This window comes from Pristis pectinata, chromosome 13 (genome assembly GCF_009764475.1).
Source record: "Pristis pectinata isolate sPriPec2 chromosome 13, sPriPec2.1.pri, whole genome shotgun sequence".
NCBI lineage: Eukaryota > Metazoa > Chordata > Chondrichthyes > Rhinopristiformes > Pristidae > Pristis > Pristis pectinata.
The window spans coordinates 46,487,548-46,559,636 of record NC_067417.1 but is presented as its reverse complement, the minus strand read 5'-3'; positions in this window follow the sequence as shown (position 1 = coordinate 46,559,636).

Here is a 72,089-nt window from a genome sequence, read left to right as displayed (position 1 = left end):
CACTTCTCACTTAGACATTTTGTTTTGCATTCCTGATAAAATGCAATTTACTTTTTTTTAAAAAAAAGGCAAGCTTTAAAATGTACTTTGAATTAGACATGTGCTTTAACGGTTCCCTCAAATATTCTAGTCGAACAATTAATTCCTTAAATGATAACACAGCTCCGATATCATGAAATTATCTTTATTTTTTTATTCCCCATATACGCTTAATTAATATACAATAGGAAGAGTTGCACAGTTTACTTAAATGCAGTTTATACTTGATTATTTTGTGTTTCAAATCTGGAAGTTTTTAAAATATGGCTGTGAAATCCCAGTGAATTAAAAAAAATGAAACGAAAGGCGGTCTATAACCGGTATACCTCCATCCGTCGAAGAAATTCCATAACAAAATGGGGAAAAAAGTAGAGTTGATGCATATGCAAGCAAAAAGACTCATCCAAAACCGCTTTAAAAAAAGAGAAACATTTATATTAGCCTCTTAAGCAATCAGCTACCAAGTTACTCCTTCAACATTTTCAAATAATTTTTAAACAAGTTTTTCTCTTCAAGAAAAATCCCCCAAAAAAGTTATGCATAAATCTACACAAAAACACTTTGCTGCAAGATAGAGCTAAAACACGGCAGTAAAAGGAGAAACGGGTGGTGGGGGGGGGGGGGGAATAATTATTTAAAATTTCCACCTTATGGGGAGGGAAGTATTTCAGAAGAGCACTAAAGCGCCTGCACTTAAAATAAACATACAGGTTGCAATACAACTGTTTTCCATACACTGCATTGCGCCTCAGTACCACTGATGTGAAGTAAATTGATACTTTATAAAATAATTTTATGCACGAACATACATTCCACATTAAAAGCAAAAAAAAACCCACAAAAATACTGGATCATAACCATTCCGGCAAAAAAAGCAAAAATATAACGTCTCTGCCGTTTGAAATTTCAAAGGCAAAAAAAAGTGATCTATTGCATTAATATTTCAACAAGGAAAAAAAACATTCAAAAAAAGGTAGAAAAAATTAGCGAGTTTTGCTTGATTTGTCAGCTGCCCCTTGCTACTCACCAGCACAGGTTTTTAGTATCTAGTGCAGACTGAGTTGTTACAGTGTATTGTATGGTACACACACTCACTGGGAAAGAGACCCAGGCGTCAGCTGTAAAATGGCGACCCAGTTTTTTAACCATCAATTCAGGCAACCCCTTCTATCGCGCCGTGTAGCGTCACCGGTGACAGGAGGTGGAACTGATACCTCTGCTCATGTCCGCTGAGGCTTTGTGACACATGGATAGCTCGGTTGCCAGGACTTCAGACTGGCAAGCCTGATGGTGGCAAACAATGAAACTGCAGAGTATTCTGATGATTTTTACCCCCCCCCCCCCCCTTCTGATCTTTATCGTCAGGATCAACACTGTGTCACTGTTACCAAAATCCTCCTGCTTGAAAATTATTTCGCCCCTTTCTTGGGTGTGTGTGTGTGTGTAATTGGTAATTGGTTTATTATTGTCATATGTACCGAGATACAGTCAAAGGCCATCCAGACAGATCACTCCATACAAAGTACATCGGGGTCGTACAAAAGGAAGGAAAAACAGAATGCAGAATATAGTGTTATGGTTACAGAGAAAGTGCAGTGCAGGCGGACAATAAGGTGCAAGGGCCCTGACGAGGTAGATTGGGAGATCAAAAGTTCATCTTTATTGTATAGGAGATCCGTTCAAGAGTCTGATCACAGCAGGGTAGAAGCTGTCCTTGAGTCTCGGGGTCCGTATGTTGTGAATTTGGGCCATGAAGAGGTAGATTGAGAGATCAAGAGTTCATCCAAGAGGTCCTTTCAAGAATCTGATCACAGCGGGATAAGAGCTGTCCTTGAGGCTGGTGGTACATATGTTGTGAATTTGCAGATTGTGCTGTCCCCAAAATGTGGTGTGGCGGTGAATTATCCTTTTGAATGTAATGTTCCTTACTGAGTCGTTCATTCACAAAAAGAAGTTTGGGAAGCACATTTTTAAGAAGTACAATGCACCAAAATCCTTTTTTTCATCCTAACAAAGTGTGTGGGTTGAGTAACTAACCTCCTTGCTTTTAGCTGGGGAAGCAAGAGTTTGAATGTGCAGCTACCAGCGATGGAGAGAATGGGTAGCTGTAAGATGAGCTCTCCGCTGCTCGCGTGATTAGAACCATAGGAAAACGACAGCACAGAAAACAGGCCATTCGGCCCTTCTAGTCTGTGCCGAAACATTATTCGGCTAGTCCCATTTACCTGCCCCCAGCCCATACCCCACCAGACCTCTCTCGTCCATGTATCTATCCAATTTACTCTTAAAAGTTAAGAGCGAGCCCGCATTTACCACATCAGGTGGCAGCCCCTTCCACACTCCCACCACTCTCTGAGTGAAGAAGTTCCCTCTAATGTTCCCCCTAAACCTTTCCCCTTTCACCCTAAAGCCATGTCCTCTCGTACTTATCTCTCCTAATCTAGTGGAAAGAGCCTATTGCATTAACCCTGTCTATGCCCCTCATCATTTTATAAACCTCTATCATATCTCCCCTCATTCTTCTCCGCTCCAAGGAATAAAGTCCTAACATGCTCAATCTTTCCTTATAACTCAACTCCTGAAGACCCGGCAACATTCTTGTAAATCTCCTCTGCACTCTTTCAATCTTACTGACATCTTTCCTGTAGTTCGGCGACCAGAACTGCACACAATATTCTAAATTTGGTCTCTCCAATGACTTATACGACCTCACCAAAACATTCCAACTCCTATACTCAATACTTTGATTTATAAATGCCAGGATGCCAAAAGCCTTTTTTACAACCCTGTCTACCTGTGACTCTACTTTCAAGGAATTATGTATCTGAACTCCCAGATCCCTTTGTTCCTCCGCACTCCTCAGTGCCCTACCGTTTACTGTGTATGTCCTACCTTGATTTGTCCTTCCAAAATGCAACACCTCACACTTGTCTGTATTAAATTCTATCTGCCATTTTCTGGACCATTTTTCCATTTGGTCCAGATCCCTCTGCAAGCTTTGAAAGCCTTCCTCGCTGCCCACTACACCTCCGATCTTAGTGTCATCCGCAAACTTACTAATCCAATTTACCACATTATCGTCTAGATTATTGATATATACAACAAACAACAATGGCCCCAACACAGATCCCTGAGGCACACCACTAGTCACAGGCCTCCAATCTGAGAAACAACCATCCACCACCACTCTCTGTCTTCTCCCACTCAGCCAATTTCAAATCCAGTTTACAACCTTTCCATGGATACCCATTGACTGAACCTTCTGAACTAATCTCCCATGTGGGACCTTGTCAAAGGCCTTACTGAAGTCCATGTAGACAACATCCACAGCCTTACCTTCATCTACTTTCTTAGTGACCTCCTCAAAAAATTCCACAAGATTCGTTAAACACGATTTACCACTCACAAAGCCATGCTGGCTATCCTTAATCAACCCTTGGCCGTCCAAATACTTATATGTCCTATCTCTCACAACACCTTCCAATAACTTACCCACTACTGATGGCAGGCTCACTGGCCTGTAATTACCCGGTTTACTCTTCGAGCCTTTCTTAAACAATGGAACAATATGAGCTATCCTCCAGTCCTCTGGCACCGCACCCCGAACACTGACTGAAGCAAAGCAAAATGTTTGCATTGCTAGAGCGCCTTCAGACAAGGGGGTAGGGGACGGGATAGTCTGGAGGATACAGTCCCAAAGGCCTGCACCGTGCAACCTCTTCCAGGTGCTGGAGGGAAACCTGGATTGGGAGGGGAAAGCTCCATTTGCGGTGCCCATGAAGGAACCAGTAACATGGATAGGGCAGAGATGGAGGTTCTCCTGATGGAGTTTGAACAGGGTCCAGGGCATAAACACAACAACCTTGATGTTACTGCCTGAGTCACATGCAAATTGCCATTGGGTTAACAAGCTCAAAGAGTTCAATGTGTGGCTCAGGAACTGATGTGAGAGAAAGGGGTTTCAATTCGTGGGATGCTGGGGAAAGAGGGAGCTGTTCCATTGGGACTGGCTTCACTTGAGTCAGGCTGGGCCCACAGCCTTAATGAATCAAATAACTAGGGCTGTGGATGAGGCTTTAAACTAAATGCTGGTGGGGGAAGGATTCTGGTGAAGGGAAACTCAGAAGTTTAAAGGCAAAGGACAAGGCAATAGTGCAAGCTTGTAAAATGGGTAACAATAACCAGTGTGTGTCAGGAAGAGACAGAATGTACAAACTTCGAAGAATACCTCTGGTTACATCAGAGCAAGAAAAATGGTAAAAAGACAAAATTTAAGGGTCTTTAGTGCATTCACAACAGGGAAGGTGAATTAATGGCGCAAATGGAAATGGATAGAATCCATCTGGAAGCCACCATAAGATAAGATATCTTTATTAGTCACACGTACATTGAAACACACAGTGAAATTATATTTCGCATAGAGTGTTCTGGGGGCAGCCCGCAAGTTTCGCCACACTTCCGGCACCAACATAGCACGCCCACAACTTCCTAACCTGTACGTCTTTGGAATGTGGGAGGAAACCGGAGCACCCGGAGGAAACCCACGCAGACACGGGGAGGACGTACAAACTCCTTACAGACAGTGGCAGGAATTGAACCCGGGTCGCTGGCGCTGTAATAGCTTTACGCTAACCGCTACACTACCGTGCCTGCCCACTATGCGACCATCCCACTATGGAGATATGGTGGCAGAGCGACCAAGTTGGGAATTAAATATTACGGGAAACTACTTTTATCAGACATTAGTAAAATAGGAACGGAGGAGGGATAGCCCTGATAACAAATGAGATAAAAGCAGCAGATAGAAAGGATCTGAGTTTGGAAAATCACTTTGGGTGGAGGTAAGAAACAGCAACTCAGTGCCATAAAGATTATGGATCCATTCCTGGAGTGGCAGTCTTATCCCATGAGGAGAGATTAGGCAGACTCACCCTATACTGTCTACAGTTCAGGAGACTGAGAGGTGATCTCAATGACACATATAGAATTCTTATGGGGCTCAACAGGCCAGATGCAAGGATGATGGTTATCATAGCAAGGGTATTTAGCAAGAGGAGTCACAGTCTCAAAATAAAGGGCTTGCCATTCAGAGCATTAAAACATAAGAAATAGGTAAATTGGGAAATTGGTTTATGATTGTCACATGTACCAAAGTACAGTGGAAAACCTTGTTTTGCATGCCATCCATACAGATCATTTCATTACAACAGTGCATTGAGGTAGAACAAGGGAAAACAGTAATAGAATGCAGAATAAAGTGTTATCGTTACAGAGAAAGTGCAGTGCAGGCAGATAATAAGTTTCGAGGCCATGATGAGGTAGATTATAAAATCAAGAGACCATCCTTATTGTACTAGAGGACCGTTCGATAGTCTTCTCACAGCAGGATAGAAACTGTCCTTGAGCTTGGTGGTACGTGCTTTCAGGCTTTTGTATCTTCTGCCCAATGGGAGAGGGGAGAAGAGAGAATGTCCTGGGTGGGTGGGGTCTTTGATTATAGAACATAGAACATTACAGCACAGTACAGGTCCTTCGGCCCACAATGTTGTGCCGACATTTTATCCTGCTCTAAGATCGATCTAACCCTTCCCTCCCACATAGCCCTCCATTTTTCTATATCATTCATGTGTCTATCTAAGAGTCTCTTAAATGTCCCTAATGTATCTGCCCCCCCCCACAACCTCTGCCGGCAGTGCGTTCCACGCACCCACCACTCTCTGTGTAAAAAAACTTACCCTTGACATCCCCCTTATATCTTACTCCAATCACCTTAAAATAATGTCCCCTCGCGTTAGCCATTTACGTTGGCTACTTTACGGAGGCAACAAGAAGCGTAGACAGAGTCCACGAGCCCTTCAAGCTTGCTCCGGCATTCATCAAGGTCATGGTTAATCTTTCACCTCAGTGCCATTTTCCAGCGCTATCTCCGTATCCGTTGATTCCCTTCTGTTTTGAATGAATTCAGTGACAGAGGCTTCACATCTCTCCCAGGCAGAGTATTCCAAAGATTCACCACCCTCTGTGTGAAGAATTTCCCTTCATTTCAGACCTCAACAGCCTACTCCTGATTCTTAAACTGTGGCCCCTGGTCCGAGACTCCTCAGTCAAGGGAAACATCCTCCCTGCATCCAACCTGCCAAGCCCTTTAAGGATCTTGTAAGTTTTGGCAAAAGTTCTCCTGGTCCTTCTGAACTCTAAGGAATGTAATCCCATCTCTCCTCATATGTCAAACCCGTCTGGTGAATCTTTACTTCCTCAATGGCAAGTGTATCTTTTCTTAGGTAAAGGGACCAAGACTGCATACAATACCCCACGTGCAATCTCACCAAAGCCTGATAGAAGTTTGGTAAGACTTTCTCCATCACGCAATCGAATCCTCTCTTAATAAAGGCTATCATACCTTTTGCCCTCTGGACCACTTGCTGCATCTAGTTGTTGGCCTTCAGTGACTGACGAACACCTAAGTCCCTTTGAAGTCAACACTACCCAGCCTCTCACCATTTACTGATATCGGATGAGAAGAAATTTTTCACCCGGAGCTTGGGGAATTTTTGGAGTTCTCTTCCCAGAAGGCCGTGGAGGCTCAGTTACTGAGTATATTCAGGGTAGAGATGAACAGATCTTCATATTGGTATTGGTATTGGTTTATTATTGCCACTTGTACCGAGGTACAGTGAAAAACTTGTCTTGCATACTGTTTGTGCAGATCAATTCATTACACAGTGCATCGAGTTAGTACAGGGTAAAACCAATAACAGAATACAGAGTAAAGTGTCACAGCTATAGGGAAGTGCAGTGCAAGTAGACAATAAGGTGCAAGGTCACAACAAGGTAGATTGTGAGGTCAAGAGTCCATCTCATCGTATAAGGGAACCATTCAATAGTCTTATCACAGTGGGATAGAAGCTGTCCTTGAGTTTGGTGGTATGTGCCCTCAGGCTCCTGTATCTTTTGCCTGATGGGAGAGGGGAGAAGAGAGAATGACCCGGGTGGGTGGGGTCTTTGATTATGCTGGCTGCTTCACCAAGGCAGCGAGAGGTATAGACAGAGTCCATGGAGGGGATGCTGGTTTACGTGATGCGCCGGGCCGTGCCCACAACTCTCTGCAGTTTCTTGTGGTCTCGGACATAAGCTGTATCTCAAATAATGATGAGTCGGAGTACAGGAAGGAGATAGAGAGCTTAGTGACATGGTGTCATGACAACAACCTTTCCCTCAATGTCAGCAAAACAAAAGAGCTGGTCATTGACTTCAGGAAAGGGGGTGGTGTACATGCACCTGTCTACGTCAATGGTGCTGAGGTCGACAGGGTTGAGAGCTTCAAGTTCCTAGAAGTGAACATCACCAATAGCCTGTCCTAGTCCAACCACGTAGACGCCATGGCCAGCACCTCTGTTTCCTCAGGAGGCTGAAGAAATTTGACATGTCCCCTTCGACACTCACCAACTTTTATCGATGCACTATAGAAAGCATCCTACCTGGATGCATCACAGCTTGGTACAGCAACTGCTCTGCCCTGGACCGCAAGAAACTGCGGAGAGTTCTGAACATAGCACACTGCATCACGGAAACCAGCGTCCCCTCGCATGGACTCTGTCTTTACCTCTCACTACCTTGATGAAGCAGCCAGTATAAACAAAGACCCCACCCACCCGGGTCATTCTCTCTTCTCGCCTCTCCTGTCAGGCAGAAGATACAGGAGCCTGAGGGCACATACCACCAGGCTCAATGACAGCTTCTATCCCGCTGTGATAAGACTATTGAATGGTTCCCTTATACTTTGAGATGGACTCTTGACCTCACAATCTACCTTGTTGTGACCCTGCACCTTATTATCTACCTGCAATGCACTTCCCTGTAGCTGTGACTCATTACTCTGTATTCTGTTATTGTTTTTACCCTGTTCTACCTCAATGCACTGTGTAATGAATTGATCTGTACGAACGATATGCAAGTTCTTCACTGTACCTCAGTACAAGTGGCAATAATAAACCAATACCAATACCCTCAGTGGGAAAAAACATACTCCTCAGATGACCATAATTTGGTAGCCAATCATCTCCCATTGTTGGCAGGCACGGTAGTGTAGCTGTTAGCATAATGCTGTTACAGCGCCAGCGACCCGGGTTCAATTCCAGCCACTGTCTGTAAGGAGTTTGTACATTCTCCCCGTGTCTGTGTGGGTTTCCTCCGGGTGCTCCGGTTTCTTCCCATATTCCAAAGACGTATGGGTTATGAAGTTGTGGGCGTGCTATGTTGGCGCCGGAAGCGTGGCGACACTTGCGGGCTGACCCCAGAACACTACACAAAAGATGCATTTCACTGTGTGTTTCGATGTACGTGTGACTAATAAAGAAATCTTATCTTATAACTTAGCTGAGTTGGAAATGCTAATTTTGTCAGTGACTCTGTCCAAAGGATAAAGCAAGGACAGTCTCCACGGTTGAGAGTCAACACTCTGTGAGTGGTTGGTTCCATTGGCGTGCTCTGGCGCTGATGCTACATTTGATGTGTCAACTTCCACTGCAGCAGAGCAGAAGCCACCCACAGTAAGAGTGCTGCGGCGGCAGTTCACCCTTCTACCATGTTGTCTGTCACCGCACTCAGGCAGACTCAGCTCGTTTCATTGCAATTTCTGATCAGCAAGGATACCAGGGTTCAATGCGATCTTCAGGACATCAGACAGAGCCTCCATTAGTTCACCCAGTAGATCACTCAGACCACTGATGCTTCACCCCAGTGCAGTGTGACTACCCCAACATAACGTTCATGGTAGACGTATTATTGGATGGCTTGGACATGAAGTGGAGAAAATGGCCAAGTACTCAAGATGCACCTAGAAGTAGTTGGTAAGGAGCTTTGTTGGGGAACAACCATTAATTAATGCATGAGATAATTGGTAGAGAGCCACATATTCACCGCAGCCAATGGGTCAAAGATGGGCAGTAGTGCAAGCGGTGTTGATGACAGCAGTAAATCACAAAGAGAGATTAGTAGATGAAGTAGATGGTCAAAGCTGTGACAAATTGACATGAATAAGAGGATGGAGCGGAATGTTTTCTACGTGGTGAAAGTTTCATATCTTCCTTGCAACATAGAAGGAAGCCATTCAGCCCATCAAGTCTATGCCAGCTCTCGGAGCAACCTATTCCCCCACTTACTTCCTGCTAACTATTTTTTCTTTCATCTGTGCTTATTAACTCCAAAGAGCTAACAGAATGTGGTCTTTATATCCAGAGCACTGGAATATCTTGGATGGAAGTTCTAGCACTGCTGTACACGGCCCTGATGAGACCACGTGGTCCGTTCATGGAATTGAACAGTTAAATTACAAGGAGGGACTTAAGAATTATGAGGAATGAACAGTATAGGGCGAGGTCTTTCTCAGCTGGTTATGGAGTGTAGGACCCAGGAATCCAGGTCTAAAAATTAGATCCACTCTTTTCAGGAAGGAAATCAGGAAACTCTACAGCACACAGAAGGTACACACATTTGGAACTCTCTTCCGACTTTTGATCTTGAATAAGACTGATAGATTTTTATTTAGTGTTAAGGCTTGTGGGGCAAGGGTGGTATATGGACATAGATCACTTACGCAGCACGATCCCATTTAACGGCAGAGCAGGTTGAAGTAACCTCCCACTACTCCGTGATGGCACATCTTTTTCAATCTTTGTATTAGTTTTCAGATTAATACAGATTGATATATAGCATCAATGTTTGTACATGTAATACAAAGAGATCAGGAGAACAATCATGGCATGGATGATCATAAAGAACAATAAAATATAAAAAAATCTGTAGATCCAACGATCTCTTAGTAAATGAATATAATATAAAAGAAAGGAAAGAAAAAGATTTATTATATAAATTTAAAAAAGAAAGAAAAAACCCCAAATCAATAAGAAAAATTATAAACAATATATAAACTAAACAGAAAAATTTCAGAAAAAAACAAATAACAAAAAAAAAGACTGGGGTAAAATTTCTCAGTAGAAACAGAGCAATATTATGTCGTCAACTCTGTTCCTCTAAGTTGCAAAGTTATTGAAAGGGGATCTAAATCATGTGAAAATATTGAATAAATGGACTCCAGATATCCTCAAATTTAAGTGAAGGATCAACAGTACCACTCCTAACTTTTTCCAAGTTTAAACATGATATAGTTTGAGATCAAACATGATATAGTTTGAGATATGGCACATCTGCTTCTGACCTTCGGGAAACTGTTAACTTTATTGGAATCTGTCAAGGAAGGACTGACTTAGATAAGCTATCTGTAATCAAAGAGGAAGAAACTAATTATCTGCCATCAGAGAGAAAGGAGTCCATGTGACAGCATGCATTAACTATAGGCCGTTCATAGTCTCATTGAATGCATAAGTCACTGTCCTCATGTTGAGCATTGATGTAATCGGTATTCTGGATTGTTGATGATTAGCCTTGAGGTAGGTTTAGATTTTGTAATGGCATTTCATGAAGCAGGAAGAGCTGGGGTAATTAAGAGCACAATTTGAATATCATTGGGAAATATTCATTTAATTATATCATTTAATCTTTCTTGCTTGGCTCTAATTTCATTACTTTTAATTCCTTTTTGGAATGTGGGTATCGCTAGCAAGGCCAGCATTTATCACCCATCCCTCACTGCCCTGGAGAAATTGGTGATGAGCTGTCTTCTTGACCCACTGCAGTCCTTCTGGTGCAGGGACAGTGCCGTTGGGGAGGGAGTTCCAGGACTTAGACCCAGTGACGATGAAGAAACGGCGACATCGTTCCAAGTCGGGATAGTGTGTGACCTGTAGGTGGTGGCGTTCCCATGTACCCTCTATCCTTGTCCTACTTGGCAGCAGAGGTTGTGAGTTTGTGAGGTGGTGTCGGAGTAACCTGGGCAAGTAACGGTGGTGCATTTTGTAGATGGTGCATACTGCAGCCACTGTGCACTGCTAGCAGAGGGGGTGAATGTTTAGGGTGGTGAATTGGATGCCATTTCAGACATAGCCATGATTGGCGCAGACACAATTTCATAGAGCACGTCTCACATCCTTTGTGAAAGGAAAGTTAAGCAGAGCCAGGATTCATAAATGAGTAATTTATATATAGATCCACCGAACCATTGAATCCTTTGGACATGTTTGCTCTGTCGCAGAGAGGGAAGGCACAAAGTCAGGCAATTATTTGGATCATGATGCTACTCCAAACTGTTGAAGGACAGTTTAAATGAATTGCTGATCAAGCCTAAGGCAATGTGTTAAGAGAAAATTAATCTCTTCCAACTCCCATATAGCACTTTATGCGATTTTCTGACAACCAAAGTGCTTGGACTTTATGAGGAGATGTTCTACTGATGCACAAAGCTTAGATGCTCAATCTCATTTTGGGGATAAGTGAAAGAAGTATTTGCATGTAACCTTGTGAAGAAGATGCTCGTAGTATTAATATCAATTCAGCCATGGGACTGCAGATTTTTCCCAGATTTTGAAATAAAATATTTATTGGAGAATATGACATTTATGGAAATCGTTAATTTTATTGACAGATAAAAAGAAAATTCAGATGCATGACTTATAAATAAAAAGAGCTTTACAAAAATTAGTGTTAAAAACCTGTCGTAAACATTCTGGATTACACACCGGAGCTTCCATTTTGTTCTTTGCAGCTTCACTCTCCAGGACCCATCCACCCAGCGATACTTAGTCAGTGCTTAATGGAGTCATATTGCACAGCACGGAAACAGGCCCTTCAGCCCAACTGGTCCATGCTGACCAAGCTGCCCAGCTAAGCCAGTCCCATTTGCCCGCATTTGCCCAGGTCCTTCTAAACCTTTCCCATCTGTGTACCTCCAACTGCCTTTTAAATGCTGTTAATGTACCTGCCTCAACCACTTCCTCTGGCAGCTCGTTCCATCTACTGACCACCCACTGAGTGAAAAAGTTGCCCCTCAGTTTCCCATTAATTCTCTCCCCTCTCACCTTAAACCTATGCCCTCTAGTTCTTGATCCCCCAACCTTGGGAAAAAGAATGTGCACGTTCACCCTCCCTATGCCCCTCATGATTTTATACACCTCTCTAAGATCATCCCTCATTCTCCTGTGCTCCAAGGAGTAAAGTCCTAGCCTGCTCAACCTCTCTCGATGACATAGTCCCTCGAGTCCTGGCAACATCCTCGTAAATCTTTTCTGCACTTTTTCCAGCCTAATGGAATCCTTCCTACGGCAGGGCGGCCGAAACTGAACGCAATCTTCCTACTGCAGCCCCACCAATGTCTTGGTCTACCAGGACCACCCAGCTCCGGACCCCTTCATAGCTTGAGACCAAACGCAAGACAAAGCGTCAGCATTGCAGAGGCGCGGTGAGAGTGAGTGCACTTGATACATCGGGCCAACCATGACCTAAATGTGTTAATAAAGATCAGGGGGAAAGCTCGTCAAGATCTGAACCCATGCCTTCCAGAAAGAAGATGTCCGATTCCATTCGCAACTCAGCAAATGGAGCAACCCGTGCTTACATGCAGCGAGGTCTAGTTAACATTGAGGCAAATAAGATTTGTACCATAGAAGTGCCAGCTAATGAGTGGATGTTTTGCAGTGAGTTACACACTTATAAAGAAACTCCACCATCTGTAGGATGCTTGTCCAAAGAATAATCTTTGTTTGCACTAAGATTGCCACCCAGATGGTGCCCTGCTGTTACTCACCATGCCTTTCTCAACAGCCACCTCCCACACCCATAACTTATACCACCAATATAGATAAGGGCAGCATGCACTTGGGAACATCACAAGCAACAGATTTCCTCCAACTCTCACGGTGTCCTGACTTGAAAATATATTATTATTCATTTCAACGTCAAAGCAAGAACTTCCTCGCCCACAGGCGGATCTGAACAAGGAGGATGGACGCGTTTCAAGAAGGCAGCTCACCCCCACCGCCTCAATGGCACTGGGGGGATGGGCAATCAACGCTGGCCTTGACAACGCCCACATCTCAAATATTAATCAAAATTGATGATTCTGATAGCAAATTACACCCAGCGCCAATCAAACTACTACGATCTCTTGTGCTGGTTTAGACACCATGGTGTCAGGGGCTGGGCTCATTCATAAAATGAACCAGAGGGCGAATTATTCTCCACTGAGTGTTTCGACTAATTGGAGGCATTTAAGGAGGATATTAAAGATAATCTGGAACCTCTCAGACCAAGTGCACTAATAGGCACAAATTATTGCTGCTTCATGGCCACAAGGCAAAAGAACACAAGACTGAATCCAGTTTGTCAGCACAAACATCAGACAGTTCTGTTACACCAAGTTCAAAGCACTTTTGTTCACTTCATGCTCACAGGTATGTAAAAGGCAGTGTCGTTACGGCAATACTTTTCACAACCTTTCTTACCGTGTTGCCTCAGCTCACCTACAACAAGTATCTGTGAAAGGAAGAGCCAATCTATATCTCAAGTGGGAAACTTTTCAACCTGTGTCACCATCACTTCAGAAGCAAGGGTGCTGGAACTTTGATCGTCAAATCACAGTCTGCAGATGACACATTGTGACAGCAACTCATTGACCAGAGGGGGCGTCACACTAAACAAAGTCAGGAAGTTAAGTTGCAACTTTATAAAACTCAAGTTAGGCTGCATCTGGAGTATTGCATTCAATTTTGGTCACCCCTCTGTGGAGGCTTTGGTGAGGGTGTAGAAAGGGTTTACCAGAGATGTTTAAGAGGCTTTTAGATAGGAAAGTGAATGTGCAGAAAATGGTGCGATATGGACCATGTGCAGGCAGAAGAAATTAGTTTAATTATGTGTCATTAGCTCAATTAGTTCAACACAACATTGTGGGCTGAAGGCCCCGTTCATGTGCTGTATTGTTCAATGTTCTATGAATGTAAAACAAGAAGCCCAGCTGGGTTTTGTAATCTGCCAACGTACACCCAAATACTGGCACTAATGTCAATTGAACATGAATATGCAAACAGCATGCAAATTTTTTGAGTCATCCCACTTACAATTGAGATGTGCGTCAGAGAGTTTCGAGGGCTGGGGTAGGTGAAAGGGAAGAAGAACTATTGGGGAGGGAGAAAACGTCTTGCCTCAAAGCTCCAGCGCCCTGTGGTTCGATCCTGACCTCCAGCGCTGTCTGTATAGAGTTTGCACGTTCTCCCTGTGACCAAGTGGGTTTCCTCCGGATGCTCCAGTTTCCTCCCACACCCCAAAGGGATGGAAGGCTAATTTGCAACTGTAAATTACCCTTAGTGTAGGGGGGTGGCAGGAGAATTGGGGACAGTTGGTGGCCCCGTGAGAGGGAATAATTTAAAAGGAAAATATGTGAGGAACTGGGAATGATGAGACGGTCTGAGAGCTGGCATAGACTCGATGGGCTGAATGGCATCCTTCTGGGTCGTTCAGAATTGTGAGGGATATGGCAATTCTGAAAGTACAAAGATTTTTAGAGGAATTTCAGCCATGGAGATGGGTGAAAAGACTGAGCTTAACCACAAAGATCAAGGTCAAGGGATCACAAGCATTCCTCGATGTATGAATGTTCGGATTATTAGGGCAGGCACGGTAGTGTAGCGGTTAGCATAACGCTATTACAGCACCAGCGACCCAGGTTCAATTCACGCTGCTGTTTGTAAGGAGTTTGTACATTCTCCCCGTGTCTGCATGGGTTTCCTCCGGGTGCTCCAGTTTCCTCCCACATTCCAAAGACATACGGGTCAGGAAGTTGTGGGCGTGCTATGTTGGTACTGGAAGCGTGGCGACACTTGTGGCCTGCCCCCTAGAACACACTACGCAAAAGATGCATTTCACTGCCTGTTTCGATGTACATGTGACTAAAAAAGATATCTTATCTAACTTCTGCTGCAACACCATTGACCCTTTGGGGTACAACCTTTATGCTAGGACAGCACAGAGACACAGCTGGTAGAGCTGCTGCCTCACAGCTCCAGTGACCTGGGTTCAATCCTGACCTCGGGTATTGTCTGTGTGGAGTTTACATGCTCTCCCTGTGACAGCGTGGGTTTCCTCCGGGTGCTCTGGTTTCCTCCCACAGTCCAAATATGTGCGGGTTGGTAGGTTAATTGATCACGGTAAATTACCGGTTGCATAGCTGAGTGTAGTGGTGGTACTAGAATCAGGGCAGAGCTGATAGAAATGCAGAGAGAATGAAATGGGAGGAGTGTAATTGGGTGCTTGATGGTTGGCACGGATTTAATGGGTGAAGTCCTATTTCTGTGCCTCATGACTCTCCAATTTATGAAGCTATTTTTCTCTGTAACAAATAGTGCCAGTCTCCACCCCCGGAATACACTGTGCAGGGATAATGCATTTTGCCCATTCTTTCTGTTTACAAAACTTTGCTGAACAAGTTTTCTTTCCTAACTGCACAAAGCTTTGTAAATCAGGGAACGGCTGTACTTGTTGGAAGCTACAGCATATAAGATAAGATAAGGTTTCTTTATTAGTCACATGTACATCGAAACACACAGTGAATTGCATCTTTGTGTAGACTGTTCTGGGGGCAGCCCGCAAGTGTCGCCACGTTTCCAGCGCCTACATAGCACGCCCATAACTTCCTAACTCGTACGTCTTTGGAATGTGGGAGGAAACCGGAGCACCCGGAGGAAACCCACGCAGACACGGTGAGAACGTGCAAACTCCTTACAGACAGCGGCCAGAATTGAACCTGGGTCGCTGGCGCTGTAAAGCGTTACGCTAACCGCTGCACTACCGTTTTGCATCTGACTCTGAGCCAAGGCAATGCTTTCTCACAGCAACAGCCATCCAAGCATAAATGTGGTCTGCGGCCTCTCAGTAGGTGCAGGTGACCATGTTTTGTTGTCTTCTAGGTCCATCGCTAATTGGTTTATTATTGTCACGTGCCGAGATACAGTGAATAGCTTTTGTTTGCGAGCCATCCAGACAGATTGTTCCATACATAAGTACATCGAGGTAGTACAAAAGGGAAAAAAAAACAGAATGCAAAATATAGTGTTACATTTGCAGACAGATGCAGTGCAGGTAGGCAAATAAAGTGCAAGGGCCATGATGAGGTAGATTGAGAGATCAGGAGTTCATCTTTATTGTACAAGAGGTCCGTACAAGAGTCTGATAACAGCAGGATAGAAGCTGTCCTTGAGCCTGGTGGTATGTGCTCTCAAGCTTTTGTATCTTCTGCCTGATGGGAGGGGGGAGAAGAAAGAATGACTAGGGTAGGTGGGGTCCTTGATTATGTCGGCTGCTTTCCTGAGGCAGCGGGAAGTGTAGGCAGAGTCAATGGAGGGGAGGCTGGTTTGTGTGACGGACTGGGCTGTGTTCACAACTCTCTGCAGTTTCTTGCGGTCCTGGGCAGAGCAGTTGCCGTACCAAGCTGCGGTGCATCCGGACAGGATGCTTTCTATTGTGCATCTGTAAAAATTGGTGAGGGTCATCGGGGACATGGCGAATATCCTTCACCTTCATTGAAATCATTGGCATGTTTTCTTCCATGCAGTACCATGCATGAACTGATGCACAATGTAATGAGATGATGTTCTACCTCTCTTCACATGTGGGGATGTGGCAAATGGAGGCCTGCTATTTTTCCCAGAAAAACCAAGAAAGAAACATTAAAGGTCCATTTGTTCTACTCTAAAAAGGTCTTCCAGTTGTTTATGAAAGCTCCCTAATGGTTTTTCCATAGTTTCATTTTACAGGAAAAAGCAGAGGGAGCGGCAACTGAATCTAGTTCAGCATCACAAAGCAAGGCACTGTGTGACTGAAGACACATGGGATGAACTCATTCTGAAAGGCTTCACTCGAGGGAAGTGGACCATAAAAGTGCATTAGGATATATTTTTACGAGGTATCCACATCGTGCTCAAGGACTGTAGGCACCCAGCAATCAAATAAGCCTTCACATATAATAGGTTGTGAAGTGGTTCGATGTACATGAAAATAATTCTGTGAGAGGAACAACTGGTTGCTATGAGACAAGCCTACACGGACTACCTGCCAAAAGCAAGAATAATAAAAATATTCTTCTACTAATGGTGATCTCTGCTGGGGGGTAATTGAAATCCTGCATCAAACATTTAAAAAGAATGGTCAAATAATCCAACTATTACCGTGTCAGTTTGGGACAACTGTAGTTTCTTTCGGTTGTGTTGCGTCCACCAGTCTCGATCCTAGGGTTCTTTTCCCTTAAGTTCTCGAAATCCCTGTGGAATACAATGGCTGCTACAGTGGTGACTGTATCATATGTAGCACTGATGTATAAATATTTCATCTTAGGAGGCAATTAGTTGCGTATCAGGAAGCTTTGCAGTCCGCAGGTAAACAATTACAAGAAGCACCTAAAATTTAGGACATAAAATTTTCAATTGTATGAAATTAATTTTCATGATGATCTTTTTACATCAGTGCCTTTCCTGCATTAATGCCATATCTCCTGATTCACCTAAAATCCAAAAATCTATCGATCTCTGTCCTGAATAATGTGGTTTGTACACAGCGGTCTTCAGTGCACAGGTTACAATGAGACAGTGAACAGGGTTGTGGAAGTACCTCATGGTTGGCTGTGGAGTCAACTGGGTGACATTTATCTGGTTCCACATCACTTTGGAGAGGGTGCAGAGGAGGTTCACCAGGATGCTGCCTGGATTAGAGGGTATGAGCTGTTAGGAGAGGTTGGACAAACTTGTGTTGTTTTCTCTGGAGCGGCGGAGGCTGAGGGGAGACCCGATAGGAGTTTATAAAATTATGGGAGACACAGATAAAGCAGACAGCCTGAATCATTTTCCCAGGGTAGAAATGTCAAATAATAGAGGATGTGCATTTAAGGCAAGAAAGGGAAAGTTTAAAGGGGGTGTACGCAGCTAGTATTTTATACAGAGAGTGGTAGATGCCTGGAACAGGCTGCCAGGGGTGGGAGTGGAGGCAGGTATGACAGAGGTGTTTAAAAGACTCTTAGAAATCACATGAGTATGCAGGAAATGGAGGGATATGGACCATGTGCAGGCAAAAAGGATTTTGTTTAATTCGGCATGGTGTTCGGTACAGACATTGCGGGCCGAAAGGCCTGTTCCTGTGCTGTACTGGTCTATGTTCTATAAAAGAAGAGGCTTATCAAGTTGTAAGAAATAGCAGGTAGGCCTGAGGATTGGGAATATTTTAAATATCAGCAGAGAACCGCCAAGGAATTGATAAAGAAAAACAAGGCAGAATGTAACCAGAGACTCGAGAGAAACAAAGAAACAGACTGTAAAGACATCTACAGATTCCCTGAAAGGGAAAAAGATACCAACAAGGGCGACACTGGCCCCTATAGACAGAGGCAGGAGAATTTATAACGGGGGAATAAGAAAATAGCAGAGGAATAAAACAATAAATGTGCATCTGTCTTTATGGAAAAACGCATACGCAACTTGCCAGATATATTAAAGAGTCAAGGTTTGAGTGAGAATGATGAACTAGAGGAATAAAGTATTAGTCAAAAAATAGTATGAGAGGAGTTGTGAGCCTGAAAGCTGAAAAAAATCCCACAGACCCACTGATCTACATCCCAGATTTTTGAAAGAGGTGGTAAAAGAGAGAGTGGATGCTCTTGCTATAATCTTCCAAGTTCAGTATATTCTGGAATTGTTGCTGTGGATTGGAGGATTGCAAAGGTCACCCCACTATTCAAAAGGAGGGAGAAAGACAACACGAAAATGTTGGTTTATTATTGTCACCTGTACCGAGGTACAGTGAAAAACTTTGTTTTGCATGCCATCCATACAGATCTTCACAATAGTACATCGAGGCAATTGAAGGGAAGAGCAAGAGCAGAATACAGAATGTAGTGTTACAGTTACAGAGAAAGTGCAGTGCAGGCAGACAATTAGGTGCAAGGTCATAACGAGGTAGATTGTGAGGTTAAGAGTCCATCTTATTGTACAAGAGGTCCGTTCAATAGTTCTATAACAGCAGTATAGAAGCTGTCCTTGAGCCTGGTGGTACGTGCTTTCAGGCTTTTGTGTCTTCCTCCTGATGGGGGGGGGGGGGGGGGAAGAAGAGAGAATGTCCAAGGTGGGAGAAGTCCTCGATTATGTTGGCTGCTCTACCGAGGCAGCGAGAAGTGTTGAAGTGTTGACAGTGTCCACGGATGGCAGGTTGGTTTTCAATACAGATCTGTTAGGTCAATGTCAGCGACAGGGAAAATGCTGAAACTCAAAGTGAAGAATCCCTTGAAAAGAATTATAGGATTGTGTGGATTTATGAAGGGAAAATCACTGTTTTATGGAATGTCAGGTCCTTGTAGAAGGTCCCTCACTATCAGTAGTCAGAAGCCCAGGCTGCTTCAGTTTTAAAGGCAAAGTCATCCAATATTTGGTATTAGTCCAGCTGCAGAATAGATCCCAAGTCCAAGGAGTGGCAAGTGCTCGCTATGGTTTCTGCCTGCTTTGAGCTGTTTGGCATTTCTGGAGACCGGCAGGAGAGTGAAGTCTTCCTCTCGCTTCCTTGCACTTACACTGGGGAAACTGACTGTGGAACATGCACCCTTGCAGGAACAACCAGGCCTTTTATTTCAATGGTGAGGAATGGTTGCCAGGGACACATGTAAACAGAAGGTAATGCCTACTGAAAATTTGAAAGAACGCAGACAGTGCAAATCTGAAATAAAAATGCAGGGAATGCTCAGCAGGTGGGGGAGAGAAATGGTTAACATTTCAGGTCAGAACACATCATCGTGTATATTCTTTGAATTAATTACATTTTACTTAGATATTATGAATTATTTTTACATTTTAATATTTTGATGTACAGAGGGATCTTGGGGTCCAAGTCTACAGCTCCCTGAAAGTAGCCGCGCAAGTCGATACGGTGGTAATGAAAGCGTTTGGCACGCTTGCCTTTATTAGTTGAGGCGTCGAGTCCAAGAGTCAGGAAGTTATGTTCCAGCTTTATAAAACTCTGGTTCGGTTACATCTGGAGTATTGTATTAAATTCTGGTCGCTCCATTATAGGAAGGATGTGGAGGCTTTGGAGAGGGTCCAGAAGAGGTTCACCAGGACGCTGCCTGGAGTAGAGGCTATGTGCCATAAGGAGGGGTTGGACAAACTTGGGTTGTTTTCTCTGGAGCGGCAGAGGCTGAGGGGAGACCTGATAGAAGTCTATAAAATTATGGGAGGCATAGATAGGTAGCTGGTATTTATTTCCCAGGGTCGAAATGTCTAATTCTAGAAGGCATGCATTAAGGTGAGAGGGAGTAAATTCAAAGGAGATGTGTGGGGCAAGTTTTTTTACAGAGAGAGTTGTGGGTGCCTGGAATGCGCTGCCAGGGGTGGTAGTAGAGGCAGGTACAATAGGGGCATTTATTAAGCTCTTAGACAGGCACATGAATGTGCAGGGAATGGAGGAATATGGACCACATGCAGGCAGAAGGGATTGGATGCCATCAGCTTAATTAGTTCGGCCCAACATCGTGGGCTGAAGGGCCTTTCCTGTGCTGAACTGTTCTTTGTTCTATTTGTTTCTCTGATTTTATTTTCATCAAGATTTAATGGATTGGTTACTTCTTAATTGTTTCTGAATCTCGAGGATTTTGAAAAGTCTCTGATGGGTTTGATGGATGGCTGACTAGGGTGGCCTGGGTTGCTGTAAGATGTTTTTAAGGGGCGCACCTGTGGGTGGAGTTTGCCCAGCCTCGCCACCTGATGGGACTTATGCTGGAGTCGCTGAGCTGGTGGGTCAGGAAGTTCCCACTGTGCCAACAGCACAGAGTAAGGGTGGACTTAGTGGGTAGTGATTGCAGACAGCTCGCTGCTGGCAAGCAATTCTGGGCCAAAGATTTTGTCTGTGTTGGTGAAAGTCAAAATAAAAACTACAGATACTGGATATCTAAAATGAAATCAGAAAGTGCTTCAAATACTCAGAAGGTCAGGCCGTTCTGTCAGACAGGGTATTTCAGAGTTAAGATAAGATTTCTTCATTAGTCACATGTACATCGAAACACACAGTGAAATCCATCCATGTGTAGAGTGTTTTGGGGGCAGCCCGCAAGTGTCGCCACGCTTCCGGTGCCAACATAGCATGCCCACAACTTCCTAACCCGTACGTCTTTGGAACGTAGGAGGAAACTGGAGCACCCGGAGGAAACCCACGCAGACACGGGGAGAACGTACAAACTCGTTACAGACAGCGGCGGGAATTGAACCCGGGCCGCTGGCGCTGTGATAGAGTTATGCTAACCACTACACTACCGTGTCTCTTCAGATCCAAACCCGTCCATCAGACAAAGGGCCTTCGACCTGAAATGTTGATTCTGTTTCTCCTCCCGCAGATGTGGCCTGACCTGCTGGATATTTCCAGCAATTCTGTTTTTATTCTGTCTGTGTGCCTTCAGTTGAATCCCTTCCATCTCTGACAAAGGCTCTTCAATCTGAAGCGTTATCCCTGTTCCTCTCTGCACAGATGCTGCCTGACCTGCTGAGTATTCCCAACTTTTTCTGCTATGTTTCAGATTTCCAGCTGCCTGATTTTTCAAATATACATTGTCAGTTTGCTTCCTGGATGGAACACCTCCTTGGACTCTGTCTTTACCTCTCGCTGTCTTGGTGAAGCAGCCAGCATAATCAAAGACCCCACCCACCCGGGACATTCTCTCTTCTCTCCTCTTCCATCGGGTAGAAGATACAGGAGCCTGAGGGCACGTACCACCAGACTTAAGGACAGCTTCTACCCCACTGTGGTAAGACTATTGAACGGTTCCCTTATACAATGAGATGGACTCTGACCTCACGACCTATCTTGTTGTGACCTTGCACCTTATTGCACTGCACTTTCTCTGTAGCTGTGACACTTTGTACTGTTATTGTTTTTACCTGTACTGCCTCAATGCACTCTGTACTAACTCAGTGTATCTGCACTGTGTAATGAATTGACCTGTACAATCAGTTTGTAAGACAAGCTTTCCACTGCACCTCAGTATAAGTAACAATAATAAACCAATACCAATAACAATATGGCCAGTTGATTCAAGAGCTCATCTAGACACTCTTTAAATGCTGTCACTGACTCTGCTTCCATCACTCTCTCCGGCAGTGTGTTCCAGGTACTCACCTCTCTCTGGGTGAAAAAAATCCCCCTCTGATCCCCTCTAAATCTCTTACCCCTTACTCTAAATCCGTTAGTTTTATCTACCTCTGATATGGGGAAAGGTTTGTGCAGTCGACCCTATCTATACCCTCATTATTTTATTAATCTCACTTGTGTCCTCTCTTAACCTCCATCACTCCAGGGAAACAAGCCTAGCCTCTTCAGTCTCTCCTCATAACTGAAAAACTCAATCCCAGGCAATGTGCTGGTGAATCTCATAGAGTCATAGTCATACAACATGGGAACAGGCCTTTCAGCCCAATTTGTCCATGCTGACCAAGATGCCCATCTAGGCTAGTACCATTTGCCTGCGTTTGGCCCAGATCCCTCTAAACCTTTCCTATCCATGTACTTGTCCAAATGTCTTTTAAATGTTATTGTACCTGCCTCAACCACATACTCCAGCAGCTTGTTCCATATATACTACAGTCTGCGTGATGAAGTTGCCCCCCAGGTCTCTTTTAAATCTTTCCCCTCTCTCCTTAAACCTATGCCCTCTAGTTTTTGATTCCCTTTCTCTGGGAAAAAGACTGTGCATTCACCCTGTCTATGCCCCCCATGATTTTATACACCTCCAATAAGGTCACCCCTCAGTCTCCTACTCTCCAAGGAATATAGTACGAGCCTGCCCAACCTCTCCCTATAACTTCGACCCTCGAGTCCTGGCAATATTCTCCTAAATCTTCTTTGCACTCTTTCCAGCTTAATGACATCTTTCCTATAACACGGTAACCAAAACTGCACACAATACTCCAGGTGCGGCCTCATCAACCTCTTGTACAGCTGCCACATAACGTCCCAACTCCTGTACTCAGTGCCCTGACTGCTGAAGGCCAGCCTGCCAACCGCCTTCTTCACCACCCTGTCTACCTGTGATGCCACTTTCAGGGAACCGTGTACTTGTACTCCCAGGTCCCTCTGTTCTACATCAGTCTCCAGGGCCCGACCATTCACTGTGAAAGTCCTACCTTAATTTTTTCTTTCCAAAATGCAACACCTCATACTTATCTGAATTGAACCCCATTTGCCATTCCTCGTCCCACTGACCCAGCAGGTCAAGGACCCCCCTGTAATTTTTGAAACCTTCTTCTCTGTCTACGGTACCACTATTTTAGTGTTGTCTGCAAACTTAGTAACCGTGCCTTGCACATTCACATCCTCGACCCCACCTGCACTGGTACTGTTTTTGTGGTTGATGCTATATAAATCCATGATCCTTTTTAAACTATTTTATAAGTGGATGTAAGTGTATGAAGAGAAAACTATCATCTCTAGTATCATCTGCAAACTTATGAACCATGCCTTGTACATTCTCATCCAAATTCTTTATGTTATCTCCTCTGCACCCTCTCCAACACTATCACATCTTTGCTACAGTGTAGTTTCTGCCCTTCCCTTTGTTGACCTGGCCAAAGTTCCTTCTCCCCAACCTTCTCCCTTTTCCCTTCTCCCCTTCTCCCCAGCCTCCCCCTCAGTCTTTCACTCATTTTACCCAGGCCATCTCCACGCTCACCCCGTGCATGTTCAGTAGAGATCTACAAGGAGCAGACACAGATTCTCAGGCTGATTGTAGGAGGAATCAGGTGATCTGCACCTGTTCTATGTGGTACCTGCCTTGGGAATGGTGATACTGATCGTAATGCTAGGAGTGTGTTTTAAATCTTCACTTTAGTGACCTCAAAATGTCACACAATAAACAATTCTTTCAAGCTGGAAGGATTATTGTTCACACATTTGATGATAAACTTGCTGCAGGTGCTCACTCGTTACAATTAATAATGTATAAAAGAGATGAATTGCAAAGGGCGTATGAGCGAAATTATTCCAGCTTTTCATCGCTGCTTTGCATGGGTTCTCTAAGTTACTGACCTATTCCAGCTCTCCCACTGCCGAACGTGGAAACAAAGAGGAGGAAATGCAAAGAGACTGGTTCGGTCTCAGTGTCCAGATATTTCCATTCCTGTCCTGTGGGGAAACCATCTGTTTACTGTTTGGCATTCAGGAAATTACAGCAAGGAATAAAATCACACTGCCTTGTACAGATCTTCATCCTCTGTGCCACCTGCCTTTCAGTGAATTGCAAACATATCCAAGCTTTGAGAGTAGGAAAGAATAGCAAGAAACTTACACTGGTGCAATATCTTTCCGAACCTCCAAAGCACTTTCCAGATATTGAAATGCGTTTGAAGGTACCACTGTTGGGAACCACAATACTTGACTTAAACTCAAGCACTGGAATTCAAAACCAGAGAGATTATGTACAACTTACAGAAAGACATCGATGTCAAAGTCAAAGTTGAGTCTATTGTCATATGTATACTTACGTGTGTGCACAGGAGCAATGAAAACCTTACTTGCAGCAGCATCTCAGGCACACAGCATCAGAGACACAACATTCACGTGAAAAACATAAATTATACAAAATTATACAAGAGAGAACACAAGCAGAACAAAAATAAACAAAATCCATTGTAGTGCAAAGTGGTCAAGAGTGCTGCTACACTGAGGCAGTGATTAGTGTTGTGCTGTTTGGTTCAAGAGCCGAATGGTTGAAGGGAAGTAGCTGTTCCTGAACCTGGTGGTGTGGGACTTCAGGCTTCTGTACCTCCTGCCTGATGGTAGCTGAGAGAAGATGGCAAGGCCCAGATGGTGGGGATCTTTGGTGATAGATGTTGCCTTCTTATCTACCGACGGTGGGGAAGGATGTGTCCGTGCTGTATTGGGCTGAGTCCACGACTCTCTGCAGCTTCTTACATTCCTGCGCATTTGAAATGCCGTACCAGACCATGATGCAACCAGTCAGGATACTTTCAACAGTACATCTGTGGAAGTCTGTTAGAGTGTTCGGTGACAATCCAAACCTCCTTAACCTCCAAAGAAAGTAGGGTTGCTGGCGCGCCTTCCTTGTTATTGCATCTATGTGTTGGGCCCAGGACAAGTCATCCGATATGTTGACGCCCAGGAATTTAAAGCTGCTGACCCTCTCCACCACTGATCCCCCAGTGTAGACTGGTGCATGTTCACCCTCCTTCCCTTTCCTGAAACACGGTTAGGTGAGAATGTACTGTGCACCATTTTGGCTTCCATAATATCGAAAGAATATAGATGCACTTGGAAAGTGCAATGAAGTATCACCCAGCTCAGAAACAGACCCTTCAGTCCATCCTGTCTGTACTACCTTGAAGCTTCCAAATACACTGGTCCTATTTTACTTTTTGCCTCCCCATGGAGTCCCACCTATAACTGTCCTCAGTTGTCCCATCCACCTATCTACACCAGGGGAATTTACAGGGACCATTTAACCCTCCAACCCATATGTCTTTGGGATGTGAGAGGAAACCAGAGCACCTGGGGGAAACCCATATGGCCACAGGGAGAAGGTGCAAGCTCCCCGCAGACAGCAGCCAAGGTAAGGATCAAACCTGAGTCTCTGGAGATATGAGGCAGTAGTATCAACTGATGTGACACCGTATTGCTCTAATAAGACTTACAAGGACAAAAGAAAATCAGCGACAATCAGGAAAAACTGCAACAACAGGGGACAAGTTGCCCCAGAAACAAAGAGTCCAGGTGAAGGGTCTCAACCCGAAACGTCGACTGTCCATTTCCCTCCGGAGGTGCTTTCTGACCCGTTGAGTTCCTCCAGCATCTTGTTTGTTGTTTGACCCGAAAAGAAACTTGACAAATTGGTCGAGGTTGGAAAGGGAGATGTGGAGAAGAGGTCTCCGCTTGTGCAGAGTCGGAAAACAGAACCCATAAATGTAAACCGATCACTAATGAATCCAAGGGAGTCGGACAAGAGTGAGTCTGTGGAGCTCTGAAGTGCTTGTTCCCATTCCCTCTTGCTTTGAATTCTGTCTCACTCCCTGGTATTGAGTATAGGAGTTGGGATGGTATTGAGTATAGGAGTTGGGATGGTATTGAGTATTGAGTATAGGAGTTGGGGTGGTATTGAGTATTGAGTATAGGAGTTGGGGTGGTATTGAGTATTGAGTATAGGAGTTGGGGTGGTATTGAGTATTGAGTATAGGAGTTGGGATGTTATGGTAAGGTTGTATAAGTCACTGGTGAGGCCAAATTTGGAGTATTGTGTGCAGTTCTGGTCACCTAACTATAGGAAGGATATCAGTAAGATTGAAAGAGTGCAGAGGAGATTTACTAGAATGTTGCCGGGTCTTCAGGAGTTGAGTTACAGGGAAAGATTGAACAGGTTAGGACTTTATTCCTTGGAGCGTAGAAGAACGAGGGGAGATTTGATAGAGGTTTACAAAATTATGAGGGGCATAGACAGAGTTAATGCGAATAGGCTCTTTCCACCTAGATGAGGAGAGATAAGTATGAGAGGACATGGCTTTAGGGTGAAAGGGGAAAGGTTTAGGGGGAACATTAGGGGAACTTCTTCACTCAGAAAGTGGTGGGAGTGTGGAACGAGCTGCCATCTGACGTGGTAAGTGCGGGCTCACTCTTAAGCTTTAACAATAAATTGGATAGATATATGGACGGGAGAGGTCTGGAGGGTTATGGACTAGGTGCAGGGAAGTGGGACTAGCGGAATAACGTTTCGGCACAGAATAGAAGGGTCGAATGGCCTGTTTTCTGTGCTGTATTTTTCTATGGTTCTATGGTTCCTGGATGTCTCTGGGCTGGTTCGTGACGGGTGTGTGGGAGAGATGGATGGTGTTGATCCTGAAGTGTTGGTAGAGCCAGATGCATGGGGTTTGCCTCGTCCTGAGGGACAAAGTGAGGAGAAAATATACAGCGATTTCTTTGAGGGAACATGCTACAGTGGCACAGAGCAGACACAGCCGGTAGAGCCGCTGCCTCACCCAACGACCCAGGTTCAATCCTGACCTCGAGTGCTGTCTATGCGGAGTCTGCACGTTCTCCCTGTGACTAAATGGGATTCCTCCAGGTGCTCCTGTTTCCTCCCATGTCCCGAGATGTTCAGGTCACTAGCTTAATTGCGTCAGCGGCCGAAAGACTTGTGGGACGGTAGGTTAATTGGCCGCTGTAAATTACCCTGAATGTGTGGTAGAATCTGGGGGGAGCTGATGGGAATGTGGAGGAAATTTTAAGAAAAAACACTATTGATGTAGGATTAGTGCAACCGGGTGGTTGATGGCTGGCACGGACTCGGTGGGCCGAAGGGTCTGTTTCCATGCTGTCTCTGCCTCTGACTTCTAATTAGCCGTGTAAGTTGCCCATAGTGTGAAGGTGAGTGGTAGAATCCGGGGGGAGCTGATGGGAATGTGGGGAGAATAAAGTGGGTTAGGGCAGGATTAGTGCAAGTGGTCAGAATGGCCTGTTTCCATTTTGAATGAGTCTATGGCTCTATCATTCTCAGCTGATGGAGGTGCACCATTCTGATTCCCCGGCAAATAACACCAACTATAAGAAGAGTAGCAGAGTGCCTCTTTGAGCCTTCAGCTGTGGCATTCTGCTTCACCATCTCAGGTCTCGGGTTTTGCACAGCTCCCTCACTATGGAGGATGAGCAGTTAAAAATTCAGAGGCCTGCTCTGTCTCGCTCTTCTCTTCTAAAGGTTATCTTCTAACAAACAAAGCATTCGGAAGCTGACAATGATGAACAGTAAAACTAAGCGTTAGCTCAAGACCATAATATATGTACTTATGTACAGCATGAAACTCGGGCATCAGTTGATGGGTAGAAGTTCTGCCTTCATACATTTGGCTCTACCAGCAGCTCTGCTTTGTTAGGAGTTTGAGGAGATTTGGTATGTCACCAAAGATTCTTGCAAATTTCTATAGATAGACAGTGGAGAGCATTCTGACTGGTTGCATCACCGCCTGGTACAGAGGCTCCAGTGCACAGGATCGCAAGGGGCTGCAGAGGGTTGCAGACTCAGCCAGCTCCATCACGAGCACAACCCCCCCCACCATCAAGAAGGCAGCATCCGTCACCAAGGACCCTCACCACCCTGGACATGCCCTCTTCTCGTTACTACCATCGGGGAGGAGGTACGGGAGCCTGGAGACCCACACTCAACGTTTCAGGAACAGCTTCTACCCCTCCGCCGTCAGATTTCTGAACGGTCCATGAACCCATGAGCACCACCTCGCTATTCCTTTTTTTATTGCACCATTTATTTATTTCTGTAAATTATAGTCCTTTTATGTCTTGGCATCTTACTGCTGTCGCAAAACAACAACTTTCACATCATCCAAGTCAGTGATAATAAATCTGATTCTGAGTCTGATTCTGACAGGCAGTGAATCCCATGGAAAATCCTGCCCTCGATGTTAACATTCAAATTGCTATTTCACATTCCTTCTTCCCTACATGCTTGTGACTTGATACAGCTGTGAATAGCACGGTCTGGCGTTTCAGTTAAGTTTCAGTCCAGTAATTTCACTGTTTGCACCATGCACTGTTTCGATTTTCTGTTCTCATTTTCTGCTTTACACCCTCAGCTGACTGTAGGGTAACAGCTGGAAGCAGGTAGTGAGACAATCCAGACCAACTGAAAATACTCCCAGAGTGAAAACAACACCTTGTGTTTATCTTCAGAGCTCTGCACGGGAAGAATATTCCAAAGCACTTCACAGAAGCATAAGCAGGGCAAAAAAGTGGATGACAAATCTAGAGAGATCTTAAGAGAACTGATCGAAGGCTTGATGAGTTTCAAGAGGTGCCTAAGGAGAGGAGAGGGATGGGTGCAAGATTGTCTGTGTCTTGAATCCCACTGCCGAGCCACAGCTGCCAACATCAATGTAAAATAATCAGTGCAGTGCAACTAACTTTTGAGGAGTGTAACACCATCCAGGGTTAAGCAGCCCATTTAAATTGGGTGAATTGGTTTATTATTGTCACCTGTACCGAGGTACAGTGAAAAACTTTGTTTTGCATGCCATCCGTACAGATCATTGCATCACATCAGTGCATTGAGGTAGTACAAGGGAAAAGCTATAACAGAATGCAGAATAACGTGTTACAGTTACAGAGAAAGTGCAGTGCAGGCAGACAAAAAGGTGCAAGGGCCATAACGAGGAAGATTGAGAGGTCAAGAGCTCATTCTTATCATACTAGGGGACCGTTCAATAGTCTTATAACAGCGGGATAGAAGCTGTCCTTGAGCCTGGCGGTACGTGCTTTCAGGCTTTTGTATCTTCTGCCCGATGGGAGGGGGGAGAAGGGAGAACGTCCGGGGTGGGTGGGGTCTTTGGTCATGCTGGCTGCTTTACCGAGGCAGCGAGAAGTGTAGACAGAGTCCATGGAGGGGAGGCTGGTTTCCGTGATGCGCTGGGCCGTGTCCACAACTCTCTACAGTTTCATGCGGTCTAAGGCAGAGCAGTTGCCGTACCAGGCCGTGATGCATCCAAATGGGATGCTTTCTATGGTGGGTCGATAACATTTGGTGAGGGTCAACGCGGACATGTTGAACTTACATTCATTCCCTCCAACACCAGTGCTGTGTGCGTACCATGTGCTAAGTGCATAGCAATTACTCACCCAGGCTACTCCAATAGTACCTCCCAAGCCTGTGACCACTACCAAGAAGGGCATGGGCATGGGATCACCAACACCACCTGCAGGTTCCCCTCCAAGTTGCGCACCACCTGACTTGGAAACCTATCAGCTGGGTCTAAATCCTGGAACTCCCTGCCCAACAGCTCTGTGGGAGCAACTTCCCCAGAGGGAATGCAACAGTTCAAGAAGGAGGCTCACCCCCACCTCCCCAAGGGCAGTGAGGGGTGGGAAATAAATGCTGGCCTTTTGCCCCCCCCCCCCCCGCAACCATGAACATGAAACATGGGGAGGAGGGTGCAGAAGAGGCAAGATGTAGAATAATACAATGTTTCGGAAGCTGCTGTAATTGGTTTGTAGAATTGAAGAAGGTTAGAGGCATAGCAAGAGGCATAGTCAAAAGGAATTTAAACACAAATGTAAGAACTTTAAATGGGAGAGGTTGGGGCACTGGGAGCCAATGGGGAGGGCAGGACTGCTGATCAGGGTTTGGATGGAGACGGAATTTGGGATAACTGAACTTTGCAGAACAGGGTGGCTAGGAGTCATTGCGATGGCAAGTTCTGAGGGTGAGGAAGGAATGGTTAGAGTCCCATGAACAGAAGGGACAGAACAGAGTGATGTGACATGGGGGGGGCCTTTGTATGGAGGGGATGTGGTGTTGAAAGGTCAGTGTCAAATGGGGAAAAGGTTGCTTCAACCTGCACCGGTGGTCAGGCTCAGCAATGTAACCCCTTTCCCCCCTCTGTTCCCATCTGGCCTTATTTGGTTCCAGGCTCCATCTTCCTCTCCCATCGGAGTCGATCATCTGCAGCCCTTTGTTGCCTCCACCTCTCACCTCCCGGCCTGTTGCTTCTGCGACTCTTCCCACCTCCATCGGCCTATCACCCCTCCTCACCTGGATCCACCTATCGCCTGCCAGCTCTTGCTCCACCCCTTCCCTTCCCCCTCACCTCTATTTACTGGCCATCCCCCCTCTATCCTTCAGTGCAGATGAAAGGCCTGGACCTAAAATGTCAACTGTCCATTTCCCTCCACGGATGATGCCTGACCCGCTGAGTTCCTCCAGTAGTTTGTGCAGGCACGGTAGTGCAGCGGTTAGCGTAACGCTTTACAGCGCCAGCGACCCCGGTTTGATTCCGGCCGCTGTCTGTAAGGAGTTTGTACGGTCTCCCCGTGTCTGCGTGGGTTTCCTCTGGGTGCTCCGGTTTCCTCCCACATTCCAAAGACGTATGGGTTAGGAAGTTGTGGGCGTGCTATGTTGGCACCGGAAGCGTGGTGACATTTGCGGGCTGCCCCCAGAACACTCGACGCAAAACATGCATTTCACTGTGTGTTTCGATGTACATGTGACTAATAAAGAAATCTTATTTCCTATCTTCTTCTTTGCTCGGTGACAAGTAACCTGTGACAAGAGGTGAAGGCAACATCCTAGGTCTTCTGTGCACTTCCTCTACCCACTAGAACTGCCCAAATAGAGGCAGTTCCCCTTGCGTGATCTGGTCAGCGGTGTATTGGTGTGTCCCAGCGCACCAGCTGCCTTATTGTCAGTTGAGCCCTTGCTCCCAGAATGGCACTGATGGCGGGTTATTCCACTGTCTCAGAAAGTCCTTATTGGTCGGTTAACCCACTCCCTGAACTCACACCGGTGTAAGCCATGCCCACAGAAACGTCCTGTTGGTGAGTTAACCTAACCCCAGGACTGCCCCGTTGGTTGGGAGTTTGAGACACACCTCCCCGCAGATCTACCTTGTTACTGAGCTGTTCCATCTCGGGAACTGCCAGATACCAGAGACAGAATCTTGACAGCTACACTGGCATATCTTTGGGAACATGACGTATAATTCCAAGTCTTCTGCTTGTTTCTGATCTTTCATTTATGAGAGACATGGTGCCATTTAAAAAATATGTATATCCTATTGATGACAGTACTTTGAGATACTCTGCAATGATAGAACACAGAACGGTACAGCACAGGAACAAGCCCTTCAGCCCACAATATTGTGCCAAACTAATTAAGTTAATGAAGCCCAATTAAACTAATCCCTTCTGCCTGCACATGGTCCATCTCCCTCCATTCCCTGCATATTCATGTGCCTTTCTAAGAGTCTCTTAAATGCCGCAATCATATCCACCTCCACCACCACCCCGGCAGTGCATTCCACACACCCACCGCTCCCTAAAAAAATATGGCCTGCACATCTCCTTTGAACTTACCCCCTCTCACCTTAAATATATGCCCTCAGGTATTAGACATTTGGACCCTGGGAAAAGATACTAGCTGTCTGCTCTATCGATGCCTCTCATAATTTTATAAACTTCTAACAAGTCTCCTCTCAGCCTCCAACACTCCAGAGAAAACAACCTAAGTTTGTCCAATCTCTCCTTTTAACCCATAGCCTCTAATCCAGGCAGCATCCGGTAAACCTCTTCTGCACCCTCTCCAAAGCCTCCACATCCTTCCTGTAATGGGGCGACCAGAACTGAATGCAATTGAATGAAAGCATTACGATCTCAATTAGTATTATCTTACTGCCAAACTGACTGTGACCTATCCATTCTACATGGGCAAGGAATCAAATGTCAAACTTCCTGTTTTGTAAGTCCCAGCACATTCCATGAGATGTGGTGATGAGCAGGTTTATTGGAGAATTCGAGAATCTGACACACTTTCTCGTAGCTCTAAATGTTAGCTCTAGTTCTGCAGAAGCTTAAGGTGGCTTATTTAAATAGTATTTATATTGCAATGAATTTATTGTTGCCTGATATTTACTGGGTTGTGAGGACTTGGAACAATGCCCAGCCATCATAAATTCTGTATGTCAATATTTGGTTTGCAGCTTAAACAAGCATTGGAAACATTTATCATCACATTTGTGTCTCCATAATAATCCTTTTACACAGTGCTGCTTTTTACAGATACAGTTAACTTTCTGAATCTGCTTCAGAAAGAATTCACAAACATGGAACCTGTAAATCCACTGGTTATACATAGACCCATTATGAAAGTAGGTCTCCTTATTTATTGTGCACAGGACCACAGGAGATCTGGCTGTATTATCATAAAATTGGTGCATTTAGCCCATTTCCTGTGCTTAATTATAGGCAACTCTATTTACAATGTGCATTATTTTCCCTCTGCCCAGAGCCACAGCAACAGATTCAGCACAAGATAACCAGATAGGGGTTTACAACATTCTGAGAGGTTCATGATCACTTTTGCAGGGGCCCTGATTAAAAAAAATCTGAATCCAAATTCTTGAGCTGCCTCACTAACTTTTTAAACTTGCCTTCACTGGATTACTAGTCCAGCAGCACGGCTGTCATGCCACCAGACTCAAGCTGGTGATCGGCTGATCATAAAAGGTGTTGAGAGCTCCACCAGAATTTGTCTGCTGTTCATTTGTCCATCCTCCCCCAGAACAGAAACAGGATCATTCTGTGCGTGTGTGTGTGTGTGTGTGTGCGTGTGCGTGGCTGTGTGTGTGTGTATCTATGTGTGGGTGTATGTGTGTGTCTGTGTGCGCGCGTGCGCACGCACCTGTATGGTGTGCCTGTTTGTGTGCTTGGATAAATGTGATTGTGTATGTGTGTGTTTGTGTGTATGTGTATTCATGAGTGTGTGAGTTTGTGAGCACATGTGTGTGTGTGAATTTGTGAGTGTGTGTGAATGTGTTTGTGTGTGCCTGTATATATGTGTGTGTGTACCTGTGTGGTGTGCCTGTGAGTGTGCTTGGGTAGACATGGTTGTGTATGTGTGTGTGTGTGTGTGTGTGTGAGGTGATTACAATATTTGAGTCAATGAGGCTGGATACAAGGCAGCTTTAATGGGATGGATGTGAGGGTTTGTGTGTGTACATTGAACCATGAGCTGCAGTGTGCTGCAGCCATGACTATCTCAAGGTTGCACTTGTGAGCCACAGTTCCAGAGATCAGAGTGCTCACCTTGAAAAATCAAGACTGTTCTGATGTGTGGGCGTAGGAAGAGCTGGTAGTTAATTTTGCCTGCTCTTTCTGCTGCCACCTCTTGTCACCTCCACTCTGGGGGCCCTCCTGTCACATCTGAACACAGCTCCTCCTCTCCACCTTGTCCACAGGAATGGGTAGGTCCAGGTGTGTAAGGTGGAGGACAGGGACACCCCCATGCACTGCTTCACCTGCAGCCATCTCAAACGGGACCTGTACTTCCACCTCCAGTGATGCTGAGGCTTAATGAACAGGTCTCCATTAGGGACTGGATCCCTAATGTTAGGTGATGGGTGAATAAGTTGACAGATGGGGGAGGTGAGCCACTAACCAACTGTGCAATAATAGAGGAAAAAAACTCTGCAAGCCAAAAATGAGTACACACCTTTTAACTCGGACTGTGGTGGAACACCATGCCACCACTGGACTTGCATCAATAGGCATGGTTTTATTCACAGGTTCCAGATTTATTTATGAACCCATCTTACCAATGCAGCTCCGAAGGATCCGCATGATCTAATCACCTCCTCTTCCTGCTTCCCCGAGGCTTTTTAACACAATCTTGTCCGGATCGCTTCGATCGAATTCTGTGAGAGCTGGGAACTAAATCCATCTTCGGCACAGCATAGATAAGGAAGGGTCTTCAGATCTGAATCACTGCCCACTCTCCACCCATTGAACAGCTTTGAGTTATCCAAATAGGTTTACTTACAGGAAGCGCCCATGTTCTTGAAATAAGACTGTTGTTCACCATCCTGTGAAATGTGAGTTGTTTCACAGATGTCATTTCATGTCTATTGTCAGCTTGCCTGAATTGGCTGAGCCTATGTGCACTCTACTGTGAATCTACTTCATTAAAAACTTCTTGAGAATAGAGTTAAAATGGGGGAAGGATTTTTTGAAGAAGATCAGGTAGTTCTCCAAACATTTTATCATCTAAGTAGATCAACTGGCTTGAAGTTCATTCCTATTGCAGACCTTGTCTCGGTTATTGGGCTCAGGCTCCGATTCGTCAAACCTCGATGCGTAATGAGATTCCACCTGTCACATTTCCAATGCACCCTTGGTTAAAGAAATCTCTAAAATGCTTAATGTCCCTGAACTCACTGTGTTTGGGACACATTAAGGTTCATCTTCAGCTCCCTGCACTACAGCATGACCTTCCTCTTCAGCAGTGCTGTCTATCTCAAAGTTACCCTGCATTGCAGTTCCACTTGATCCTTAGATTTTGTTCCAAGATCACAAGCTTCATCTGACCTTCGATGAAAGCATTCCTCCAGACCCTTTTTACCCTCCGATGCTCTCTCTCCTTTCATCTCGTCTCTTTCCCTGTCCCTTCCATCCTTTCCCTCTTAGATGTCAAGTGGTCAGCACCCAGCAGAGGCTTTAACTGCATCCAGTTGCATCCTCACCTCAGTTAACGTCCAACTCAATGTAAGGTGGATCTCTTCTGCCCTCTGTATATCTCACGTTTTTGGCCTGGAGTCTTCCATACACACACAACCTGTTCGCTGATCAGCACTGGTATTGGTATTGGTTTATTATTGCCACTTGTACCGAGGTACAGTGAGAAACTTGTCTTGCATACCGATCGTACAGGTCAATTCATTACACAGTGCATTGGGTTAGTACAGAGTGCATTGAGGTAGTACAGGTAAAGATAATAACAGTGCAGAGCAAAGTGTCACAGCTACAGGGAAGTGCAGTGCAATAAACTAAACTAAACTAATCCATTCTGCCTACACAATGTCCATATCCCTCCATGCTCTGCACATTCATGTGCCTATCTAAGAGCGTCTTAAACGACTCTATCGTATCTGCCTCCACCACCACCCCAGGCAATGCATTCCAGGCACCCATCATTCTCTGTGTAAAAAAACTTGCCCCGCACACCTCCTTTGAACTTTACCCCTCTCACCTTAAATGCACGTCCCCTAGTATTAGACATTTTGACCCTGGAGAAAAAGATACCAGCTAAATACCTCTCCTTATAGCACATGCCCTCTAGACCAGGCAGCATCCTGGTAAACCTATTCTGTACCCTCTCCAAAGCCTCCACATCCTTCCTATAATGGGGTGACCAGAACTGAATGTAATACTCCAGATGCGGCCAAACTAGAGTTTTATAAAGCTGCCACATAACTCCCTGACTCTTGAACTCAGTGCCTTGACTAATGAAGGCAAACATGCCGTATGCCTTCTTTACCGCCCTATCAACTTATGCAGCCACTTTCAGGGAGCTATCAACTTGGACCCCAAGATCCCCCTGCACATCAACACTGTTCAGGGTCTTGCCATTATCAGTATATTGTCACTTTGAGGTCAATGGGTCTAAATCCTGGAAGTCTGCACCCAACAGCAGAGTGGGATTCGATCCACTGAAGGACTACAGCAGTTCAAGGGGGTGGCTCACTACCACATTCTCAAGATCAATTGTGGGCATCATTCCAGGTCCTGAGAAAGGAATAAGAAGAAAAAATGATCTTGTTACACTTACTCTCACCCTCCTCTTGTTAGGACTTTAGTCCCTTTGCTCTGATTCTCCATGTCTATGGAATATGTTCCGATGATGGCCATATGCCATCTTTATTTTCCTCAAGTGAGGAATTTCCACCACATCCCCCCCTTCCCCACATTATACAGTTGTTTGCAGTGCCATCAGCCACCTTTCTCCAGGTAAGCAAGTAGTTAGAATGGCGAATGGGAATGGAGTGGCTAAAGTTGGCAAGTCATTTATTGTGCTCTCACTACAAGGCTTCAGTGAGAGCATGCCGACGGTATTGCCATACAGTTTGATCTCCTCACTTAGAGCTGTGCCAGAGGAAGTGGTTGAGGCAGGTACCACAGTATCCTTTAAAAAGCACTCGGTTAGGTACATGCAGGGGAGGGGCCTTGAGGGATATGGGCCGAACACAGGAAATTGGGACTAGCTAGGTGGGCCATGTGGTCGGCATGGACTGGTTGGGCCGAAGGGCCTGTAGCAGTGCTGTATTGCTCTACGACTCTCAGGATATAATGGCCTTGCAGGCAATGCAGAAGTGGTTCGCTGGATGGTGTATTCTATGTAAATAGGTGTGACATCACTGTATGATATATTTGACTATACAAGTACTATTATAAGATAAGATATCTTTATTAGTCACATGTACATCGAAACACATAGTGAAATCCATCTTTTGCGTGGAGTGCCTGGGGGCAGCCCGTAAGTGTCGCCACACTTTCGGCGCCGACATAACATGCCCACAACTTCCTAACCCGTATGTCTTTGGAATGTGGGAGGAAACCAGAGCACCCAAAGGAAACCCACGCAGACACGGGGAGAACGTACAAACTCCTTATAGACAGCAGCCGGAATTGAACCCGGGTCGCTGGCGCTGTCATGGCGTTCTGCTAACCGCTACACTATCGTACCTGCCCTATTGTGCGCATGAATGCCAAATAACACCAGACATACTTTTTAGAGCTTTCTATTTTCCATGTATTGGTATTGGTATTGGTTTATTATTGTCACTTGTACCGAGGTGCAGTGAAAAACTTGTCTTGCATACTGATCGTACAGGTCAATTCATTACACAGTGCAGTTACATTGAGTTAGTACAGAGTGCATTGAGGTAGTACAGGTAAAAATAATAACAGTACAGAGTAAAGTGTCACAGCTACAGAGAAAGTGCAGTGCAATAAGGTGCAAGGTCACAACAAGGTAGATCGTGACGTCATAGTCCATTTCATCGTAGAAGCGAACCATTCAATTGTCTTATCACAGTGGGGTAGAAGCTGTCCTTAAGTCTGGTGGTACGTGCCCTCAGACTCCTGTATCTTCTACTCGGAGAGAAGAGAGAATAACTATTATAATATAACATATCTTTTACAGCCTGATGGTCTGATTTCCCAAACTGAGGATGAGGGGTGGCTCGGAAGGCATCTTTGATGGTTGTATAGCCGTGGTCAAGGGTGTTGGTGCACCTGGTGGAGCAGGAGATGTGCTGGTAGTATTTTGGTAACACACTCTTGAGGTTGGCCTGATTGAAGTCACCTGCGATAATGAAGAGGGCCTCAGGGTATCCTGTCTCAAGGTTGTTGACCACGGAGTATAGTTCATTGTTCTGCACACTGCATGTTATTGCACTAAGCACCCACAAGATCCCTGATACTACACTGGCGACAAGAATTGAAGCTGCTGAAACAGTGAAGCTGTCAAAGGCATTTAGGAGACGTGGTGGTAGGGTGGTTCACTGTAACGTCAAAGTGAGGGACGGTAGTGAGAGGTCCCAAGTCTGACGCATACATCAGAGAACGAAGGGCTTGTCGCTAGGATCATTGAATTAAGCCTTGTCATTTGTTGGAACAAGAACGGTGTCAGGAGACAGCTCGGGCTCATTCTGGTTCCATTGGAAGCCCTTGGAGTCCATGATAAAATGTGGGATCCCTGCAGTTTTCTTGTGGACTGGATGGAGATGTATCCGAGACAACAAAAGTGTTGAAATTGTGGGTGAAGGTGAAACTACACCTGCTCAACCTGAAACCGTACAGGAATGCATACTGATGGACTGATGTATCAGTGCCAACACCTCACAGCTGTGCCTAAGTAAGCTTTAGGAGCAATATGTCACTGATGGAGTCTGGTGCAGGAACGTAGGGTAATTCAGCAGATTCTCGGCACTGCCTGAGGCCAAAGGTATTCCTTTGAGTGAGGTAATAGAGAGTAATTAGATCCTAACCTCTGACGTTGCCCTTCAGCCCAGCCAGTCCATGCCAACCATCAGCCACCCATGTACTCTGGTCCTACATTAATCCCACATTCCCATCAGCTTCCCCCCCGCCAGATTCTACCCCTCACCTACACACCAGCACCAATTTACAGCGGCCAATTAACCCACCGACCCGCACGTCTTTGGGATGTGGGAGGAAACCGGAGCACCCAGGAGGGGGGGAACCCCACGCCATCACGGGGAGAACGTGCAAACTCCACACAGACAGCGCCGGAGGTCAGGATCGAACCCGGGTCTCCGGCGCTGTGAGGCAGTGGCTCTACCAGCTGCGCACTCTGCCACCCGTTCGTTTTCAGTATCCTCAGTAATTTTCTCTGGTGTTAGCAGATTCTGCCTCTCCCATTTCTCCTCCAACTTTTGTTTTTATTTGCAGGAGTCGAATATGTCCCATTTTCACCTTCCTTTATCTTATTCCCTCACCCCCTGTTTAGTCATTTCACCTCTCCTGCTCTCCACCTTACTGCAAACCTTCCTGCTCTCTCTTACCCTCCAGCCTTCCTCTGCACCTCAGAACCAGGTTACTTTGAGCGTTTCCCAGTCCTGATCACAGGTCGTCGACCTGCAACGTTAAGTCTGTCTGTCTCTCTCTCTCTCTCTCTCTCTCTCTCTCGGGAGACCTGTTACCAGCATTTTCTGTTTCAAATTCACTGCCACTTGTTAATTTTGTGGGGAAAAAAAAAGCTACGTTTGCTTGCAGAATATTGAATTTAAAGTTAATCTGGTCCTTGTGTGAAGTATTTTGGCACAGTTTTGATACAAAATAAAACCTTTCATTCACTCTCCTGGGCCCTCCGTGTATTCCTGTCCTCCTCGTATCGACGTTATATTTGCATTTCTTTAAGTTGCTTTGTTTTGATGGTGGAGAGCTCAAACAATGATCGCACATATGTTTGGGTGTCATTTATAAAGCACCATCAAAACTTAGGAAAGTACTAGTGATTTATGTTTGAATAACGGTGGTGAATATGTGCAAATCACAGTTTGCTCCTGTACCAAGCAGTGATGTGAATACTAATACTATTCAAATGATGTGATTTTATCTTGGGAGACTCCTGACCATTACTGTCAGTCATGATTATGTAATTTTCCACCAAAAAGATAAAGTTAAAAGAAAGACAATGGAAAGTTTTGATCATCATAATCTGAATCCTGCAGCAGACTGCAATGTGCCAGGTAAAATTAAACCACTCCATGTTATCACACTGTTCCAACGTGGCATGGTGGTGCAGCTGGAAGGGCCGCTACCTCACAGCTCCGGAGATCCTGGTTCAATCCTGACCTTGGGTGCCGTCTGTGTGGAGCTTGCACGTCCTGTAACATGCGGGTTTCCCCTGGGTTCTCCGGCTTCCAGATCCCAAAGACGTGCGGGTCGGTGGGTTAAGTGGCCGCTGTAAATTGCCCCTAGTGTGTGGGTGAGGGGTAGAATCTGGGGGAAGTTGTCGGGAATGTCGGGGAGAATAGATTATGGGGAAGATTAGAAGGGGAACGTGATTGCTGTCTGAGCTGATGGAGACTCCATGGACTGAATGGCCTCTTTATATGTTGGATTAAAACAAAACATTTCTAAACTCTGAACAAAATTACTGCATGGCCTTTGTTCCTGGAGTTGAAATAGCTTTAATGCCCCTCTACACGTGTTCCATTATAACACAGAAGGAGGCCATTCGACCCATCAAGTCAATGCCAGCTCTCTTGTCAGCCATGTTCCCCCATTTATTTCCCTGGAACCTATTCCAGGCCATCAACTCCCCCGATTCTCCTGGTACCCACCTACATGAACTTGCAGTGACCTATTAATCCACCAACACATCTTTGGGACATGGGAGGAAATGGGAGCACCTGGGGGAAACCCAGGCGGTCACAGGGAGAGCGTGCAAACTCCACACAGACAGTGCCCACCGTCAGCTTTGAACTTGCTTTCGGGGAGCCGTGAGGCAGCAGCACTAATTGCTGCATCAGTGTGCCACCCAAAGAGGCAGGTGACTCCAAGGAGAGAGGACTTACTTCCATCACTCGACAGATTTAAGTGAGCGATGACTGAAGACAGAGAAGGGACACAATGAACAATGATTGCAGGCGTTTGTACCATAAACCTCAGCTCAGCAGAGACATTTCCCACGATTGTGCTCTCAAGGAAGAAGCTGACCGAAGTGTGGGTCAACAGAACACAAGCCAGCAGCAAAAGAAGTCACGTCATCCTGTGCAAGAGGCTTCTACACCAAATGGCCACGGGACATTTTCAGCTGACTAAGAAATGCTAGACACTGGGCATTTGCATTGCATTACAGTTGTTGGACTGTTTTAAGTAGTTTTTTTAACATGTATAGTGTTTAATACACCTTAAGTGGCTGCACTAGGAATGGCCGCTTCCTTGCTTATTGATTCGTCCATCAGGTGAATATGTGTTTTCTCACTGGTTGGTTTGGCCACAGGTATCTAATAGGTTTCCTGATTGGACTATTGTTAGCGAAGGAGTACCTCTTACCTCAGGTATAAAAGGTGTCGTTTTTTGTTAATCTCTCTCTTGCTCTCTTCCCCCCCCCCCCCCCCCCCCCCCCCCCCCCCCCACCGGCCCGAGCTCATGTTAGTTCCTTTTGTCTCGCCTCATCTCCTAGTAGTAAAGCTAGTGCCATGCGCTCTGTGACTGTTTCTTTGTTTTAAAATTTTCCAGTAAAACTTTGTGAAGCACCGAGCTGTTTTCAACTCATTCCTGGACGACTGAAAGAACCTGCGGATTCGAAAATAACCGGATCCGACACAATGGACTGCAGATGGTGGAAAGGTTTGGGAACCAGAAGACGTGTTGCTCGCTGCGGAGTACCCAGTCTCTGACCTGCTCCTTTGCTGCTCAGCCTTAATTTCACTTACCTAATCAGTACTTCTTACTGTCGAGCACCGGTTGGGAGGGCAGCGGAAGCTATTAAGGGTGTGGTGCCTCTGGGCGATTCCGGTGCCATCGCCGAGAGTGGCTTGGTGACTGAGCTGACCAAGTCCTGAAGGACGGAGCTGCCGAACTGTGCCAGCAGCAGGTGTTCCGAGAGCCAACGCAAGATAAAATGCGACTTGAACTCATCATCACTAATGTCCCCGGCACAGTTCTGCACCTCCATGAGGGTAATGGTGATTGCTGCATTGTCCTGAGGAGCCTGAAGATTTGCTTCCCTATGTTTTCCCATATCTCCTTCCAGCATGGAAGGAGGCTGTTGGATCTATACCAGCTCACAGAGCAATCTCGTTCCCTCCTTAGTTTTCCCTGTACTCTCCCCATTCCCATCACCTGCCCCCCTATCCCCAGACGCACCAACACACTAAGGACAACTTACAGCTGCTAATTAACTTCCCAGCTTTGGGATGTGGGAGGAAACTGGAGCGCTCAGGGAAAACCCATGCAATCGCAGGGAGAACATGCAAACTCCACACAGACAGCACTGGAGAACAGGATCGAACCCAGGTCACTGAGGGAGTAGATCTTCTGGCTGTACCACTGTGCTGACATAACTACCGTGCTGGATGGATTGAATTCAGAATAGATCTACAAACTTGGAACTGTATGTCTGTGAGGTCCCACGGACTATCAGCAGCAGTAGAGTTGTATCCCACCACAATCGGTAACCTCTTGGCCCTGCACCTCTTACAATCCAGTCAGGAGATCACCTCCGGTTCAAAGAGTAGTGCAAAGGAGCATTTCAGGAGCAGAACCAGGCTTCCCTAAAGATGAGGCACGTTCCCGTCGAGGCTGCAGTACAAGACCAAACATGCCCAGGATAGGCCAAAGAAATCCTCCAGCCAGCAGGTCAGATCAAAGCTCTGCAACCCTGTCACATCCTCCTGTGAATGATGGAAGAGGATTACAATGCTAACTGGAGGGGGAGTTCAATGAACAGCTCTGCCATTAATAATGGTGGATCTTTGTGCATGAGCAGTAAAGATAATATGGATGCATCTGCAGCCACTTCAGTTGTAAGTGCTGAGTGGACAATCTCAGCCTCCTACTGATCTCCTCCCCAGCAAGGAAGCCAACCATCATCCAAGCTGATTCATTCAATGTGATATTGAGGAGTTCTCTGCATAAACAACTGCTATTGTCCTAACATTCTAGCCGTAATGGTTAAACTTGTACTGGCACCACCCGAACAAAGTGGAATACTGCCTAGCTATGTTCCGCCCACAATACCAAACAATTTTTGTTTTATTCATGTGACATGGCCATTGCTGACAAGGCCAGTAAATCGGTAAATCGGTTTATTATCGTCGCATGTATCGAGGTACAGTGAGAAATTTTGTTTTGCATGCCATTCATACAGATCATTTTAAACCATCAGTACATCGAGGTAGTACAAGGGAAAACAATAACAGAATGTAGAATAAAGTGTTACAGTTATAGAGAAAGTGCAACGCCCATTTAAGATATAAGATAAGATTTATTTATTGATCACATGTACATCGAAACACACAGTGAAATGCATCTTTTTGCGCGACTGAGAATGTGCTGGGGGCAGCCTGCAAGTGTTGCCACACTTCCGGCGCCAACACAGCATGCCCGCAGCTCCTAAACTGTAGGTCTTTGGAATGTGGGAGGAAACCGGAGCACCCGGAGGAAACCCACGTAGACACGGGGAGAACGTACAAACTCCTTACAGACAGCGGCGGGAACCTCAATTGCCCTTGAGAAACTGGTGTAAACAGGGATAACTTCGTGCTGCATTCTATCACCTTCATTTGATCAAATAACTTGGAGAAAAAGTTTAGGATATTTTCTTTCACTTACTTTGTGTATGTGCAATGAAATGCTAAGTTTGTACCATCATGGACAGAACATTATTAGTGTGTGCTCAGTTTGCTTCCCTCCTGGTTCATCCAGATTCGCGTGTACCACAAGCCCAGAGTGAGTGCGCAGTTCACTTCCGTCATGTGATCCTTCTTCTGAATCTGGTGACCTCCCCACTGTCTGCACCCATACTGCCTTCTTGGCTGTTATAGCTCTGGATTCTACAGTACCTTCTCTGTCAGGGATGCTGTTTCTATAACTTGCTCACCCTGCTGTTCCTACCTACAGTATTTGAACCTGAGAGGCTTAAATATCCTGTTTCTGAATCTACTGTCCACTTCCAGGGAAGGCCATTTGATATTCATGCCATCAACAAAGAGTGGTCAAGATGCTTGGTTACGTTAACTTCCACCCTCATGAGTCATATCGCCAATTGACACTTCCAGGATGAGTAAGTGCCTTGGTGCTGCTAAATGTTCTCAGTTATTGCCACTTAAATAGTAAGTTGATGGGAATATTACCTATTGTTTCAAAAAGAAACTATATCAATTTATCAATATTCCAAGGATTCTTGGATCATTATTCAGTGAGAGGCCTTTATATTATCAGAGCCAAGAGGTGGTCATATGCAGAATGAATTGTGATATACGGCTCTGACCTACATTTCACAGCTTTAATGTCCCTTTGTATCTCACTATCTCTCTCTCTCTCTCTCACACACACACACACATTCTCTCTCTCTCTCTCTGATTTGTTTCTTTCACATTCTCAGTTCTGACAAAGCATCTTAAGTGTTTACTCTGTTTCTCTCTCCACAGATGCTGCTTGACCTACTGAACCTTTCTGTTTTTATTTCAGATTTCCATCATCTGCAGTTTGCTGCTTTTTCAAGCGATTTAACTGTTTCCAGTATCTGCAGAAAACTGCAGTTAACACATAATCTGAAATGTGAACATAAATTCTTACAGAGCTTTCTTTTATTCACAGCTATTCCATAGATAATGATTACTTGGTATTGGTTCTCCTTGGCTCTCAATGTCAGTCTGAGCTCCACGTTTCCAACCTTTAAATGCTGTGTAAATCTCTCCAACTGCATTAATAAACAATCAGATGGAATAATTTCCCTGTGGCAGGTGTGTCAGTGCCTCGATAAGTTTACCATGTTAACCATCCCATCCCACATGCTGTTTTTTATTAACTCTGCCTTGTCTGAGGCCCGTTCTTCAGTGACATTCCCCATGTATTGTTACGTGCTAGTTATTGCACATGTAACCAATCATACACACACTTACATAAATGCACATATACACATATGTACACACATACATGTATAAACATACCTGCACACCTATAAATACACATGCACACACACATAAATACATACACACATAAATACATACATGCATGCACACATACAAACCCACACAGAAATGCACAGACATATATAAATGCACACACACACACACACACACACACACACACACACACACACACACACACACACAGATGCAGACACAGATGCACACACACAGACATACAGATACAGACACATATACACATACACACAGATACACACATACACACACACACACAGAGCTACAGACACAGACACACATAGGTACAGACAGACACACACACAGACATACAGATACAGACACACACACAGACACACATACACACACATAGATACACACACACACAGCCACGCACACGCAGACACACACACACAGACACACACAGCAACAGACACACACATACACACAGACATACATATACAGATACAGACACACACACACACAAACACACACACATAGATACACACAGACACACACACAGCTACAAACACAGACACACACATATACAGACACAGACACACGCACACAGACATACATATGCAGATACAGACACACACACAGACACACACAGCAACAGACACACACACACACAAACACACACACATAGATACACACAGACACACACAGACACACACACAGCTACAAACACAGACACACTCATATACAGACACAGACACACACACACAGACATACATATGCAGATACAGACACACACACAGACACACACACAAACACACACACACACATTGATACACACAGACACACACACACGGACACACACACAGCTGCAGACACAGCCACACACACGCAGATACAGACACACACACACAGACATACATATACAGATAAAGACACACACAAACACACACACACATAGATACACACAGACACACACACACAGACACACAGCTACAGACACAGACACACACACACAGATACAGACACACACACACAGACATATATATACAGATACAGACACACACACAAACACACACACATAGAAACACACACACACAGACACACACACGCACACACACACACACAGACACACACACATAGAAACACACATAGATACACACACACACACACACACACACACACTCTCTCTCTCTCCTGACACAAGCCATCTTTCAGCTTCAAGGTAATCTCACTGAAAGTTCAGACTGAGTCTGGACCTTTACTTATCTCACCGATGCTCATGTATCAGGCTATGATCACTTTATCAAAAGCAGTGGCAGCAAGTCCTCAGTCTCCTGGGCTCATGCCGTAGTGGTGTTTAAGGGCCAACCCATGCCTGAGAAGATTCACTCATGGTCATCTCCCACTCTCAGAACTGTAGGGGAAGCAAGTCGACCTGTAGGGACTGCCTCAGATGAACATCAAATACTGTTACATGGACACAACATTGTCAAGAGAAAGTTGTCAGCTTGTTATTGCGAATTACCCCACCTTGACATTCATTAGAAAGGACTTGTGTGCACACTGATGCACCTTCCAATGAGCCAGACAATGATCCAGGGTGGCAAAGCAACACAGCTCGGACAGCTACTGCTAGACAGCTCCAGTAACCTGGGATCAATCCTGACCTTGGGAACTATTCTCCCTGTGACTGGGTGGGGGTTTCTTCCGAGTACTCTAATTTCGTCCCACGCACTTAATCGGCCATCTGTAAATTGCCCCTCAGTGTCAAATGAATCAAAAAGGTGTCGACGGGCATTCGAGAGAGAGAATAAGTTGTGGGGTACAGGGAAGTAAGGAGAGAGGGAGTGGAGTGATTTTCTCCTGGGAGCCAGCAATGGACCCAGTGGACTGAATGGTCTCCTTCTGTGTTGTAATAAGAACCCATTTTATAACACCATAGAGTCATAGATTCATGGAAACAGGGCCTTTGGCCCAGCTTGTCCATGTTGACTGTTGCCTACCTGAGCTGGTCCAATTTGCTTGAATTTGGCCCAGAGCCCTCTAAACCTTTCCTCTCCATGTATCTGTCCAAATGTCTTTCAAATGTACCTGCCTCTACCACTTCCTCTGTCAGCTCGTTCCATACACTCAATACCCTCTGTGTGAAAACAATGCCATTCAGGTCCCCTTTAAATCTTTTCCCTTTCACCTTAAACCTATGCCTTCTAGTTTTAGACTCTCGTACCCTGGGATAAACACTGTGACAATCCACCTTATCTGTGCCGCTCATGGTTTTATAAACCTCCATAAAGTCACCCCTCAGCTTCCTTCACTCCAGAGAAAACAGCCCCAGCCTGTCCAGTCTCTCCTTATAACTCAAGCCCTCCAGTCCTGGCAACATCCCTGTGAATATTTACCGCATCCTTTCCAGCTAAATGAAACCATAATATAAATCTCTTTCAGAATCCTGAAGGAACTATACTCCCTAATTGGTGATTTAATAGCTTTGTACTAAATAATGAGAAGAGAGTTGTCCTCAATCAGCATCAAAGTTATCTCATGTGAATGTTAGCCGTCTGTTTCACTCAGCTATTGAATAAATAGATTCTTGTGAGAATGCTACAGTATATTCACCCAACCTGTTGGTATGTCAAATTCTAGTCAAGTGTGTGTACATGTTATTGTGGTAAACTTTGTCCCCTTCAGGGGTGAGACGTTTTCTCGATTTACCGTAATCCTTTCAGGTAAAATAATCCCACAGTGAAACTAAAGGAAAATACAGCAAGAGCTGGAAATCAGAACTAAAAGAGAAAATGTTGGTAAAACTCAGTGGGTCAGGCAGCATCTGTGGAGGGAGAAACAGAGGTAACGCTTCCAATCAACGATCATGTGGTTAAAAACTGGCAGAGGTTAAAAGACAAAGTGTTTAAAGACGCAGAGAGAGATGGGAGTGAAGGGAAGGGGGAGGGAGGGAAAGGATGGGGGCCCAGGGGAGTGAAAGGGAGGGACAAAGAGAGTTATTGACAAAAGGGTTGATGATGTAAAACAAAACGGGCTTGCGTTGGGACAAGTATCAAAAGCGGCGTGTATTAAAGACTTAAATAACTTGCAGAATTAAAATGTGAAATGGAGTATAGATGATTTTTATGTGTCTGAGGCAACCATCCTTCATCGATGATGTCCCTCCATCATCTGCTCAGATGGAGGTCCTGCCTTCAGGATTGTGCATTGCTCCATTCTGTCTGTAATTATTTGTGCCGTCCTATGGGACCATTAAACCTTACGTCCATAACAGACAAGTGAATTAGGAAAAAGGATCGGTTGTTGAGTCCCCCTGGAGGTTGCTCTGCCATTCAATAGGGTCGTGGCTGATCTGAAGTTCCTCATCCCCTTTCCTGCTCTTTCCCCCACATCCCTTGATTCCCTTGCTGATTAGAACACTATCTAGCTCAACCTTCAATATACCTAAGACTCTGCCCCACAGCTCTCTGTGGCAAGCAGTTCCAACTACAGTCTTCTGTAAGAAGTTGTTCTTCCTCATCTCAGTCTCAAGTAGGTCGCCCCTTAGACTGAGACCATGCCTTCAGGTCCCGGACTCTCCTTTGGGAGGAAACATCCTCTCGGCACTAACCCTCGTCTAGCCCCCTAAGGATCTTACATGTTTCACAGAACCATAGAACAATACAGCACAATACAGGCCCTTCGGGCCCACCATGTTGTGCCGACCTTTAACCACACCTAAGACTATCTAATCCCTTCCTCCCACATATCCCTCTATTTTAAAAATCCTCCATATACTTATCTAACAATCTCTTGAACTTGACCAACGTATCAGCCTCCACCACCACCCAGGCAGCGCATTCCATGCCCCAACCACTCTCTGGGTGAAAAACCTCACTCTGACATCTCCCTTGAACTTCCCACCCATTACTTTAAAGCCATGCCTCTTGTATTGAGCATTGGTGCCCTGGGAAAGAGGCGCTGGCTGTCCCCTCTATCGATTCCTCTTAATATTTTGTACACCTCTATCATGTCTCCTCTCATCCTCCTTCTCTCCAAAGAGTAAAGCTCTAGCTCCCTTAGTGTCTCCTCATAATGCATACTCTCTAAACCAGGCAGCATCCTGGTAAATCTTTCCAATGCTTCCACATCCTTCCTATAATGAGGTGACCAGAATTGGACACAAGTGTGGTCTAACCAGAGTTTTGTAGAGCTGCATCAATAAGATAACCTCTCATTCTTTTAAACTCCAGTGAGTAGAGTCATAAGCTATTTAACCTTTGGTCATAGGGCTACTTATCGGCCGTTTTTAAATTCCTTGCCAGCTTTCCCTCAGTTTACTTCTCCTCTCTAATAGCTTTTGTGCTTTCCTTGCTGGATTCTGAATTTATCCCAGTTTTTGGGTCTATTGGTAACTGTTGCCTCCTTATATGTTTTCTCTTTCAACTTAATAGCCTCCTTAAGTTGCTCAGTTAGTTATGTTGGGTCACCCCTCCCTGAGATCCTTACTCTTCATTAGGGGTACAGTCTACAGAAGATCTGATGCAGAAGGTCCAGCCAACAATACTCGTCATTGTTTGAGATTCCTTCTTCATTGCTGGGTTGAAGTCCTGAAGCTTTTTGACCTTGCCTTGGACTGCAACACCTCAAGAAGATGGATCACCATCACTCCCTCAGGGGCGATAACAGGTGGGCAATAAATGCTGGCGGGCAAGTGACATCACACCCCATAATATGTGTCATCCAAGCCCTGCTCGTCCCTAAGCTATTGAGTAGAAATTATTGGTTCATTGTAAGCACCATCTAAGACCTTCAGCAACAAACAAACTGCTGGAGGAACTCAGCAGGTCGAGCAGCCTCTGTGGGGGGGAAAAAGAATTGTCGACGTTTCGGGTCGAAACCCTGCATCAGGATTGAACCTGAAATGTCAACAGTTCCAGCATCAGCAGTCTCTTGTGCCTCCATCTAGAGACTTTGGTCATGTCATAAAATCAAATGCTAGTGAGCAGATCGGTTGGTAAATGTAACAAACATACAACAGGCAGTCCCCAGGTTATGACAGGGTTCTGTTCCTGAGAACTGCACACAACCCAAACTGTTCGTAAGTCGGAAACGGGCAAAAACATTGCATGGGAGAAGGTCACAGAAACAGCGGTGACGGGATAGCAAGCAGGCCCAAGGAGAGCGGCCACCAGCTGGCCTCACTGACTCAGTGAGTGAGTCTGCTCAGTGCTCCCTTCTCTGCTCGGCTCCACCCGGCCCCCCCATTGTTGCAGCTCGGGGGGGGGGGGGGGGGGGTGGGGGGGGGGGGGGGGGGGGGGGGCGGGGGTGGTGTGGAGAGAAGGCGCAGGGAAATGCCCCGTTCCCCACCCAGCAGAAGATACCTGCAGCCCCGCAGCAGCCGCAAATCCATCCCACACATCCTGCTGGTGGTCTCCCAAATGTTCATTCGTGGGTACGAGGTGTCTGTAAAGTGGTGTTCACAATCCAGGGATGACTTGTACAGAGCATTGATTGAAACCAGCAGTGAAACGATCTGTGAACGACCTAGTGTGAAGCAATGAAGCCAAGAAAAAAGGAACAATGGCCAGGAATCTGTGTTGAAGGTACCAACGTTCACCATATTTTTTTAAGGACTTAGAAGACTGGGACAGAGAGCAGCCAGACTACTTTGCCAATGACATGGTGATGATGCAATGGCAAGCTGTGCAGTTGGAAATGTTAAATCACACAGAGATATTAGCAGCCTAAATAAATGACTGTGATAAACGTGGCCAAATTTGAATCCAAATATTATGGAATAAATACTTTCTTAAGGGCAAGGAGGAAAAAGCCAGGGAATTCCTGAGAGAATTTCCCATCCTAAAAACTGCTCACAGGCCAAACTTGTCCTTCTGCATGTCTTGGTTTTAGCCTTAGTGTAGTGGTTAGCATAACACTACTACAGCACCAGAGACCCGGGTTCAATTCCGGCCGCTGTCTGTAAGGAGTTTGTACATCCTCCCCCGGCGTCTGCATGGGTTTCCTCCGGGTGCTCCGGTTTCCTCCCACATTCCAAAAAGACGGACGGGTTAGGAAGTTGTGGGCATGCTATGTTGGCACCGGAAGTGTGGCAACACTTATGGGCTGACCCCAGAACACTCTATGTAAAAAGATACACTTCACTGTGTGTTGCCATGTACATGTGACTAATAAAGATATCTTATCTTACTGAATAACTCCTGGGTTCTGACATCCTAAGCCCACGCATGGCTGGTGCTGGGAAATCTGACAGGGCGTTCGACCTGTGTATGTGAATGTCTGTTTCTCCTTCCACAGAAGCTGCCTGACTGGCTGAGTATTTTGAGCACTTTCTGCTTTTATTAGCTTTGGATCACCTTTTGCTGAGCCAATTTAATACAGCTTTTATTTCTGATTGGGGTTCTGGAAAGGACGTCAGGACCTTTGCTAAAGGAACAAATACTAATACCAGTTGCTCTTCAAGACGTGTGGAAGTTCAATCTATCTGGTGTTATTGATCAATTGGAATGAGAGAAATGGAATATCACCATGGAAACATGGCATGCTAACCAGTTTTGTTTTCTGCTTTGAGGTTGCAATAGATTAGAAGTATATTTTCAGAGGCTGGTGTTTTATTCAGAAAGCTCACTTTTGTGGTTAATGTCACATACCATTAGTTTTGTTAGATAATCCTTGTAAAAAATGGTCGATATCTCCATGGATGGATTGTGCGGCTCTGACCCCATTTCTGCATCGACCAACAATGCATGAGCAAACCTAGAGGACTTCCACACTAAGAGGCAGGCTGTAGTGAACAGCCATCACGAACAAAATAACATTAACTCAAATTTTGACTGTAAGCATAGTCCGGGAGGAGAGTGAGCTGTAACAGAATTGTGGCAGTGTCTTGTTCACTGTTCATTGGTGCTTTCATCTTGAAACATCTCACGGCCATCATTTTCAGATCAGATGATCTGAAAGAGTGTTACTTCTCTCCGACAAACTGAGGAGGAAAAGATGTCCAGGGTCTGAACCGTACAGAACAACAAGGATAGATATTGGATTCCTCCCCCCCCCCCCCCCGTGTAAAGGAATCAGTTGGCTTGAGTACTTGTGGAAATGGCAAATGGAAACCACCTAAGGTTGCTGTTCTTGTTTGCATTCCCTGGGCAGACATCGGGCAAGGGCAGAGTCAGACTTCACTGTGATGCCCACCCCCCACGTCTGAATAGTTTCAGGATGCTCACTGCCTGAAAGAATTGTCAACAAGGAACCACTGAGCATCTCAGCAAGACCAGGTAGCTCCGGTGGGTGAGAAAGGAAGATTTGAAAGGTTGGGTCTTGCTGACTGATGTCAGCTCTCCTGAAGCAGCCAGCACCTTGCACAACACAGTTGTGCCACCTTTGACAGTGCAATGCTCCTTAATACTCAGCGATGGGAACTGAAAAGTGAGATCTTTCCTTTGCTGGACAGGGAAACGATTGGAGACAAACTACGCCACATAGGCTGAGGAAGCACTGAGCAGGAGTATCAACAACTCCATCTGAGTGTTGAAACTCGTGAGCAGAGAGTCACTGCAGATCCCGGAATTGTTCAGAGAGGAAAAATAATCCCAGGCCTGGCAGTACTTAATGCACCAGAATTCCCTGAATTTCCATTCCTATCCGCATGCACCATGGTTTAGTATCTGCAGAGAGTTGTGGACACAGCTCAGCACATCACGGAAACCAGCCTCGCCTTCGTGGACCTTGTCTGCGCTTCTCGCTGCCTCGGTAAAGCAACCAGCATAATCAAAGACCCTCCCACCACAGACATTCTCTCTTCTCTCCCCTCCCATTGGTCATAAGACACAAAAGCCTGAAAACACGTACTCACTGTGCTCAAGGACAGCTTCTATCCCACTGTTTTTAGGACTATTGAACGGTTCCCTAGTACGATAAGATGGACTCTTGACCTCACAATCTACCTCATTATGGCCTTGCACCTTATTGTCTGCCTGCACTGCACTTTCTCTGTAACTGTAACACTTTATTCTGCATTCTGTTATTGTTTTACCTTGTACTACCTCAATGCACTGTACCTCGTACATGTGACAATAATGAAGCAATACCAATAAACCAATATAAAGTGGGAGAATTTACAATCAGAGCTGAATAATTCAGAAATCTTTCCTCCAAGAGTGGGCACAGTTCCCTATTTTTCATTGTCTATCTGAGCCACTAGTTCACCTTATTAAAGGGTGAATTTTGAAAAGGGTGAAGTTAGTATAGGGTCAAAAGCAGGTGTCCGAGACGGTGACCTTTCTACTGCACCATCAGCAGAACCTATTTAACTGCACTCTGATGAAACAAGCATAACAAATCTTATTTTTTTGCTTGTGTCAGCTCATCATACTTTTGTCAAGGCTATCACGAGAACAAATACAATTCGATTGTAGAAGCAACTGTATTTAAATGGGAAACTAATCAATGGATGAAAACACTTAAATTTCCCATTACCTCTTCCTACAAAAAGAAAAATTATCCCATTGATTGAGATTTCTGTTATATGCTCTGAGACACAAAGGAAGAGTTTGCTTGTTAGGTTAGTCTCTGGTTAGTTTACTTGACAACTTCTTCCCCTGGTAACTGGTTCACTGACAACATTTGCCAAACCTTTACTGGTGAACATGCTTGTCACCCTGAATCATTTAAGTTCCCAACTTTTAGGCCTTAATTCTGGTGGGTACCATTGGAATGATTGCAAGTTCTGCTGGGATCCAAACATATCAGATTCCGGAGATGGAAGAGGTTCTTTGGTCTTGCTTGGTGGTGGAAGCCCCTTCTACCCAAAACAAGCCGATGATGCGATAAAGGGTTCCCTTAAGTCCAGGAGACCCTTAGCTGAAGGTCCAGAGCCTGAATTTCTCTGTGCGGGACCTGCTAATCACAGTCAGTCCTGGCTGTACTAACGTCACTGGCTGGGACCCATAGGGAGGTGATAGTCCAATCAGCAGCAGGGGCCTTAAGCAGTGTAATCAGGCGCCATGTATGAACTGGAAACAAGTGCCTGCTGCTAAACTACACAAGAGCAAAAGACAACAGGAGTAAGAGTAAGCCACTCGTCTCATCGGTCTTTGGTTGGATAAAGAAAGTTTGGGCCTGTTTCTGTTTCCCACCCTTCACACCAATGATTGGTTAGGCACAGAGAGAATCTGTATTAGCTATTGGTTATCGTTATTGGCTCTGTTAATAACATACATGCAATCTGTACAGTTTAGATACAAGTAAGTATGCAGTTCATACAAGACTAACTGTCCGTACCCATAAGATTTCCCTGACACTCCCCAAACAGTCAATCAGAATAGAAAGGCTATTAACCGAGAATCATGAGTTAACGCTGGCCTGGCGTCCCTCTTCATCCCGACGTAATCTCCAGGTCCCTGACGTAGGATCATCCACTTCCATGATGGTTGGTCTCCTTGTTTCTACACCTCAAATCCTCCATTCTTGTTCTCTTACCGGTTCCGCACCATTGTGTTCCAATTTCGTCGGCTCTGTCATAATCAGGTTAGCTCGTGTGCCCTCTCCATTGGATCTAGCCCTAGGTTACAGGCAGCATTACCTCATTGCTCTTCTCCCAGATAAGGAATTCTGTCTCTTCCGTTGTCTTTTCACAAAGTCAGGTTCATTCAAACCAGTTTCAGTCAGCTCATGTTAGTTGCTGGGCTTAGGTGTTGGTATGGGTATTGGTTTATTATTGTCACTTGTACCGAGGTACAGCGAAAAACTTGTCTTGCGTACCGATCGTACAGATCAATTCATTACACAGTGCAGTTACGTTGAGTTAGTACAGAGTGCATTGAGGTAGTACAGGTAAAAACAATAACAGTACAGAGTAAAGTGTCACCGCTACAGAGAAAGTGCATTGCAGGTAGACAACAAGGTACAAGGTCACAACAAGGTAGATTGTGAAGTCAGAGTCCATCTCATCGTATAAGGGAACCAACCGTTCAACAGTCTTATCACAGTGGGATAGAAGCTGTCCTTGAGCCTGGTGGTATGTGCCCTCAGGCTCCTGTATCTGGCTACCTCCATTCGCAGCCAGGCTCTTCTCATAAATCTGTAAATTTTCTGGCCCACACGACATTGGAGGTGAGGCCGTTGTACTTTCAGAACTGATCACTTGAACAGCGGTGAAGCATTTTAAAAAATTCAACCCAGTTACATGTGGCCACACAGCAACCCTGGTTCAAGGCATTCTGGCCTTCATTGCACAGGGGTTGGAATTTAAAAAGAGGGAGGTTTTGTTGCAATTGCACAGGGTGTTGGTGAGGCCTCACCTGGAATACCGCAGACACTTTAGGTCCCCTTACCTAAAATAAGATTGATGAACCGATAACTAAATTTGATGGGCCGAATGGCCTAATTCTGCACCTTTATCTTATGGTCTAAGATATAGCAGCCCTGGAGGCAGTCCAAAGGAGATTCATGAGGCTCATTCCTGGGATGTGAGGGTTGTCCTACCAAGAGAGGCTGGACAGGTTGAGTCTGTACTCCTTCGAGTTTAGAAGAATGAAGGGAGAAGATACAAGAGCTTGAGAGCACGTACCACCAGACTCAAGGACAGCTTCTATCCCACCATTATCAGACTCCTGAATGGACTTCCCATTAGCTAAAGATGAACTTTTGATCTCCCAATCTACCTCGTCGTGGCCCTTGCACTTTATTTGTCTACCTGCACTGCACTTTCTCTGTAGCTACAACACTATATTCCAGATTCTGTTTTTCTTTTTACTACCTTGATGTACTTATGTACAGCATGATCTGTGTGGAAGACAGATGTCAGAGAAAGAATGGCAGGGTGAAGGAACCATGGGTGACGAGAGAGGTGGAACAACTAGTTAGGAGGAAGAAGGCAGCATACATAAGGTGTAAGCAGCAAGGATCAGATAGGGCGCATGAAGAATATAGGGTAGCAAGGAAGGAACTTAAGAAGGGGCTGAGGAGAGCAAGAAGGGGACATGAAAAGGCCTTGGCGAGTAGGGTTAAGGAGAATCCCAAGGCATTTTTCACTTATGTGAAGAGCAGAAGGATGACGAGAGTAAAGGTAGGTCCGATTAGGGACAAAGGTGGGAAGATGTGCCTGGAAGCTGTGGAAGTGGGTGAGGTTCTCAATGAATACTTCTCTTCAGTATTCACCAAGAAGAGGGGCCTTGATGATGCTGAGGATAGTGTTGGTAAGGGTAATGTTCTAGAGCATGTTGTTATCAAGAGAGACCATGTGTTGGAGCTGTTAGAAAATATTAGGACAGATACGTCCCCAGGGATAAGTCCCCTGAATATTCCCCAGGCTGCTCCAGGAGGCAAGGGAGGCCTTTGGCTAGGATCCTTGAGTCCTCGTTGTCCACTGGAATGGTACTGGAGGACTGGAGGATGGAAAATGTTGTCCCCTTATTCAAAAAAGGTAATAGGGATAGTCCAGGGAATTATAGGCCAGTGAGCCTTACATCTGTGGTGGGAAAGCTTTTGGAAAGGATTCTTAGAGGTAGGATCTATGGGCATTTAGAGAACCATGGTCTGATCAGGGACAGCCAACATGGCTTTGTGAAAGCCTGATAGTGTTCTTTGAGGAGACGACCAGGAAGATTGATGAGGGTAGTGCATTAGATGTGGTCTACGTGGATTTTAGTAAGGTATTTGACAAGGTTCCACATGATAGGCTTCTTCAGAAGGTCAGAGGACATGGGATCCAGGGAAGCTTGGCCATGTGGATTCAGAATTGGCTTGCCTGTAGAAAGCAGAGGGTTGTGGTGGTGGGAGTGCATTCAGATTGGAGGGCTGTGACTAGCGGTGTCCCACAAGGATCAGTTCTGGGACCTCTGTTTTTCGTGATTTTTGTCAATGAATTGGATGATGGGGTGGAAGGGTGGGTTGGCAAGTTTGCAGATGACACAAAGGTTGGTGGTGTTGTGGATAGTGTGGAGGATTGTTGAAGGTTGCAGAGGGACATTGATAGGATGCAGAGCTGGGCTGACAAGTGGCAGATGGAGTTCAATCCGGAGAAGTGTGAGGTGGTACACTTTGGAACGACACACTCCAAGGAAGAATACAAAGTTAATGGCAGGATTCTTGGTAGTGTGGAGGAGCAGAGGGATCTGGGGGTCCATATCCACAGATCCCTGAAAGTTGGCTCACAGGTGGATAGGATAGTTAAGAAAGCTTATGGAGTGTTAGCTTTCATAAGTCGAGGAATCAAGTTTAAGAGCCGCGAGGTAACGATGCAGCTCTATAAAACTCTGGTTAGACCACACTTGGAGTACTGTGTCCAGTTCTGGTCACCTCATTATAGGAAGGATGTGAAAGCATTGGAAAGGGTGCAGAGGAGATTTACCAGGATGCTGCCTGGATTGGAGAGTATGGATTATGAGGAGAGACTAAGGGAGCTAGGGCTTTACTCTTTGGAGAGAAGGAGGATGAGGGGAGACATGATAGAGATGTACAAAATATCAAGAGGAATAGATAGAGTGGACAGCCAGCGCCTCTTTCCCAGGGCACCAATGACCAATGCTCAATACAAAAGGGCATGTCTTTAAAGTAATGGGTGGGAAGTTCAAGGGAGATATCAGAGGGAGGTTTTTTACCCAGAGAGTGGTTGGTGCATGGAATGTGCTGCCAGCGTCTTGCATCCTGACGAGCCTGGGTCAGACAGGGAGAGCAGATATGGCAGCGAGCAGCCAGGAAGGCCTCCTCCCACCTCATTTGCATTTGAAGAGAGGAACCCTTGAAACCACAGCAAAGAACTGAATTGACACCTGCCCTGTTCTTCTGGGCCTCTTCCAAACTTGGGGGATGTTCCCTTAAGGCAAAAGTTGGGAAAACTGGACCCAAGTTTGCCTGTTTCACCTCAGCTGCCTGAACTTTCGTGTAGCTGATGGTCAGCATTCCACTCTTCTCTTTACCTTCACGCCTGCTGCCACATCTACCCTCACCAAACCTCACTGTGGGCACATCTGTCCTTTCTAAATGTTACCTTTTGTCTAACACACACTCTCTAAATTTGTCAGAAGCTCATGCCCCCACTCTCCTAACAATCTCTTCACCAAATTCTTTTCATAGATTCGTAGAGTTAACAAAAACAGCCCAACTCGTCCATGACAACCAAGGTGCCTGTCTACGCTAGTCCCATTTGCCTGTGTTTGGCCCATATCCCTCTGAACCTTTCCGATCCATGTACCTGCCCAAATGTCTTTCACACCTGGTAATTGTACCCGCCTCCACCATTTCCTCTGGCAGCTCGTTCCAGATATCCACCACCCTCTGTGTGAAAAACTTGCCCCTCAGGTCCCCTTTAAATCTTTCCCCTCTCACCTTAAACCTATGCCCCTCCAGTTTTAGGCTCCCCTACTCTGGGAAAAATGACTGTGACTATCTCTCCTAATGGCAAAGTTCCCACCCTTCCATGCCATTCCGACTGCCTGCAATAACCTTGCCAGTACCGTCCTGTGCGATAGCAACCCCTTGTGCTTTGACTCTCTGATTTAAATGGCTTCCTCCCCACATCCAACAACACCTTCTCCCTCATGTCACAGCAATGTGGCCTCTACATGTAGACAGCACATATATAGGACTAGCCCAATGTTCATTTGTTTTTCATGTGTTAATTCTTTTAGATGTGGGTTTCACTGGAAGGCCAGTAATTTTTGCCCCACCCCGATTACCCCCGAGCTGAGTGCCTTGCTAAACCACTTCAGAGGGAATTCAATGCAAAGTGTGGACTTGGAGACACAGAGAAACCAGGTAAGGTTGATAGATTTCCTCTCCTGGATTTTTAAGCACCATGTCTTGTTCACTATCACTAAGACTGTCTGTGATCCATCCAAATTCCAGATTACTAACTGAATTCAAATTCCAAAGTTGCTCTGGTGGGACTTGAACTTGGGTCTGTGGGATCTGAACTCAGGCCTTTGGATTACTGATCCAGCAATTTAAGTACCATCGTACTGTTATATTAATTATATGACTTTGAAAGTAAAAATATTTTGATCCTCTTATTGAGGGAATCTGTTTTTTTCCCAGACCTTTGGTAAATTAGTTTATTATTGTCACATGTACCGAGGTACAGTGAAAAACTTTGTTTTGCATGCTGTCCATACAGATCATTTCATCACATCGGTACGTCGAGGTATTACAAGGGAAAAACAATAACAGAATGCAGAATAGAGTGTTACAGTTACAGAGAAAGAGCAGTGCAGGTAGACAATAAGGTGCAAGGTCATAACGAGGTAGGTTCTGAGGTCAAGGGTCCATCTTATTGCACAAGAAGTCCGTTCAATGATTTGGAAGCAATTACATGTCATGGGTTTGAAGCTTCCTAGCTAAGTGAAGCTTTGAGTATAGACTTGATATAGATGCAGGGACACAGGGACTCCGCTTATAATATTTAATATCACCTGTCTTGATGATGCGGAAGGGAGTGCTGGTAGGGGTAATGTTCTCGAGGTTGTTGATATCAAGAGGGAGGATATGTTGAAGTTGTTAAATAATATTAAGACAGATAAATCTCCGGGGCCTGACGGGATTTTCCCCAGGCTGCTTCGAGAGGCTAGGGAGGAGATTGCTGAACCGCTGGTAAGGATCTTTGAGTCCTCGTTGTCTCCTGGGGTGGTGCCGGAGGATTGGAGGGTTACGAATGTTGTCCCCTTGTTCAAAAAAGGTAATAGGGATAGGCCAGGGAATTATAGACCGGTGAGTCTCACGTCTGTGGTGGGTAAGCTGTTAGAAAGGATTCTAAGGGATAGGATTTATGAACACCTTGAGAATCATGGACTGATTAGGGACAGCAAGCATGGCTTTGTGAAGGGAAGATCTTGCCTCACAAGCCTGATAGAGTTCTTTGAGGAGGTGACCAGGAAGATTGATGAGGGCAGTGCGGTGGATGTGGTTTACATGGATTTTAGTAAGGCATTTGATAAGGTTCCTCATGGTAGGCTTCTTCAGAAGGTCAGAGGCCAAGGGATCCAAGGAAGCTTGGCTGTGTGGATTAGGAATTGGCTTGCATGTAGAAAGCAGAGGGTTGTGGTGGAAGGAGTGCCCTCGGATTGGAAGGCAGTGACTAGTGGTGTCCCGCAGGGATCGGTTCTGGGACCTCTACTTTTTGTGATATTTATAGATGACTTAGATGAGGGGGTGGAGGGCTGGGTTAGTAAGTTTGCAGACGACACTAAGATAGGCGGTGTTGTGGATAGTGTGGAGGGCTGTTGGAGCTTACAGAGGGATATTGATAGGATGCAGAGCTGGGCTGACAAGTGGCAGATGGAGTTCAATCCAGAGAAGTGTGAGGTGGTACACTTTGGAAGGACAAACTCCAGGGCAGAGTACTGGGTGAATGGCAAGGTACTTGGCAGTGTGGAGGAGCAGAGGGATCTGGGGGTTCATATTCACAGTTCATTGAAAGTTGCCTCACAGGTGGAAAGAGCAGTTAAGAAGGCCAATGGGATGTTGGCTTTCATAAATCGCGGGATTGAGTTTAAGAGCCGCGAGGTGATGATGCAGCTTTACAAAACTCTAGTTAGGCCACACTTAGAGTACTGTGTTCAGTTCTGGTCGCCTCATTATAGGAAGGATGTGGAGGCATTGGAGAGGGTGCAGAGGAGGTTTACCAGGATGCTGCCTGGATTGGAGAGTATTGAATATGAGGAGAGGCTTAAGGTGCTAGGGCTTTATTCACTGGAAAGGAGGAGGATGAGAAGAGACATGATGGAGGTATATAAAATATTGAGAGGAATAGATAGAGTAGACAGTCAGCGCCTCCTTCCCAGGGCACCAATGCTCAAGACGAGAGGGCATGGCTTTAAGGTTATGGGTGGGAGGTTCAGGGGAGATGTCAAAGGGAGGTTTTTCACCCAGAGAGTGGTTGGTGCATGGAATGCACTGCCTGGGGTGGTGGTGGAGGCAGATACATTGGACAGGTTCAAGAACTTGTTGGATAGGCATATGGAGGAATGTGAGATAGAGGGATATGCGGGAGGAGGGGGTTAGGTAGTGTGAGGGTGGTCTGATGGACGGCACAACATGGTGGGCCGAAGGGCCTGTTTTGTGCTGTATGGTTCTATGGTTCTATGGTTCTATGGTTCTAAAACATAACCTGCTCCTTCACAAGATATTTTATCTCTCTCTGAAAATCCCTTCAGCCCACCAAGTCCATGCCGATCATTTACACTAACCCAATTTTATCCTCCTTGCATTTCCATCAACTCCCTCCAGATTCTACCACCCTGCACACAAGGCACTATTTACAGTGGCTGATTAACCTACCAACACACACACACACCTTTGGGATGTGGGAGGAAACCGGAGCATCTGGGGGAACACAAGGAGAACATACAAACTCCACACTGACAGCGCCAGAGGTCAAGGATTGAACCCAGGTTCGCTTCTCCAGATACTCTGTTTCTGTCTCAGTTGCTGTGAAAAGAGAAACAGAGTTAGTGCTTCAGGTCAAAGACCCTCAGTCAGAATTTTCTGATTTCCAGTATCTGCAGTTTTTTTTTTGCTTTTCATCCACTGTATAACAGTTTTGTAAGCTAATGAGAGTGGATTTTGTTGCTAAATTGCCTGGTAATTTGGCTAACATCTTTCAGCTGGAATCAATCCATAAGTGTACCAATTCGAGAGGAAAACTTTCATTGCAAAATGAGTTCCTTTTTCGGAGAGAAGGTGAAGCAGTAGAAGGGGCTATTTAAATCCAGGAGCAGGAAATAAGTGTTTGAATACTTTTTTCTTGTAGCAATGGAAGTCAAATGAAGGAGAAAATAATATATTGATTAGGATTTCCATTTATTGGTCAATTCAAAAGCTGCCAGAAATCAGTTTAAAAGGTGGATTGAGTTTTAAGAGCTGTTTGGAAAAGCTTGAGTAATGAAGTTTGCCAAATTACTACTGAGAGCTCTCATTGGTGGACTGGAAGCTGAACCACTGCCTTCACCCTCCATTATCACCTTACCTTAACTGTTACAAGGCCATAAGATATAGGAATTCGGCCCATCGAGTCTGCTCCATCATTCAATCATGGCTGACTTTTTTCAACCCCTTTCTCCCCGTAATCCTTAACCCCCTTCCCAATCAAGAACCTGTCAATCCCTGCCTTAACGACACCCAATGACTTGGCCTCCACAGCCCTCTGTGGCAATGAAATCCACAGATTCACCACCCTCTGGCTGAAGAAATTTCTCCTCATCTCAGTTTTAAAGGGACGTCCCTTCATTCTGAGGCTGTGCCCTCGGATCCTAGACCATCCCACTAATGGAACCATCCTTTCCATGTCCACTCTATTCAGGCCTTTCAGTATGCAGTAGGTTTCAATGAGATCCCCTCCTGAACTCCATCGAGTACAGGCCCAGACTTGCGTCTTTGAGCCTGGTATTAAAAAGTATTTTGTGCAATCCTGAAGTAAATGGATAATGAGACTGCATTGTATCCCTGGGCAAAAAGGTCAGCATAGATATGATGGTCTGTACTGTACAACTCTATGACTCTATTTGAAGAGTTGAGTTAATATTTGATGTCTTATCCGATATTCTCCTATCAACCAATCTTGCCAAAAATAGATTAACTATTTGTACAATTGATTGTTTTTCATGGGGTACTGGCTGCTCCTATTTCTTGCAGGGGCTCATAAGTCATTGTCTATGAAGCACTTTTCAAGTGATGTGATGCAGCATAGTTTGTCTGTCTGGGCTTTATTGATGTCTAGACAACACAGGGAAACAGGCAATTTGAACCTCAAATCAGCAGACGTTCAAGAGTGAAGAAGAATAATCTCTGGTGCTGATGATTTGCACCACGCTGTGCAAATTAAATGGAATAATACTGTAAGCTGCAAGGGGTTGCTGCTGAAGATCCCAGCCAACTGACCTGTATTCTGGGCGGCTAATTGGGGGTTTGTGGCTTTTTCCAAGAGGAGTTGAGAATGCTGTTCCCTGACAATTATCTTCCGGCCCCGGAGCTCCCCTGCAAGGGACTGTGATGATGTCGATCTCTTCACAGGGAATGCCTCTTGAATGTTCAAGTAACCAGACATTCTACATCTTCCCCTCACTGTCAGCCAATTTTTGTGTCATCTGCAAACTACTTTACCATGCCCCCTTCCAAATCATTGAGGTATTCCTACATTTAGGAAAGGTTTAGAGGTGTATGGGCCAAACGCAGGCAAATGGGACTAGCTCAGTTAGGTATCTTGGTCAGCATGGAGGGATTGGGCGGAAGGGTCTGTTTCAATGCTGTTTTACTCCATGACTCTAAGAGGCTGACTGTCACTCGGAGCCCCGTCTTTCCGCGTGAGTTAATGGAAGGCGCAACGCACACACGCACACACGCACACGTCCTGTGTGCGTTTTGAGTGGCAACTCCACCTGGATGCACTTTGCACTGATGCTGAACTATTGCAATAGTTCTCTTGACTGATTTGGCGTTCAAGTGTTAGAATCAGACAAAGCAATAAAAAAAATCCAGTGTTTATTGTGCAAATCAGAATGACACCTTCTGAATGGTAAGTCTAGCAGACGCGTTTTCCTCTGATGACAATGCTTTCCTTAGTAATGCTTTCTCAAAAGCCTTGTGGAAAATGGGCATCAATGGAAAAATGCAAACATCCTGTCAAAATAAGTAATGATAATTTAGAAATAAATTAAGACCTGCCTTTCATCTGCACCCCAAAACCACTTTAAAGTCTATGTAGTACTTCTGAAATCTCGTCACAATTCCAGTGTAGTGTACACCAAACTAAGTTATGCACAAAAACCATCAGCAAATCAAACTTTCTGCTGTTGTTTTGAAGGATAAACTTTGGGTAAGACAGTGGCAATAACTCTCTTCCTCTGCCTCAAAATGGTGCCCAGGGATTTTTCTTTTGGTTCCACTTCGGAGGACAGAACAGATCTTATTTCTAACATCTCATTAAACAAGACAGCACTTACTCAGTACTGCAGAGGGCATCAGCCCAGATCTTGGAATCAAGAATCTAGAATGAGGCTTGAAGTCACAATCTTAAAGTCAAAGTTAAGTGAATTAAAAGCTGAGCCACAGCTTATTTAAAACCGCACTTTGTTTTGTTGGTGTGTCACGATTAAAATCAAACACTGCAGAGTCTCCCCAACTGGATAGAGTTGACCCAGCAGAACAGAGAGTCATAGAATCGTACAGCACAGAAACAGGCCCTTCGGCCCAACACATCCATGCCGACCTTTTTGCTTATCTTCACCAATCCTATTTGCTTGCATTAGGACTGTATCCTTCTATGAGTCCCTGTATGGCTATGTATTTTGTATAATCTCCATGCTATTGGAGGTTACACTTCTGATTTTTTTGTAATCAAAACTCCTGTTTGTCAAATAGAGCAGCCAATCAGTGACCAGTTTACTGTCTGCCACTTGGAAGTTGGTTGGTCGCTTAGGGAGGGCTTCACACTGCTGGTTTTGCGGCACATCGTGCTCCCTTGTCCAGACCTCGAACAGGAGGCCTTGATCCAGTGCTGAAATAATTATCAAACAGAGGTAAGCAGATAATGACAAAACCTTTTACTTTTGTCCCTTATTGAGTTCTCATGACTGACAAGTGCTGTAAAGATATTCCAAGCAAGTTAAGCCCTCAAACACATCAATGTACCAGTCATAATCCCCTGCATTTTAAATGTTATTGGTTACCAAGTTCTCATTTATTTGGTTTTTGGTGGCAATCTGAACAGAAGTAAGACTGTTAGTGAATTCTAGAATGTCTGCTTTCATAAATATGACTCAACATACCAGAGCCTGATTATTTACGAAAAGCTTGCGCTGTAAAGCAATTGAAAAACTGCAAGATTACAAAAAAATTAAATAAGTTAGTTGTGGTTTTAAACATGTTTTAAAACAATGAAACATTGCATTGTTTTTGAATGCCCAGTGGAAAGCACTTTAAATATGGATAGTCCAAGGAAAATGCCTGCCTTTGGAAACTCTGAAGATATTATTTAATTCTTCTCGTGGTTCAAACCTATTGTGGGCTTGTCTTATCTCTCTAAACTCTTCCTGAACTGCAGTCCTCAGATATCTGCACTCCTCCAGTTCTGACCTCTTGTGAATCCCTGATTGCTGACTATCCATTGATTACACTTTCCGCTAGGCTTACACACAAGGATTAATAAGGTTCAGAAAAGATGTGGTAAGGGGAGATGGACGAGGAACTTGGTTGCGGAAGGGGTCGGAGTCCAGTTTGGCTGCCCCAGGCTTCCCTTCTGCTGTAGGTGTTGGAGGTAAAGCCAGAGGCAGTTTCAGAGCAATGTGAAGGATGCGAGTTCACAAGAGTTTGTGTTAGAATCTGGCAGAGAGCCAAGTCCTGAGGGGAACCTGTCTCCATCAATCCTGTTCCTGAACCTACAGCTAACTCGGGATGCTGAGCGGTGAATCAGAGTGGTGTTAGCCTTCAGTCATTCAGTTGTCTAATTCAGGTACGGTGTCGCAGAGACGAGGGAGGTCAAGGCGTTGCTGCATCTCTCTCTTTCTCTGCTGGACCCTCTCTCTTTGCGCCTGCCTCCTTTGTATCCTCTTTGCGACTCCCCTCTCTTTGCCCCCACTGTGCAACTCCCCTTTCTTCCCCCTTTGCTCTCATTTACACAACGACCCTCAGCCATCCGATTTCTGAACGGCCCATGAACCCATCAGCACTACCTCATTATTCCTCTTTTGCACTATTTATTTATTTTTGTAACGTATAGTAATTTTTATGTCTTGCACTGTACTGTTGCTCCAAAACAGCAAATTTCACGACATATGTAAGTGATAATAAATCTGATTCTGAACTGTATACGACCATCCTGCTTTGTGACACCCTCTATTCACCCCCCTTTATGCACCCTCTATGTGCCCCCAATTTGTGACCCTGTCTTGAAGTTTCCCTGGTGACCCCTCTATGTACATCCCCTACATACACCCCGTTTGTCTCCATGTGCGCCCCTCTATATAGCCCCCTTCAATGCACCCCCATTTGTGACCCCCACTGTCCCCATGCCCCCCTCTATGTGCTCTCTCGCTCTCTCCCTCCCCCCGTCTCTCCCTCCCACCCCCCTCCCCGACGCCAAAGACTTGTGGTCTGGTAGGTTAACTGGCCACTGTAAATTGCTCCTAGTATATTGGTGAGTGCAAGAATCTGTGGGGAACTGATGGAATGTAGGGGGAATTTTTTTTAATGGAGTTAATGTAAGATTGGTGTTGGATGGTTGATGGTCAGTGTGGACTTAATGGGCCGAAGGTCCTGTTTCTATGCTCTACCCCTTTGTGACTCTAACTGGGATTGTACATTAGACTGCAGCTTTCTGCTTGTTCCAGCACATTTGCATTATAAATACACTGCAATTTTTGAAGTGACATCTCATGTAACCTTTTGAAGATGTACTTTGTTCTCCCACATCAGGATAATGTTGGCTGCACACTTGTGGCGTCAGATTTTCCCAGTGTAGAAATGTCAAATACTAGAGGGCATGCACTTGAGGTGAGAGGGGGAAGGTTCAAAGGAGATGTGCAGGGCAAGCTTCTTACACAGAGAGTGTTAGGTGCCTGGAACGGGTTGCCAGGGGTGGTGGCGGAAGCAGATACGATCGTGGTGTTTAAAGGCTTTTAGATCGACACGTGAATATGCAGGGAATGGAGGGATATGAACCATGTGCAGGCAGAAGAGATTTAGTCTAATTTGGCATTGTGTTCGGCACAGTGTGGGCCTGTTCCTCTTCTATGTTCCAACATCAAAATCTGGTCTGCACAAAATACTAGAGATAACATGTCGTTTCACTGAAGCAGGAGTTCCATACAGTTGGACCCTTGTGGCCAGGTTTTTGAGGAGATTTTGAGGTGTCCCTCCTTATGTTTTGAGCAGTATCGCCCTTGTGCATCACCGATATGATCGAATAAAAACCCATTCATTGAATAACTGGAATGCCGATAAGCCTGAAACCTTTGGCACCAGTCCTCCTTTTATGTGACAATAATTGAGAACATTTAACAGCACCAACAGTTTATTTGTCCTTGCGGCAATGATGTGCCATTTAGTGACTTGTGAGGGGGAGTGATTAACGTGATTCGGAAGGGTGACTGTTCTCTTACTGGTGTGAGAGGTAAACAGCTTCTTTGGTGGTTGGATAAATAAATTCAGCCCTTGGGACTTGTTACTGAATTCAATAATTTGTGATAACCAGCCTCTCCTGTTTGTGGTAATTGGTAATTGGTTTATTATTGTCACATATACCAAGATACAGTGAAAAGCTTTGCTTGTATGCTATCGAGACAGATCATTCCATACATAAATACATCGAGGTAGTACAAAAGGAAAACAATAACAGAAAGCAGAATATAGTGTTACAATTAGAGAGAAAGTGCAGTGCAGGTAGACAAATAAGGTGCAAGGACCACAACGAGGTAGATTGGGAGATCAAGAGTTCATTTTTTAGTGAATAAAAGGTCCATTCAAGAATCTTATAACAGCAGGGTAAAAGCTGTCCTTGAGTCTGGTGGTGCGTGTTCTCAAGCTTTTGTATCTTCTGCCCAATGGAAGAGGAGAGAAGAGAGAATGTCCAGGGTGGGTGGGGTCTTTGATTATGCTGGCTGCTTTACCGAGGCAGCGAGAAGTGTAGACAGAGTCAGTGGAGGGGAGGCTGGTTTCCGTGATATGCTGAGCTGTGTCCACAACTCTCTGCAGTTTCTTGCGCTCTGTGGCAGAGCAGTTGCCACACCAAGCCATGAAGCATCCGGGTAAGATACTTTCTCTCGTGCATTGATAAAAATTGGTGAGGGTCAACAGGGATGTGCCTAATTTCCTTGGCCTTCTGAGGAAGTTTTGAGATTAAGGCTGGCTTTAATGATCAAGGACCAGCTTTAAAAGGAGGCACCCACTCACAATGCTATGTGTCCTGCAGCCTCTTGACAATGCACTGAGTACTGAATACATACAGTAATCATATGAATTATCAAAAAGTCAGTGAGTGAGCTGCCTACATCACACAAGTGGGTGTAAGCTCACCTCACGTTGCTAACTCCACTGGTTTGGGGCCAACAATTTCAGTGTCTTATTACATTTCATTCTCGATCTCTCTTTCTATAAAAGCAGATTCATTTTAATAATGAAACCTGCAAAGTTCTGACAATGTAGACGTGGAGCTGATGTTTTCGCTGAGTGAGGTGTCCAGAATGAGGGGCTCACCGTCTCAGAATAAGGGGCAGTCAATCAGGACAGGGCTGGGAAGAACACACAAAATGCTGGAAGACTTCAATGGGTCAGGCAGCATCCATGGAAGAAATGAACGGTCGACGTTTCGGGTCGAGATCCTTCATCTGGACTGAAAGGTAGACGGGAGATGGCCGGTGTAAAGAGGTGAGGGGAAGGGGTGGAGCCAGAGCTGGCGGGTGATGGGTGGATCCAGGTGAGGAGGGGGTGACGGACAGACGGAGGAGCGGAGAGTGGGAATAGTGCCAGAAGCTGGCAGGAGGTGGGTGAAGGTGACAGAAGGGCCGTGCATGGTGGAGTCTGATGGGAGAGGAGGGCGGAGCATGGAACCAAATGGTGGAGGTGTGGAGGGCAGATGGGAGAACAGGGAGGGGGGAACCAGTGGGGGCGAGTGTGTGGGTGATGGAGGGAGGGAAAGAGACGGGGTGACGGGGGCTGGGGGTGAGTGAAGGAGGAACTGGGCAGATCAGGAGGAGAGGGAAAAGGGACAGAGGGGGATGAATTTACTGGAAGTTGGAGAATTCAATGTTCTTGCCGTAGGGTTGTAGGCTACACAGGGGGAGTACATTTTTTCGCCCAGTGTCTGGTGAATCTTTGCAATTCTCCAGCCAAGAAACTCAGGCGGTGAGTGTATTCAAGGCAGGGATTTATAGATTGTTGGACATTAAAGGAATCGAGGGATACGGGGTTAGTGCAGGAAAGTGGCACTGAAGTCAAAGATCAGCTGTGTTGTTTTTTGAATTTTGGAGCAGTAACGAGGGGCTGAATGGCCTCCTACCGTTTCTATTTCTTATGTTCTTACGTGACTGCGTTGCCAATTAACAAGTGAACCATTGGAGCTTCAGCAATTTTCAGAAACAACATAAGAGCCGGAGTAAAAGGACTGATGGAAGGGCGTACTACTGACCATAACGTCTAAACTGTCTCCGAAAAAAGGCAGAACAATTGAAATGCAATACTTACCGTATCTGTAAATGTCCTCCTCCATTTTCCAGATGGGTGAACTACCTGGGCAGTGCAAATTGTGACCAAGGATGGTTTGAGATGTTGTACTCCTGAGTAAGAGTGAAACCACGGAGAGAGAACTGGGGAGGGAAGTATAAGGGAGCTATCCTGAGAAGTGGAGTGAAAGGGTTTCATGACCCACATGACGTGATTTGGAAAGAACATGCCTGCCCCATTCTCCCTTTCCTCCCTGTCATCCTGTGGCTATCCCAATGATGTGTGATACGAGTAACTTGAACAAATTCACATGAGGTGCAAGGTCAGTGAGTAACTGTAGCTGGAAAGTGTAGTGAAAGCTTGTAGTAATTCACTGCACTGGTGGGCAAATGACTTGCCTGCAGCGTGAATTTTTTCAGGATGTCTTGGATTGTGTGTCTAGTTTTAATTAGTCTCCCAAAGCAATGGTTTCAGAAGATCACAAGATCACAAGACAAAGGAGCACAAGTAGGCCATTCGGCCCATCAGGTCTGCTCCATGAGCTAAACTATTCCTACCAAGCCCCAAATTCCAGCCTTATCCCCTTTCCCTTGATACCTTGACTAATTAGATACCTATCAATCTCCTCCTTAAATGTCCCCAGTGATCGGGCCTCCACAGCTGTATGTGGCAACAAATTCCATAAATCCACGACCCTCTGGCTAAAGAAATTTCTCCTCATCTCTGTTCTAAACAGGTACCCTCTAATTCTAAGACTGTGCCCTCTAGTCCTGGACTCCCCCACCAAGACAACAACTTAACCACACCTGTCCAGTCCTTTCAACATTCGAAATGTTTCTATGAGGTCCCCCCTCATTCTTCTGTACTCCAATGAATACAGTCCAAGAGCCGACAAACGCTCATCATATGTAAGCCCTTTCATTCCAGGAATCATCCTCGTAAATCTTCTCTGAACCCTTTCCAACATCAGTACATCCTTTCTCAGATAAGGGACCCAAAACTGCTCACAGTATTCCAAATGAGGCCTCACCAGTGTCCTGTGGAGCCTCATCAACACTTCCTTACTTTCATACACTACACCTTTCGAAATGAGTGCCAACATAGCATTTGCTTTTTTTACCGCCAAATCCAACCTGGTGGTTAACCTTCAGGGTATCCTGCACAAGGACCCCCAAGTCCCTTTGCACTTCTGTACTTTGAATTTTCTCCCCATCTAGATAATAATCTGCCTATTTATTTCTTCTACCAAAGTGTACAACGGCACACTTCTCAACATTGAATCTCATCTGCCATTTCTTTGCCCATGCTCCTAAACTATCTAAGTCTCTCTGCAACCTTCCTGTTTCTTCAATACTCCTTACTCCTCCACCTATCTTGGTGTCGTCTGCAGACTTAGCTACAAAACCATTTACTCCATAGTCTAAATCATTGATGTACAATGTAAAAAGAAGTGGCCCCAATACCGACCCTTGCGGTGTTGATAAGATACAGTATCTTTATTAGTCACATGTACATCGAAACACACAGTGAAATGCATCTTTTGCGTAAAGTGTTCTGGGGGCAGCCCACACATGTCGCTACGCTTCCGGCGCCAACACAACATGCCCACAACTTCCTAACCCGTATGTCTTTGGAATGTGGGAGGAAACCGGAGCACCCGGAGGAAACCCACGCAGACACGGGGAGAACGGACAAACTCCTTACAGACAGCAGCCGGAATTGAACCCAGGTCGCTGGCACTATAATAGCGTCATGCTAACAACTACACCACCGTGCCTGCCCTCAGAATCTTTCAGTGCAAAAGTGCTAATCTGGGCTGAGTACTGTAGTGCATTTATAAATGTGTATCTTGTCATTGAATATTAGGACACACCAATGTATCACAGTAAGGGAAATCTTTGCCTCAGTAACTGGCCATGGAGTTAAAGAAATGGAGTGGGCCATTCAGTATCTCGTGGCTAGTCTTCCAATCCATGAGATAATGGGTGGTCTTTCCCCTCAGCAGAACTTTCCTGCACTAACTTCATGTTCCTTGATTTCCTTAGTATTGAAATTTTGTCGCCCCCTGTCCTGAATATACTCGGAGACTGATCCTCCCCAGCCTCTTGGGTGGAGAATTCCAATGATTCACAATGCGAGGATAAGAAATCTCTTCTCATCTCTGCCCTGAATGGCTAATGCTGGTTCTTAGACTAAGACTCTCTGGTCTTGGATGCCCCAGCCAGGGGAAACTTCATCCCTGCATCTCCCCTCTCAAGCCCTGTAGGAATAGTATACGTTTCAATGTAATCACCTCCTAGTCTTCTCAGAATGCAAGAATATAATCAAGTCTGTTTACCCTCTCCTCGTCGGACAATTCCCCCATTGCAGGAATCCCACGCACGTGCTTTCTGCCTCGTGTCCTCCACCCAAGATTCGAGTTCTTGGTTGTCTGAGCTGAGATCCTTTCCCTCTTTGGTCCGTATCCCATCCGCTGTTACCAGAGTTGTCTCTCCTCCTCTTCCATTTTGCTGTTCTCTTCTAAAAATTTAACATCTTGGAGCAACCTAATATCCAACCTTGTTCACTTTGCAAACACATCTATGTCTTGGATCATCTCCATTTGTTCCATGAATTCACCTGTCTTGTTAAGAGTGCTGAGTGCATTCAGATAGCCTTCAGTTGTGTTTCTTTACCACTTTCCCCCTGTCTGACTCTAATTGGAGGTATTCTCAGATCTTTGTCTGCTCTGTCTCTTCCTGATTATCGCCATCCATTTCACAAACCTACACTGTCACCTGCTCTTCTCTCTTTAACTTCCTAAATTTTCCCTCAGCAGAACCCTTGCCCCGCAACTATTTAGTTTAAACTTTATCTGCCTCAGGAGGATGACATCCATCACTAACGACCCTCGCCACCCGGGACATGCCCTCTTCTCGTTACTACCATCGGGGAGGAGTTACAGGAGCCTGAAGACCCACACTCAACAACTCAGAAACAGCTTCTTCCCCTCCGCCATCAGATTTCTGAATGGTCCATTAACACTACCCCATTATTCCTTTCTTTTTGCACTATTTATTTATTTTTGTAATTTATGGTAATTTTCTGTCTTTGCACTGTACTGCAAAACATCAAATTTCGTGACATTTAAGTCAGTGACAATAAACCTGATTCTGATTCTGCAGCCCTAGTTGTTCGATTGGCTGTGACACTGGCACCAGTTTGATTCAAGTGAAGCCCATCCCAGTTGAAATGTTCCCTCTTTCCCCATTATTGGTGCCAGTGTCCCATAAATTGAAACCCATTTCCTCCGAACCTTGCATTTGATGATCTGATTCTGTGTCCCCTCTGCTGATTTGTACTTGGTGCGGATAATAATCCAGAAGTTCTTGTGTTTGTGCTTCCGTGTTATTTAATTTGTTTCCCCGCTGCTCACACTCCTCCAGTAAAACCTCCTGATGTCCTACCAATGTTGTTGGTTCCCACGTGGACTACAACAACTGGATCTTTCCCTTCCCCCCCCCCCCCTTCTTCTTC